The sequence below is a fragment of the Musca vetustissima genome, unplaced genomic scaffold (assembly GCF_032173495.1).
Source record: "Musca vetustissima isolate MV318-11 ecotype Yass unplaced genomic scaffold, APGP_CSIRO_Mvet_v1 utg44252, whole genome shotgun sequence".
NCBI lineage: Eukaryota > Metazoa > Arthropoda > Insecta > Diptera > Muscidae > Musca > Musca vetustissima.
Window position 1 is genome coordinate 1 of NW_026888622.1, and position 72,089 is coordinate 72,089.

Below are 72,089 nucleotides of genomic sequence, written 5' to 3' on the forward strand. Positions count from 1 at the left end.
TTTACTGTCTATAGTAAATTTCGTCGAAATTTACTGTCTATCGGAAATTTCGTCGAAATTTACTGTCTATCGGAAATTTCGTCGAAATTTACTGTCTATCGGAAATTTCGTCGAAATTTACTGTCTATCGGAAATTTCGTCGAAATTTACTGTCTATCGGAAATTTCGTCGAAATTTACTGTCTATCGGAAATTTCGTCGAAATTTACTGTCTATCGGAAATTTCGTCGAAATTTACTGTCTATCGGAAATTTCGTCAAAATTTACTGTCTATCGGAAATATCGTCGAAATTTACTGTCTGTCGGAAATATCGTCAAAATTTACTGTCTATCGGAAATTTCGTCGAAATTTACTGTCTATCGGAAATTTCGTCGAAATTTACTGTCTATCGGAAATTTCGTCGAAATTTACTATCTATAGTAAATTTCGTCGAAATTTACAGTCTATCGGAAATTTCGTCGAAATTTACTGTCTATCGGAAATTTCGTCAAAATTTACTGTCTATCGGAAATTTCGTCGAAATTTACTGCCTACAGTAAATTTCGTGAAATTTACTGTCTATCGGAAATTTCGTCAAAATTTACTGTCTATAGGAAATTTCGTCGAAATTTATTTATTTTTTTGTATGAAACCACTGTGCCCCGATGTGGGTCAATATTCAAATGATCTTCTTCGTCACCCATTAACATCAGTATTCCAACAACTAGTTCAGCTATTTTGTAGACCACCTTCAGTGCCACTTCTGCCCTGGTTATTTTTAGAATCGCCCCATTCAAAAAATTTTGTTTTCGAAAACATCTCTTTTTTCACTGCCAGCCAGCCCAGCTGGCATGCAGTAAATACGATAGTTGTTGTTGTTATAAACAAAAGTGATCTATCGACTAAGCCAAAAACAACAACAACAAAACATAAAGGTAAGACATTTTCAATTTCATTGCCTCCACTGGCTACCTACCAACAAAGACCATAGCGAGCGCACACACACACACAACCATCCCTACATGACTGTTACGATTCGACCTGGGTTGTGTGTTCCGCAGAGACAAAACGTATGTTTGGCAGACCAACGCTAACTGGTTCTATGGTGTAATGGTTAGCACTCTGGACTTTGAATCCAGCGATCCGAGTTCAAATCTCGGTAGAACCTTGGAACTGCGAAAAACAGTTTCAAATTAATAACTTTTTTAGAATTTTTTTTATTAAAAAAAATAAATAAATAAAAATATTAAGAAATGTATGAGATGACATAGGTCTCTGCATTTCTTCATCAAGCTTATTTGTTTTTATTTTCCATCTAACCACTTTCACTTCGGCTGAGTCATCCAAAACCCCCTCTGCTTATCATTGCTTGTGTGTGTATATTTATAGCCAACCCTCCCCACTTAACTTCATACAGCGAACGAACCTCTCAACCAAATACTTATGTTAGTTATTTTGTACCACAAACCTCGACTGGAAGGTTGGCATCTTCTGTAATCGCGCTTCTGCGAAGTCCGATTGTGGAACAATTTGAGGCTGGGGGTTCTGTGCGACGGATTGCCTAACGTTGACGGAACGTCCGCACTAAGCTTGCCGTCAATATGGGTGCCATGGAGGAGTCTGTGGCATTCAGGTTGGCTAAGGAGGGGTGTACCGGGCCAGGGGTGAAAACCAGCAGCCAAGAGTCCCCGCGGTAAGCAGTAGTGGGATAGCGTACCGGAGTTATGGTGCCATCGTCAGCCCAGCCAATAGAATGGGACGACAATCTTTTGGAGAAATTTTATTTATTTTTTCTTTTTGAATATTTCGACGAAATTTTCTGACCTGTCGATGGTTTTAAAAAATAATTTTTAAAAAATCCACGCCTACTGATGGTTTCCAAAAAATAATTTTTAAAAAATCCACGCCTATTGATGGTTTCCAAAAAATAATTTTTAAAAAATCCACGCCTATTGATGGTTTCCAAAAAATAATTTTTAAAAAATCCACGCCTATTGATGGTTTCCAAAAAATAATTTTTAAAAAATCCACGCCTATTGATGGTTTCCATAAAATAATTTTTAAAAAATCCAAGCCTATTGATGGTTTCCAAAAAATAATTTTTAAAAAATCTGCGCCTATTGATGGTTTCCAAAAAATAATTTTTAAAAAATCCACGCCTATTGATGGTTTCCAAAAAATAATTTTTAAAAAATCCACGCCTATTGATGGTTTCCAAAAAATAATTTTTAAAAAATCCACGCCTATTGATGGTTTCCAAAAAATAATTTTTAAAAAATCCACGCCTATTGATGGTTTCCAAAAAATAATTTTTAAAAAATCCACGCCTATTGATGGTTTCCAAAAAATAATTTTTAAAAAATCCACGCCTATTGATGGTTTCCAAAAAATAATTTTTAAAAAAAAAATCCATAAAATAATTTTTAAAAAAAATGGTTTCCAAAAAATAATTTTTAAAAAATCCACGCCTATGGATGGTTTCCAAAAAAATTATTTTTAAAAAATCCACGCCTATTGATGGTTTCCAAAAAAATTATTTTTAAAAAATCCACGCCTATTGATGGTTTCCAAAAAATAATTCTTAAAAAATCCACGCCTACTGATGGTTTCCAAAAAATAATTTTTAAAAAATCCACGCCTACTGATGGTTTCCAAAAAATAATTTTTAAAAAATCCACGCCTACTGATGGTTTCCAAAAAATAATTTTTAAAAAATCCACGCCTACTGATGGTTTCCAAAAAATAATTTTTAAAAAATCCACGCCTACTGATGGTTTCCAAAAAATAATTTTTAAAAAATCCACGCCTATTGATGGTTTCCAAAAAAAATTATTTTTAAAAAATCCACGCCTATTGATGGTTTCCAAAAAAAATTATTTTTAAAAAATCCACGCCTATTGATGGTTTCCAAAAAAAATTATTTTTAAAAAATCCACGCCTATTGATGGTTTCCAAAAAATAATTTTTAAAAAATCCACGCCTATTGATGGTTTCCAAAAAAAAAAAATGGTTTCCAAAAAATAATTTTTAAAAAATCCACGCCTATTGATGGTTTCCAAAAAATAATTTTTAAAAAATCCAAATGGTTTCCAAAAAATAATTTTTAAAAAATCCACGCCTATTGATGGTTTCCAAAAAATAATTTTTAAAAAATCCACGCCTATTGATGGTTTCCAAAAAATTAGTTTTAAAAAATCCACGCCTATTGATGGTTTCCAAAAAATAATTTTTAAAAAATCCACGCCTATTGATGGTTTCCAAAAAATAATTTTAAAAAAATCCACGCCTATTGATGGTTTCCAAAAAATAATTTTTAAAAAATCCACGTCTATTGATGGTTTCCAAAAAATTATTTTTAAAAAATCCACGCCTATTGATGGTTTCCAAAAAAAAATAATTTTTAAAAAATCCACGACTATTGATGGTTTCCAAAAAAAATTATTTTTAAAAAATCCACGCCTATTGATGGTTTCCAAAAAATAATTTTTAAAAAATCCACGCCTATTGATGGTTTCCAAAAAAATAATTTTTAAAAAATCCACGCCTATTGATGGTTTCCAAAAAATAATTTTTAAAAAATCCACGCCTATTGATGGTTTCCAAAAAATAATTTTTAAAAAATCCACGCCTATTGATGGCTTCCAAAAAATAATTTTAAAAAAATCCACGCCTATTGATGGTTTCCAAAAAATAATTTTTAAAAAATCCACGCCTATTGATGGTTTCCAAAAAATAATTTTTAAAAAATCCACGCCTATTGATGGTTTCCAAAAAAAAATAATTTTTAAAAAATCCACGACTATTGATGGTTTCCAAAAAATAATTTTTAAAAAATCCACGCCTATTGATAGTTTCCAAAAAATAATTTTTAAAAAATCCACGCCTATTGATGGTTTCCAAAAAATAATTTTTAAAAAATCCACGTCTATTGATGGTTTCCAAAAAATAATTTTTAAAAAATCCACGCCTATTGATGGTTTCCAAAAAAAATAATTTTTAAAAAATCCACGCCTATTGATGGTTTCCAAAAAATAATTTTTAAAAAATCCACGCCTATTGGTGGTTTCCAAAAAATAATTTTTAAAAAATCCACGCCTATTGATGGTTTCCAAAAAAAAATTAAAAATATATTTTTAAAAATTCGCCTTGGCCCCTTAAAAATATTTTGTTGAATATTAAATTTCGATGTTTTTTTATTTCCCCCTCAAAAAACATAAATCATATAAGGTTCATCAAGCTGAAAAATATTCAGCTGACATTTAGCAGTAAAGCGTAAATTTTTATTTGATTTTTATGTGAATATTTTATTTGATGGATTCTGACGTGCAGGATGCAATTTAATTTAGGCGGTCAACAGAGGAAATCCAGAAAATGGGGATGAGATTGCTTTATGTGTCAGGAATTAAGGCTGGTTTGCCAGTGCCGTAAATTAACAAAAGGTCCGCATTATGTGCCCTAGCCACCACACTCACCCCACAGCCAACAGGTCAGCCACGCCATTGGTGGAAATAAATCTCCTTTTGACATAAAAAAAACTGGGGATAGACAAAAATCCTTCTAATCTGTTGGTGTTAGTAATGAAACCTAATAGTGTCCCATAAAATTGTTGACAAAGGTTATGGATGTGGAAGGTCACTCTTTATTGGGGGGGAAATAGTGGATTTAAGGATGTGGTAGAACTTATTCAACTTCAATAGGCGTGCATTTTTTATTATCGTTTTTAAAGGGACCATCAATAGGCGCAATTTTTTAAAAATTATTTTTTTAAACAAATTTTAAAAAAGATTGTCGTCCCATTCTATTGGCTGGGCTGACGATGGCACCATAACTCCGGTACGCTATCCCACTACTGCTTACCGCGGGGACTCTTGGCTGCTGGTTTTCACCCCTGGCCCGGTACACCCTTCCTTAGCCAACCTGAATGCCACGGACTCCTCCATGGCACCCATATTGACGGCAAGCTTAGTGCGGACGTTCCGTCAACGTTAGGCAATCCGTCGCACAGAACCCCCAGCCTCAAATTGTTCCACAATCGGACTTCGCAGAGGCGCGATTACAGAAGATGCCAACCTTCCAGTCGAGGTTTGTAGTAAAAACTAACTAACATAAGTTGGTGGATGGTAGATTCGTTCGTTGTATGAAGTTAAGGGGTGAGCGAAGCTATAAATAGACACGCACAAGCCATGATAAGCCGTGAGCTGAAGTGGCACTGCTGAAGTGAAAGTGGCTAAGCGAAAAACAATAAAATGAAGTTAATGAATACGTTTAATATCGACGACATTTCCAATAGAAATTTAATTTTAGACGAAATTTACTATGGACAGAAAATTTCGACGAAATTTACTATAGACAGAAAATTTCGACAAAATTTACTATAGACAGAAAATTTCGACAAAATTTACTATAGACAGAAAATTTCGACGAAATTTACTATAGACAGAAAATTTCGACGAAATTTACTATAGACAGAAAATTTCGACGAAATTTACTATAGACAGAAAATTTCGACGAAATTTACTATAGACAGAAAATTTCGACGAAATTTCCGATAGACAGTAAATGTCGACGAAAACCTTTTTTCAGTACTTTTTCCAATAATTTTTTTATTTTCCAAAAATTACTGGTCAGCATCCGGTTCTATGGTGTAATGGTTAGCACTCTGGACTTTGAATCCAGCGATCCGAGTTCAAATCTCGGTAGAACCTTTATTTTTTCCAAAGTTTGAATATTATTCAAATAAATAGAAAGTTGGATCAATATTCGTTCACTTACTAGGGTGCCCGGTATATTATTGTAGCTCTCGAATCTTTAGATTGAAGAGTAGGACAAATATTTCTACCAAAGGAATACCGATCAATCGTTGAGCGTATCCACCTGTGGAGATATCGTGTTTTTTCACTGCTCATTCAATTCTAAATTTATTATAAAATATTTTCCCTAAGTACTATTTAAACTAATCGAACTTAGCCTTATATAAGGCACACAATAGCTATCAATTCTTCACAGTTCATACACACATAGATCTTGAGACTACATCAGCCACTTATCGAAAAAATAACAAAATGTGTCTACATACCTCCATACAAAGGTAACGCTTCATTTTCCGAATGTTCATGGTCCAAGCCAAATTTTCCCAACCTAAAGTGGTCAGTAGTTTTTGGTATTTCGCTTTCTCCTGGCAGCAAATTTACCATGGCATAGCACATATCATACATAAAAACGATATTTTCCGGAACCAGACATTTACTTGGAAACATCCGTTCCAAGGTTCTACCGAGATTTGAACTCGGATCGCTGGATTCAAAGTCCAGAGTGCTAACCATTACACCATAGAACCGTTGGACACGTTGGGTCCTCATAGTACTACTTATATTCAACTGAAGGCACAACATTTTGACATTGTCGTTCCATTTGTAACTCCTTGAGATCTTTCAATTCTTCTTTGGGTTTAATGATCTCCTAAAAGTTCTCGATTGGGTTACGATCAAGGGGATTGGAAAGGCCTTTTAAATTTTCTCACTTTTGACTTTTATTTACATCTTCTCGTCTTTTTCTAAGTTAAAATCTCGGGGTAACTTTTAGTATAGAACTACTAGAGTTTCAAGGATATGCACCTCTAATATGAGGTTTCTTTAAATCTTCTTTTTTCGAAGTTCAAATCACGGTGTAACTTTTCGTATAGAATTACTAGAGTGTCTAGGATATCCATTTTTAATTTGAGGTTCCATCTCATATTTCGTATAGAATTACTAGAGTTTCAGGAAATTTATTTTTAACTTGAGTTTTTTAACTTCTCTTCTTTAACGATGTTAAAATAACGGTATAAGATTTCGTATAGTCTCAGGAAAAAATTATTTTAAAAATCTACGCCTTGTTTGGTCTCAGGAAAAAATTATTTTAAAAATCTACGCCTTGTATGGTCTCAGGAAAAAATTATTTTAAAAATCTACGCCTTGTATGGTCTCAGGAAAAAATTATTTTAAAAATCTACGCTTTGTATGGTCTCGGGAAAAAAATTATTTTAAAAATGTACGCCTGGTATGGTCTCAGGAAAAAATTATTTTAAAAATCTACGCCTTGTATGGTCTCAGGAAAAAATTATTTTAAAAATCTAGCCTTGTATGGTCTCAGGAAAAAATTATTTTAAAAATCTACGCCTTGTATGGTCTCAGGAAAAAATTATTTTAAAAATCTACGCCTTGTATGGTCTCAGGAAAAAATAATTTTAAAAATCTACGCCTTGTATGGTCTCAGGAAAAAATAATTTTAAAAATCTACGCCTTGTATGGTCTCAGGAAAAAATAATTTTAAAAATCTACGCCTTGTATGGTCTCAGGAAAAAATTTTTTTAAAAATCTACGCCTTGTATGGTCTCAGGAAAAAATTATTTTAAAAATCTACGCCTTGTATGGTCTCAGGAAAAAATTATTTTAAAAATCTACGCCTTGTATGGTCTCAGGAAAAAATTGTTTTAAAAATCTACGCCTTGTATGGTCTCAGGAAAAAATTATTTTAAAAATCTACGCCTTGTATGGTCTCAGGAAAAAATTATTTTAAAAATCTACGCCTTGTATGGTCTCAGGAAAAAATTATTTTAAAAATGGTCTCAGGAAAAAATTATTTTAAAAATCTACGCCTTGTATGGTCCCAGGAAAGAATTATTTTAAAAATATATGCCTTGTATGGTCTCAGGAAAAAAATTATTTTAAAAATCTTCGCCTTGTATGGGGTCAGGAAAAAATTATTTTAAAAATCTACGCCTTGTATGGTCTCAGGAAAAAATTATTTTAAAAATCTACGCCATGTATGGTCTCAGGAAAAAATTATTTTAAAAATCTACGCCTTGTATGGTCTCAGGAAAAAAATTATTTTAAAAATCTACGCCTTGTATGGTCTCAGGAAAAAAATTATTTTAAAAAGCTACGCCTTGTATGGTCTCAGGAAAAAATTATTTTAAAAATCTACGCTTTGTATGGTCTCAGGAAAAAATTATTTTAAAAATCTACGCCTTGTAAGATTTCAGAGAAAAAGTAGTAGTAGTAAAAATGTATTCCAATGTTAGAAATTAAAATATCGGGGTAATATTTCGTATAGAATTACTGGAGTGTATCTAAGACGTTCATGTTTTTAGTAAGTTGCAGTAGTCAGGTCCTTTTATATGCTTTGCTCCCTTTATATTTAATCGTTCCAATAAATTTCTCACACAAATATTTCATTGTTCCACCCACACACAGCTTATATATTAGCGGTTTCCTAGAAGAGGTCAGAAAATTTTCATTGCGTGTTGAAATTATTATTTCAATATACATACCTACAAAGTAGACCTCCAAATCCATCCTCCTCTAAATCGATTTGTTAATGTCAAAGACTATATGACGTCATCGCTGTTGATTTACTGTAATGTCATAATTGCGTCAGAAGAATGGGAATTGAGCTCATTATCCTCGTCTATTTCGTCCTTCACACAGGAGGAATCAAATTTTTATAGGCACGCATTTGAATAATCAATATTTAAAGACGTGACCGATTATTTCGTTGGTAATGCCTTGGGGGGGACAAACTTCAAGTGAATTTCTGTGTTTACCGAAGACGTGTCCTGCCGCACCAGGAAGCATTCATTAATGAATTAAGGATATGAAGGAAAAATAGACGAAAAGTAGAATACATGTTTTGAGGGGGTGTGATATATCACCGCAGAAGATATATTCTCCTCTCTGGGGTATATTTTTGTGGAAGTGGGGACTGTAATCGAAATAATTGCCTGTGAAATGTGACAGAAATAAATAAATACAAGGACATATATAAATGTCCTTGGGTATGAATGGAAGGAAGGACTGAACTAAAGCTTTCCTACAAGGACCTCAAAAGAGAAAATAATTGCTAAGGTAACATGAAAGACTTTCTTAGCAAACAGTTTTGTTCAGATTTCATATAAAATCTGAAAAATTCACCTGGGGTGATCAGGAATTCGAACCTGCATCGCCATAACACCAATCAACTACATTTTGAAAAATGTATATGAGAATTCTCTACACTGTATCTGTGTGATTTTAGAGAATTTCATACCATAACACGGTTCTATGGTGTAATGGTTAGCACTCTGGACTTTGATTCCAGCGATCCGAGTTCAAATCTCGGTAGAACCTTGAAACAGGAATACAGTTAATGGTTTTTTTGAAACAGAAACACAGTTAATAATTTTTATAGTTTTTTAACTCCGTGACGATCCTAAAAAATTATTTAAAAAATCTACGCCTTTAAGAGTCTCCGGGAAAATATTATTTTAAAAATTTAGGCCTTTAAAAATTCCAAATAGTTTTTTTAATCGAGGGATTTTTTTGATATCGACGGTTCTATGGTGTAATGGTTAGCACTCTGGACTTTGAATCCAGCGATCCGAGTTCAAATCTCGGTAGAACCTTGAATCAATACGGATTCCAAATCCATATTACTATTTGGTTTGATTATTTTTAACAGGTATTTCCAATTCAGCTTCAATCTTCCAGCCCATATAAAAAATAAATCAATTTACAGGTTCTACCGAGATTTGAACTCGGATCGCTGGATTCAAAGTCCAGAGTGCTAACCATTACACCATAGAACCGGTTGCGATTTCGAATTTCAAATCAATAACGGTTATTTTTTATAAGATGTTTATTTTTTATAAACGATATTTAAAAAATTAATTTGGGATTTATAACCGATCTCATCGAAACCCAACTTCCCAACTTTAAAAAGGTGCGTTCCGAACAACTTAGTGTTTTTATTAGCTTAATAACGTTCTATAATCAGAATTTGTATCAGCAAATTGTGCAGATTTTGGGAATTGAAAAATAACTTTTGGAACAGGTGTCTAAGAATTTCTTATAGAATTCCTGAAGCTTCTAGAATTGAACTAGCGCACACATTTATTTAATCATTCCCCTTCGTTTTGGATGTGTATAGACTTGAAATCCAACGATGTGAATTTCATAGCTGTGAAACAATTTCGTATAGAATTACTAGAGTTTCTAGAAAGTTTCCTTTCAGGGAGATTCGATAACTTAAGGAAGGAACATCAGCAATATATCCCATTTTAATCGGAAAATAGCATATTTAATGGAAATTCTATTAAAATAGCAAATACAATTTTGTTTATAGGTTCTACCGAGATTTGAACTCGGATCGCTGGATTCAAAGTCCAGAGTGCTAACCATTACACCATAGAACCGGTTAAATGAAAAAAATCACCCATGATTTTTTAATCCTCAGCTCTAAAAAAATGTTTTCCTATGACCTTACAAGACGCAGATTGTAAAAAATATTCTTTCCAAATACTTCACAAGGCGTAGATTTCTAAAATAATTTTTTCCTGAGACCTTACAAGGCGTAGATTTCTAAAATAATTTTTTTCCGGAGACCTTACAAGGCGAAGATTTCTAAAATATATTTTTCCTGAGACCTTACAAGGCGTAGATTTCTAAAATAATTTTTTCCTGAGACCTTACAAGGCGTAGATTTCTAAAATAATTTTTTCCTGAGGCGTAGATTCCTAAAATAATTCTTTCCTGAGACCTTACAAGGCGTAGATTTCTAAAACATTTTTTTTCCTAAGACCTTACAAGGCGTAGATTTCTAAAATAATTTTTTCCTGAGACCTTACAAGGCGTAGATTTCTAAAATAATTTTTTCATGAGACCTTACAAGGCGTAGATTTCTAAAATAATTTTTTCATGAGACCTTACAAGGCGTAGATTTCTAAAATAATTTTTTCATGAGACCTTACAAGGCGTAGATTTCTAAAATAATTTTTTCATGAGACCTTACAAGGCGTAGATTTCTAAAATAATTTTTTCATGAGACCTTACAAGGCGTAGATTTCTAAAATAATTTTTTCATGAACCTTACAAGGCGTAGATTTCTAAAATAATTTTTTCATGAGACCTTACAAGGCGTAGATTTCTAAAATAATTTTTTCATGAGACCTTACAAGGCGTAGATTTCTAAAATAATTTTTTCATGAGACCTTACAAGGCGTAGATTTCTAAAATAATTTTTTCATGAGACCTTACAAGGCGTAGATTTCTAAAATAATTTTTTCATGAGACCTTACAAGGCGTAGATTTCTAAAATAATTTTTTCCTGAGACCTTACAAGGCGTAGATTTCTAAAATAATTTTTTCCTGAGACCTTACCAGGCGTAGATTTCTAAAATAATTTTTTCCTGTAACCTTACCAGGCGTAGATTTCTAAAATAATTTTTTCCGAATACCTCGATTTCTAAAATAATTTTTTCCGAATACCTCGATTTCTAAAATAATTTTTTTCGAATACCTCGATTTCTAAAATAATTTTTTTCCTGACACCGTTCAAGATCAAGATCCTTTATAACGACGTTATCTTAAAGTTCCTCCTTTGTTTGATAATTCTTATGTGACAAAATTTCCGGTCCCTTGACAGTCTTTATAAGATATTTGGACTATATACAAAGTCTTCAACTCCGATTCCAGAGGTTTAAAGGGTCAAATATATGTTCTCGAATTATTTGACGGGAGCCGTTATCTGGTTCTATGGTGTAATGGTTAGCACTCTGGACTTTGAATCCAGCGATCCGAGTTCAAATCTCGGTAGAACCTATATATACAATATTTTTCTTAATTCGGACTTAGAAAACCAATTGAAGGCAGGTTCCTAACAAATAGTAATTAAATATTTACTACCGGAAACTATTAAAATATTAATGACCAAAAACTATTGAATTCGCAAAAAATAGAAATTTATTTTTAGATTTTCGTATTGAAGGTCTTTGATCCGCACACTTTTGTTAACTATTATTTCGCAACGAAATCAACCGGTTCTATGGTGTAATGGTTAGCACTCTGGACTCTGAATCCAGCGATCCGAGTTCAAATCTCGGTAGAACCTGTAACGATTTCTTTTTTCAATAACTAGTGATACCAAAAAGCCGCTGGAAATGTGGAAATGTTGAGGACCCCATTCAATTTATTATCTACTCAGCCCGTTTTAATTTTTGTTGTTGTATCTACCATCCACGGTGTGTGTTTGTATCTACCTACCACCTTTGAAGTTAGTCGACAACTAACTCACCCTCTTAACAACATTTACCTACCTGGTAGGTAGATAGGTATGACCTAAAAACCAACGCACACACAAAAACCAGGTTCAAACGACTTTTTGTTGGTGTTGCATTGCTTACATGACTTAAACACGTTAGGAACACAGTTAACGGCCGCAGCATCAACACAAGGTCACTAACTGGTTCCATGGTGTAATGGTTAGCACTCTGGACTCTGAATCCAGCGATCCGAGTTCAAATCTCGGTGGAACCTTTCGTATAGAATTACTAGAGTTATCTAGGACGTCCAACTTTTTGTTGTAGTTTATATGATTTGGTTTCATTTGAATTTTGAACTTAGAATACAGTATCGAAGTTTAAATTTCATTGACAAATTTCGTATGGAATTACTAAAATTTCTAGAATGTAATTAGGGCATCGGCATTTGGAAATTCAGCTCAATTTTTGACTTTAAATCAATCGATCCGATTTTAATATCGTTGGAACTATTCGTATAGAATTTAGTTTCTAGAATTATTTTTTTGGAAAATTGGTTAATTTACAATAGATAATTTTCTATTTGTCTTGGTGGAACATATCGTATAGAATTACTAGAGTTATCTCGGACATCCATATATCTCGGACATCTTTTAATCTTCCCTTCTATGTCGAAAGTAAATTTAATTTTAAAAATTAACGTTTTGTAAAGTGCCAGGATAATATATTTTAAAAGTCTACCCCTTATAAGGTCTCAGTAAAAAAATATTTTAGAAATCTACGCCTTGTAAGGTCTCGGGATAAAATTATTTTCAAAATCTAGCCGTTTAAGGCCTCGTGAAACAATATTTTAGAAATCTACGCCTTGTAAGGTCTCGGGAAAATAGTATTTTAGAAATCTACGCCTTGTAAGGTCTCGGGAAAATAGTATTTTAGAAATCTATGCCTTTTAAGGTCTCGGGAAAAAATATTTTAGAAATCTACGACTTGTAAGGTCTCGGAAAATAGTATTTTAGAAATCTACGACTTGTAAGGTCTCGGTAAAAAATTATTTTAAAAATGTACGCCTTGTAAGGTCTCAGGAAAACATTATTTTAATAATATACGCTTCGGAAGGTCTCAGGAAAAAATATTTTAAAACCGAATCTTCTGTTTCGTTTTGAATTTATTTGAAGTTGAGAATAAAATAATTATTAACTGAAATTTCCTGTTTCAAGGTTCTACCGAGATTTGAACTCGGATCGCTGGATTCAGAGTCCAGAGTGCTAACCATTACACCATAGAACCTTTATGAAATACGCTATGGGGTCTCTGATGCGTAGACAGAGGAGGCTTCATACAAGGATTTGTCAAAGGACACATGTTTAAGGGAATTTTTATAATTAGTTGGGTTCAGACTTCTTATCGGGATAGAATTATAAAATACAGTGAAAGTTACGAATTTTTTTATATGAGGTAGGTGATTGTGATTTTAGTTGGTCGCCGTTTTTGTCAAGCACATATAAATCAGACAAAAAATGCTGGTTTCTGGGGTCAGGGTATTTGGTGGGAGATCAATATATAGTACAGAGATATTTCGAAAAAATAGAGCGTATTTTCAACAAAGTTCGGAAATTTATATTGGCGTAGATTGACGAGACTAGCAAAACGCGGTGGATTCTAAAAATGGAAAAATTGAGATTTCGGAGGTCAGGGTATTTGGTGGGTGATATGATAAAGAGGTATTCCGAAAAAATAGAGCAATTGGTATTTTTATCAGTTTGGAATTTTATATTGACGAAAATTGAGGAGAGTAGCAAAATGCGATGAATTTTTTAGTTACATTATTGATAGATGGAAAAAGTTAAAGAATATAGTTTTGTAGGCAAAATCCAGTTCATTTTTTCCGGGAGTAGGTATTAGGAAATATTTCCAGGGAACCCACTAACTTTTAGTTGAGATCTCACGTCAGTTATGGAAACATGTTGTAAATGGGAAGGGAGCTGAAGAAATTGTAAGGAAATCAGACTTCGTTTGAGGATTTCTCTGAGGACATATTGGGCTAAGACTTCTTATCTGGGTAGATCCATAAAATACAGTGAAAGTTACGAATTTTTAATATAAGATAGGTAATGTGATAGAAGGAAGATACATATTTAAGATGTCAGGTTATTTGGTTGGATGTCATTCTACGTATAAGAGTCATTTCGAAAGAACGTTTTCCGTGGTCATGTATTAAATGAAATACTTTCAGTGGGGTAAGACATTCTAAACAAAGGATGGAGGCCATGAGCTTCTATTAGGTCATTTTGTAGTGTAATGGGTAGATTGGAAATTCCCAAGTATCATGGGTTTACAAAGAAGCTTCATCGAAGTTCTATGTCCTTAAGGACAGTTTCAATGCCTTCATCAGTCTCATTTTGAATCGATGATGCCGTCAATATGTAAACCATATCAAACTGTCACTCATTTTGAGTAAATCGATCGAAAGAAGGGGAAATGTACGTCATCTCGGAAGCAGATTCTCTTCGGAAATGGATCATCAAATGTTGTAGTTTCTAGTCAGAACTATGGCCGAGGGCAACTCTTAAACATAGTTTACTCAAATTTATCCACAAAAATTCTGAAAGGGCGCACATTTGGACGGTTCAACTGATCGAGAAATATTATAATGTGCACACAACTACCTGCCTTGACACTGAGTTCCTTAAGTACACCAATTAATCTCTCCACGTATGTAGCTAGGTCGTGTTAAATATTGTCCTCGCCCACGACATTTGGGCGCCACAAGTTCACACATTTAATTACCCTCATCTTGCGCTCGCATATTTCACACATATTTTTTCAAATGCTGTGAAATACCGAAACCTAAAAATAGTTCTCCACCAGAAAACTATATAAAATACACATTTGTATTGAAATTTTGAAAGATGTGAACAGCTGCAATCACCATATAATTGCTAGTCGTCTTTGGGTGGGGAAGCTAATTTTATAAATACATATTTCAACACTTCCAACATAAACATTAGCTGCTGAATATCTCTTTTTCCGAGCACGATACTTTGTTGCAATGTGTAAATATGAATTTTAATAATAATGAGGTGGTATGTAGGATTTGGATTTTCGAAAAAATTTAGTTTAAAAATAACCGGTTCTATGGTGTAATGGTTAGCACTCTGGACTTTGAATCCAGCGATCCGAGTTCAAATCTCGGTAGAACCTTAAAATACAGTGAAAGTTGCGAACTTTTTTAGGTGGGGAGGGTGGAAGTGCATGGAGGTGATGGTATCCTCCGGAGTTTGGTAGATAAAAATCGAATGGACATAAGATATTTCTGGAGTCAGGCGATTTGATGGACCATTCTTTCTCTAGGTATTGTGAAGAGTTGGAAGGATTTCTATGGAAACTACATTTTAAATTAAATAGGGAATTTTGCCCCATTAGGTCCTGAACGTCGTATATTTGCCCTTACAGTTTGCAAAATTTTAAAATACGATGAAAGTTGCGAACTATTGGTCTCGCGTAGGAGAAATGTTAATTGAAAACATTATATTTTAAGGTATTCAGAGGATTAAATTTAATCAAAAAAATCGATAGATCGGATTTTTTAAAATAAAATATGAAGTACTATCAAAGAAGAGATCTTCTAGAAATTCACGAAGTAAGAACTCAAATAGCTGGATGCATATTTTAAGTTAAATTAAAAAAAAAACTAAAATTCAGAGGGACCTCTTCGATCCTACTTATACTGAAGTTATGAAGGTACCTAAAAGTTTCATATACCCACAAAATTCCAGAAGCGGGATTTAAAAAAAAAAAAAAAATATAAGCTAATGTTCATTAAGAGCCATCCTCGAAAATCTAGTAATTCTATACGAAAGGTTACACCAAGATATTAACTTCGAAAAATATAAATTTGAAAGGTGTGCTATTTAAAAGAAATGGAATCGTTGAATTTCAAGTCCAAAAAGCTATACATATCCAAAGCCCTACATATATTCTGATAAACGAAAGGAGCGAATATCGATTCGGACCATTACCTTGTGGCAGGCAAGGTTCGCAATGTAGCAGCAAAGGTGCGATTTAATGTACCACGGAAACTCGACATCGAAAAGCTTCAAACGCAACAGATAGCCGAAGCCTACTTCGCTCGACTTACCCACTTGCTTGACGAAAGCACTTCTTGTCCCGATAATAGTATAGAAGCACAAGCAACACTTGGGTACCAAAAAATGTTAAAGAACGCAGCGTATAGGGCAATCATGCAGACAGTAGCAATACGTAATACGATGGCGAATTATCGGAGAAAAGAAGAGAAACGTCTTTTCAGAAAAAAGAACAGGAAAAACATGGGCGTGAACAAATCGAGATGTTAATGAGTTGGAATGAAGTCCGGAAATTTTACAAACGAGTAAAACACCAAGTCCGGAAATATTATCAACGAGTAAAAAACCAAACCGAAGGTTTTGGTGCAGGCACACCTTCCTGTAGATATAAAGAAGGAATCCTGGTGACAGATACAGACAGCGTGTTAAGCATCTGGAACCAAGCATGCAGAACCAATAAGAGATGGCGGTATAGAGTGTATACCACCTAGCCAAAATGAGGTCAGAATAGCAATCAATCGGATGAAGAATAATAAAGTAGGAGGTGCCGATGGGTTATCAGCCGAACTATTCAAGACTGGTAAGGAGCATGCACCAGCTGAGTAGTGCAATTTGGCTAGAGGAATGCATGCCCAATGATTGGAGGAATTAGTCTCCTTCCCATCGCATGCTATCCAGCGTGCTGTTTGAACGACTGAAGCCAATGGTCAATGACATTATTGAACATTACCAATGCGGCTTCAGGCCTGGCAAATCCACCTTTGACCAGATTTTCTCTCTGCGCCAGATACTAGAAAAGACCCACGAAAAAAACACAAAAACATATTCCCCTATTCTTCGACTATATAGCCGCATTCGATAGCCCTATCCGCTCAGAGGTGTTTAAGACCATGCCTGCGTTTGGCATTCTTGCAATTTTAATACGACTATTCAGGATAACATAAAGTTAAAGACAATTTGTCATCCTGCTGGAAAAGGTCATACGAGATGCAAATGTGAACTGGAATGGCACTCTGTGCACCAAACAATACATGTTCCACGCCTACGCCGACGACACCGATATGATAGGTCGAACATTGCGAGCGGTAACAGACACCTTTAACGAATTGAGAAGAAGTCCTCCAAAGTTGGACTGCCAGTAAATAACGAAAAGACCCGGTTGATGGTATCAACGCACAAGACGTCATTATACTCGGACTAACTGTGAAACTTGAAAACTACAGCTTCGAGGTAGTTAACGATTTTATATACCTCGGTACCGTCATAAACAAAACTAATAACATCAGCTTTGAAATCCGGAGGAGGCTTTGAAATCCGGAGGAGGCTTTGAAATCCAGAGGAATTGGCCAAAGATGCTACTATAGGCTGAGTAAGCAACTTAAAAGCAACCTCTCGCCAGACCATACTCGCACTCATCAAGACGCTTCTATTAGCCGTACTGTTGTATGGATCGGAAGAATGGGTGCTTGCACAAGCAGATGAGGCAGCTTTTGGAGTGTTTGAGAGAAAAATTCTCCGGAAGATCTATGGACCGATCAGTCGACGGAGAATACCGCCATCGAATGAACCATGAGCTTTACCATCTATTCTCGGACATCGACATAGCCAGACGTAGCGAGCTTCAGCGACTACATTGACTAGGATGAGAATGGATGAAGATGCCCCAGCTCAAAAAGCACATAAAAGCGAGCTAAGTGATGGTTCACGCAGAAGAGTACGGCCATGCATGAATCCGATCGAAAGATCAAGTAGACGACAATATCTCGAAAAATTGTCTTTCAAATCTTTTTGAAGCTTATGAAACAACCTTCTGCCATAAGTCAGCTAAGTATCCAAAGCCTTATTACATTCTACATTTCAGTAATTCTATACGAAATTGTTCATCCAAAATTTGAACTTCGATACTGGAGTTAAAAATTCAAGGAATACTAATCATATAAAATTATCTATTTATTTAACTTAATCATAAAAATGGACGTCCTAGATAACTCTAGTCGTACGAAAATACGACCATGAATTTAAATTCCAAAAGAATTTTGAATTTTAAAAATGTTTAATAAGTGTCTAATTTTATTCAAGAAACTTTAGTAATTCTATACGAAATTTAAACTTCGATGCTGTATTCAAAGTTCCGACTCCAAAGCCAAGCATATAAAATACTCCAGTTATTCCACATGCCCAAAAAGTTGGAGGTCCTAAATAATTCTGGTAATTCTATACGAAATGTTCCATCGAATTTTAAACTTTGATTGGTGGATTTAGAATTGAAAGTTCTAAGTTTACAAACAAGACGAGATAATTTTGAGTAATTTCATCAATATTTACCACTTTCAGAAACTAATCGACCCAAGTATAATTAAATTGCTGACAATAGAGACATAGTTGAAGATCTAATAATTCTATACTAAATGTTCTATCTAGTTTTGAACTCGAATTGTTGGATTTAGATTCCAGAGTGTAATCTAATTTTTAGCTGAAGCCTACAACTTGCTAAGCAGGGACATCTCAGATAACACTAGTAATTCTATACGAAATATTCCATCAATATTGATTGGAGATTTGAACTCGAAATGTTGGATTTACATTCCAGAGTGTAAACTAATTTTTAGAAGAAGCTGTAATTTGATCTTTCACATGAAGCTAACCTGCAACTTGCTAAGCAGATACATCTCAGAAACTCTAGTAATTCTATACGAAATATTCCATCGATATTAAAACTTTGATCGCAGATTTCCCAGAAACGACAAATTTGGAGAATTCCGCAACAATTTTCCAAAAGGAAGGTTTCTTTTGACCACTTTCTAAAACTAATGGTTACAAGTGCATTTATATACCTTTCATACTATGGAGGGTATAAAACAAAATTGAAAGTGGGTTTTGCAGAGGCTCTGGATGTTATTCTGAACTGTCCTCAATCATAACTGTATTCGAAAATCATATTTGTGATATTGTTATCTCACTTGAAATTGGCTACAAAACTCACCCCCTCAACGTACGGTTCTATGGTGTAATGGTTAGCACTCTGGACTTTGAATCCAGCGATCCGAGTTCAAATCTCGGTAGAACCTGAAAATAAAATTTTTGGTAATCATTTTTTTTTTGATTAATCTATAGATTTAGTTTGGCATTAATTAAATTGCCTTTTACAAAAAAAAAAGAAAAAATATATATATATCATTTACAGTGGCTTAATAAAGTACTCGGACAAACATTTAAGTAATATTGAATTCAATATTTTGCACATAGAAATAACTGAAAAGATAAAAAAAGTTGTTTCTATTTAAACTAATTTTACCGCTTATTAAAAGAACAAATTCAACAAAAAAATATTTTGTTTTTGTTGTTCTAATTTTATTAAAGTGATTTTAGTACTAAATGAAGCCTCAAAAAAGCAGTCGGACAGTTGGCAAGACTTGTGTTTATTTTAAAACAAATTGGGGGAATTCCCATTTTTGGTAGTAGTGTGCATTTGCAAAGATCATTCAAATGTGTATACTCCATAAAAACTAAAAAAAAATGTTTTTTTGCATTTTTTAATTAAAATTTGCCAAAATGTCAAAACCGAAGTCATACACATCTGAGGAAATAAGAAAAATCATTGTGAACAAATTTGAAGAAGGAAAAACGATGCGAGAGATTGCAGATTTAGTTGGAAGACCAAAATCCACAGTCCATTATGTGATTAAGAGGTATAAACAATCAAAATTTGTTGAAAATAAGCCTAAATCTGGAAGACCAAAATTATTCACCTGCTCGGACGAACGATGGATTGTCCAACAAGTAAAAAAATCCAAAAGTCAGTGCTCCAAACTAGCTAATGATATTTCTCAACGCATAAATAAAGACTGTAGTCAGAGACAGTCTGATTGGTACTGCGTAACAATGGCTTAATGGTAGAGTCGCTCGTAAAAAACCATATATTAATAGTGTCAATAAAAATAAACGCATAAATTTTGCCAAAAAATACAAATCCACGGATATTTCGTTCTGGAACAATGTCTTATTTACGGACGAAAGTAAATTTAATCTATTCAGATCTGATGGACAGTCCTATGTATGAAGAAAACCTAATGAAGAACTTTAAGAAAAAAAAACCTGAAAGCCACTGTTAAGCATGGAGGCGGTTCAATGCTAGTTTGGGGTTGCATGTCAGCGTCTGAAGTTGGAGAACTATGCATAATAGATGGCATTATGGATCAACTGAAATATTTATCCATTTTGAAACAAAATTTGCGTTCGAGTGTTGAAAAATTAGGTATAGACACATTTCAGTTCTACCAGGATAACGACCCGAAACACAAGGCTCATACTGTGCGCATGTGCTTGAACGCCACCACAGTCCTCGGATCTTAACGTTATAGAGCATTTATGGGCACATTTAGAAAATCAGCTGAAAAAATATACGATTTCCAATAAAAAAGACCTCGAAAAGACCATAAAGGACGAATGGGAGAAAATTGATCCTTCTGTTTGCAGAAACCTGGTAGAATCCATGCCAAGAAGATTGGAGCCAGTTATCAAAGGAAAATGACTTCCTACTAAGTATTAAATGCTATTATAATTAGTTTAAGATAAATGTATTTAAAGTGTCCGACTACTTTTTTAGTGCTCATTTTTATAATATAAATGAATTTTATTGTTTTTTTGTTTATAAATGAATTCTAAATAAATTTTGTTTTGCTTTTTAATTTTTAATATTTTTCAAAAAATTTTTAACACTCAAAACATTAAAGTCGAAATATATTTAATGTTTGTCCGACTACTTTATTGAGCCACTGTAAATACTGCGTTTTCTTTAAAACCTCTTTAACCGTATGCCTATTCACAGGTATTCGTCTAATTCATTGTTAACCCATTCAGGTAGTATGGAAATACATATTACACAATGAATGTATTCAAAAGTGATGCAGCAAGGGGCTTTTATGGTATTATCTTAATTCGAATATATTATAATAAAATTTTCAAATAAAACAGATGATTTCGAAATTCAATATTTTTTACATTGAATTATAAAAGAACTCATATTGGATTGAAATCGATCAACCCCTTCGAATATACGGTTCTATGGTGTAATGGTTAGCACTCTGGACTTTGAATCCAGCGATCCGAGTTCAAATCTCGGTAGAACCTGTCGCAAACAAAAATTTTGTTAACCGATGTGGTCGCGTGTGATTACAAAATAAAACTATATTTGTAACCGACCATAAAAAAGTCGAAGAAATATGAATATGTGAATAAATTATAATATGAATGTGTTTATGTTAATTGATTAACATATGAATTAATTAAGTGTGTTAATGGTGCAAAGAAGTGGTTTTGCAGATTTAAATTAATTTATTAATTTTTGCATAATTTTTGAGCCATTTTTTTAAATTGAATAAAATGTATTTTTCCGTAACGGTTATGAGGTTCTATGGTGTAATGGTTAGCACTCTGGACTTTGAATCCAGCGATCCGAGTTCAAATCTCGGTAGAACCTGTGTAAAATCTATGTTTTTAAAATCGAATTGGAAATTTCATAAATAAGATGATGAAAAATAATATTATTCTGAAAGAAAAAAGTTTCTAGAAAGTATTAAAAAGTTGTGGTAAATAATATCAGTTCTTGTAGAAATTTCATGTTGCGATCGATCTTTCGACAGAATGTGGATCTAAATTATGACGAGGGTTGTGGTTGTGGAGAGGAAATGTCTGTGTGTGTGTCTTTTTTTGGGTACAATAGGTTTTGTCGGTGTGTGTGTTTTTGCGATTTTCAAATATGCTTTAATTTAATATACCCTGCTGTTACGAAATTTTGCATTTAGGTTCGTTTCGGCCAAAAATTACAAATATAGCCTTTGTTAATGATCGGTTAATATTTGGGGAATGGAGCACATATATATTTTCGTCCGGTTTTATTGAAATGTTGCACAAAATTCTCAATATTTGTCCGATTGCTACAAAATGTTGCCAAGCGTTCTGAATTATGGCCAGACTATAATATGCAAAGTTTTGTTAAAATCAATTCAGAATTATATATATCCCCCATATATAGTCTCGTCCGATTTTATGTAAATGGTGCACCGAACTCCCAAGATTTTTCCGATTGGGACACAATTTTGCACAGCGTACTGAATTAGATCCATATTGATGTCTGCGATGTTTTGTTAAAATCGGTTAAAATTCAGATATAGCTCCCATATATAGTTTCGTCTGATTTTATATAAATGGTGCACCTAACTTTGATGGTCGTAGAAAATCCCCTGGGCTAATCGGATATTTTCTTATTTGTTGTGAATTTTGTGGAATGCGGATTAGTGGACAATGTCCATATTTTGGAGAAATGTTCTGATGTTTTTACACACAACCACAGATTGGGAAAGAAACAGGTTTTCCCTAGATAAAATAAATAAAATGAATTTAAATTTAATATTTTTATATATTAATTTTGTTTTTTTTTTTGCTTGTAACTCATCGAAATAATCATTTCCGACCCTATAAAATATATATATTTTTGATCAGCGATCTAAGCATGTCCTTTTTTCCGCCTGTTGTAATCACTCTAGCGTCGAAACGAATTAAGATAGATCAGTAAAATTTTAATTTTTGTCTGCAGGCAGATCATGTTCAAAGATGGGCTATATCGTTTCAGGTTTTGGCGTAGCTCCCATATAAGGGTACCCCTCAATTTTCGTTATTTTGGGGTACTTGAGCGCGTTTTACAACCGAACGCGCTGAAATTTGTTGCATTGGGTTCTTATTGGATACCAAATTTCTCCACTAAAAATTATAAATATAGGTCCACTTTTTCTGGTAGCCCCCATATAACGGTACCCCCGGTATTGTGAGGTTCTTGAGAGTTCATAGAAAATCTCTCCATTAAAATTATTAATATTGGCCCACATTTTCTGGTAGACCCCATATAACGGTACCCGCAAATTTTCAGTATTTTGGAGTTTTTAGCGCGCTTTTCAACCGAATTCGCTAAAATTTTGTACACTGGATTCTTATTGGGTATCAAATCTCTCCATTAAAAATAATAAATATAGATTCACTTTTTATGATAGCTCCATATAACGGCACCCCCAATTTTCAGTTGTTTTTTTTGGGGTTTTGTCCGAATTTTTTCACCGAATTGGCTGTAATTTAGTACTTTGAGTTGTTATACGGTAGCAAATCTCTTCACAAAAAATTATAAATATAGGTAAATTTTTTCGGGTAGCCCCAATATAAGGGTACCACCATTTTTGGTTTTTTGGTGTTCTTGAGCGCCTTTTTCAACCGAATTCTCTTAAATTTTTGTAGTCGTAACAAATATCCCCACCCAAAATTATTAATATTCAACCCCTATTAGGTATAGTCCCCATATAAGTCCCGTTTTATATTAAAATAGTTATGTGATTTGTTCGGTGGGTTGGGGTTGTCCCCCCATTCTATTCTGCCATATTATGGGGGGTAGTCGTTACTGTGAATAGTCCGTTTTTACCCTACATAGACGATTTAGCCAATTGTTGTAATCATTCAGCCTTCTAAAGATATCATGATAAAAAACTCAACCCTGACAATAATGAAATATTTCGGCAGGCATTTAAGCATCTCCTCCATATAATAATAGAGTAACTTCGGGTAATGTGGACCATGCGTCAAATGTGGACCACCCCCCATATCTAAGAAAATGCTTGAAATAGTCAATGCCGCCTTGACATATATGTTTTCCTTATTAGTAAAAACAAACATCAAAATTTGGTTTTAATAAATAATTGCAATGTTGAAAATGTAGTAGTAGAAAATGTAGCTCTGACTGTAAAAATGTGATTTTAAATTTTTTTACCACAATAGCCGAACGTTTTTGCAAAATAGTCGAATACTTTGTTTTTCTCGAATATTAAGAAGTTATGTGTTTTTTCTTGTTTTCTTTAACAAAAATATACGTTTAGCTGTAATTATAATCGGCGATTTTAAAGTTTTATTAATTTTTGAAACCGATAATTATTTCTAAATAAAAATATTCAATGTCGGGTAATGTGGACCACTATAAAAAAGTGGGACCTTTTCATGAGGACGAGTTAGAAACGTGGGTGCATTTAATATGCGATGAGGCATTCTATCCTCTGAAAACTTGATATGCGAAATTATAGGTGCTTCGGTTGGATAATGAAGCAAGGACCTTCAAAATACCGCAAATGGGGTGGTACCCTTAAATGGGGGCTATTCCAAAACATATTCATTGTTACCCAAGAGTGTAATAAATTGAAATTTATCACAACCAAATCACAACCTACCTTTAACTTACTGATACTCATTACCCACACATACTGGTCCACAATACACGCCAAGTTATTTTTATTTCCAGCTTAGAGTTTTTTGAAATATAATGCTATAACATTTTTATAGACACATATATATAATTTTTGACCTGGAATATATTTAGCCAACAAATCTACTGTGTTGTGAAAACAATTTGTTTTCAGTTTTTACCGTTGCTACGCCCACAATATCAAAAAAGAAAATGGTGGTCCACATTACCCGAAGTTACACTACCTCCTTAAAGAAAGAATTAAGATTGACATATACCGGTCATTAATTAGGCATAGCCCTCGTATTATGACAATCCCAAATATTCGCTACTGTAATCAATATTGGTCCCCCTTTAGGCATAGCCTCATATTACAAAGTTTGTAATCTACTTTACAGTATTTTGAGGATTTTATACTCTACCATGCGTTATTAGTATTAGTCCATGTTTTGCTGCTTTCAGATTTTAGGAAAAATCTCCATAAAAAATTGCTGAAATTTGAATTTGGTGTACATAATGGTTTACATAAATCCGTTTGTAGAATTATCGGTATAGGTTTACATTTTGGTATTTTCCCTATATTTTCCTTTCAATTATCTGTCAGTATACCTTTGGTGGAGGATATCCAAAGTTCTGTTATCTGACGCTGTAGTAATCATTCTACCGGCGGAGGATATAGAATGAATTACAAGAGCCCGATTTTCGGTATTTTTAATATTTAGCGTAAAGGAAGTTATTGTGAAATGTTAGATTTGAAATTGAAATATGGCAGTCCTCAATTAGGCATATCAGCTCATATAATGATAACTACAAATGTTCGGTAATTCCTACACGATGTAATCAATATTGCTTCCGCTTTAGGTATAGCCCTCAGAGACGTGCCCATACAAATTTTTTCTGCAATGACAATTTCCACCCAACCCCCCGAAATAAAACCACGGTACGTTGGCTGATGGCCTCATATAACTCTGCCCCCTAAATTGCATTATTTTGGGGATGTTCCACCTTTGGTGATTTTAGGAAAAATCTCCATTAAAAATTGCTGAAATTTGTATTTTAATTTCAAGTACCTGTCAGTATACCTATGGTATGTATATATATATACATTTCTATTTCAAAGTATTTTGGTATAGAAATGTATATGTCATGGAAAAGGCTGCGTCCGAAATTTCAGATAATGTGTACTTGGTGGTAACTTTAGGAAACTAGTCTAATGATCAATGTAGGCCTCGATGATATATTTCAAAAGTTTAGCTTCAACCGTCTCAATGACAGCAATTTTATATCCAATGAGCAATTATTTACACATTAATATCGACCGATAATCATTATGATTCCGTCCTCAGAAAAAATTTCCTATGTACAATTCTGTGATATTTGAAAAGCCATGTCTTTTAATGTCCTAACTAATAAAAATAGCCATTAATATTCTACCGATGCCTGTTAAATAAATAATAATATTTCTTCTTAGCTGTACCACTACTTTGAACTTCCTTAGGGCCCTCTCAAGTCCATTTGTATTTGCCAATATATCTTTATAAAGTTTCGAGCTGAATTATAATACATATTAATGATATAATTAATTTTTTAACAAATGTTTTGTACGCATGTTGCTTTTTAAGCAGCTTAAATATATTATTGCGCCTGAAAGTATGCAATGAATTTGTATATGTATAGGCAAGAAACGAATACACAGTATAACAGTTTAATTTGTCAATTGATTGATGAAAAGCACACGGTTTGCAGATTTGTATCTATTTATTATTATTTTTTTGAATACGATAATAGACTTTTATGAAAATATATGTAAATATAATACATCGTTTGGATATATTGAATACTTAAATGTATTTAAAAGTTCTTAAGGCTGCCACAACATTTTGCTATATGTCTGTCTACCATTGTGCTATTCTCGAAACTTTTTGCTGATATTCCGAAAATATAATAATGCCTAACATTTTGTTTAAATTAAATATTTGCAACAGGTATTGAATTCCATTCCATTGTGCTGTCAGTTTTGTTTTCATAGAAATAAACTTTATATTTTATTTCCATGTTGCAATAATTAATTATTTATGAGCACAGTGGTTATAGGTCATAAAAATAAAACATTAAAAAAAATATTGTTTAAAAAATCCACGCATTCTATAGACCCTTGACAAAATATTGTCTAAAAAATCCACGCCTTACATAGACCCTTGACAAAATATTGTTTAAAAAATCCACCCCTTTTATAGACCCTTGACAAAATATTGTTTAAAAAATCCACCCCTTTTATAGACCTTTAAACAAATATTGTCTAAAAAAACCTCGCCTTCTATAGACCCTTGACAAAATATTGTCTAAAAAATCCACGCATTCTATAAACCCTTGACAAAATATTGTCTAAAAAATCCACGCCTTATATAGACCCTTGACAAAATATTGTTTAAAAACTCCACGCCTTACATAGACCCTTGACAAAATATTGTTTAAAAAATCCACCCCTTTTATAGAACCTTGACAAAATATTGTTTAAAAAATCCACCCCTTTTATAGACCTTTAAACAAATATTGTCTAAAAAATCCACCCCTTTTATAGAACCTTGACAAAATATTGTTTAAAAAATCCACCCCTTTTATAGACCTTTAAACAAATATTGTCTAAAAAAACCTCGCCTTCTATAGACCCTTGATAAAATATTGTTTTAAAAATACAGGCCTTCTATAGACCCTTGACAAAATAATGTTTGAAAAATCCAGGCCTTCTATAGACCCTTGACAAAATATTGTTTTAAAAATACAGGCCTTCTATAGACCCTTGATAAAATATTGTTTTAAAAATACAGGCCTTCTATAGACCCTTGACAAAATATTGTTTGAAAAATGCACGCCTTCTATAGACCCTTAAAAATCCACGCCTTTGATAGGCCTTGAAAAATTATTCTTTAATAAATCCACGCCTTTGATAGGCCTTGAAAAATTATTCTTTAATAAATCCACGCCTTTGATAGGCCTTGAAAAAAATATTCTTTAATAAATCCACGCCTTGGATAGGCCTTGAAAAAATATTCTTTAAAAAATCCACGCCTTGTATACACCCTCGAAAAAAGTATTCTTTAATAAATCCACGCCTGGAATAGGCCTTGAAAAAAATATTCTTTAATAAATCCACGCCTGGAATAGGCCTTGAAAAAAATATTCTTTAATAAATCCACGCCTTGGATAGGCCTTGAAAAAATACTCTTTAAAAAATCCACGCCTTCTATAGACCCTTGAAAAAATATTCTTTAAAAAATCCACGCCTTCTATAGACCCTTGAAAAAATATTCTTTAAAAAATCCACGCCTTGTATATACCCTTGAAAAAAGTATTCTTTAATAAATAAATCTAGGCCTTGAAAAAATATTCTTTAAAAAATCCACGCCTTGGATAGGCCTTGAAAAAATATTCTTTAAAAAATCCACGCCTGGAATAGGCCTTGAAAAAAATATTCTTTAATAAATCCACGCCTTGGATAGGCCTTGAAAAAATACTCTTTAAAAAATCCACGCCTTCTATAGACCCTTGAAAAAATATTCTTTAAAAAATCCACGCCTTCTATAGACCCTTGAAAAAATATTCTTTAAAAAATCCACGCCTTGTATAGACCCTTGAAAAAATATTCTTTAAAAAATCCGCGCCTTACATAGACCCTTGACAAAATATTGTTTAAAAAATCCACCTCTTTTATAGACCCTTAAAATATTGTTTAAAAAATCCATCCCTTTTATAGACCTTTAAACAACTATTGTCTAAAAAAACCTCGCCTTCTATAGACCCTTGATAAAATATTGTTTTAAAAATACAGGCCTTCTATAGACCCTTGACAAAATATTGTTTGAAAAATGCACACCTTCTATAGACCCTTAAAAATCCACGCCTTTGATAGGCCTTGAAAAATTATTCTTTAATAAATCCACGCCTTTGATAGGCCTTGAAAAATTATTCTTTAATAAATCCACGCCTTTGATAGGCCTTGAAAAATTATTCTTTAATAAATCCACGCCTTTGATAGGCCTTGAAAAAAATATTCTTTAATAAATCCACGCCTTGGATAGGCCTTGAAAAAATATTCTTTAAAAAATCCACGCCTTGTATACACCCTTGAAAAAAGTATTCTTTAATAAATCCACGCCTGGAATAGGCCTTGAAAAAAATATTCTTTAATAAATCCACGCCTTGGATAGGCCTTGAAAAAATACTCTTTAAAAAATCCACGCCTTCTATAGACCCTTGAAAAAATATTCTTTAAAAAATCCACGCCTTGTGATGGCCCTTGAAAAAATACTCTTTAAAAAATCCACGCCTTCTATAGACCCTTGAAAAAATATTCTTTAAAAAATCCACGCCTTCTATAGACCCTTGAAAAAATATTCTTTAAAAAATCCACGCCTTGTATAGACCCTTGAAAAAATATTCTTTAAAAAATCCACGCCTTGGAGAGGCCTTGAAAAAATTTTCTTTAATAAATCCACGCCTTGGATAGACCCTTGAAAAAAATAATCTTTAAAAAGTCCATCCATGGTAGTCCCTGAAAAAAATTATTTAAAAAATCGACGCCTTGGATAGGCATTGAAAAAATATTCCTTTATAAATATACGCCTGGAATCCACTGTGCATCGATTTTATAGTAAATATATATTTTTAACATACTTCCAGCTGCATAGTTTCGAATAATAAACTCCTTACATTATTTTCATTCATTAATTAGCTTCCTATTGCCATCAAATGAATTTTAAAGTGTTTTAGATTACCCAACCATAGTAGAGAGTGGCAGAGGCTATAGCCTCGAACTATGATGGTCATAAACTGCACGTAATTTGCAACATGTTGCATAGTCATCTAAGTGGAATATAAACACACACACAATATTAAAAACTGGACAAATAGACAGATGGACCTCGATATCGAGGTCCAGGGCTTCTTAAGGATAAATATCATGGAGGATGGGTGGGGGTAATTTATCCAATTTTTGGAAATATGTTCTTTTTTTAAGTTGAGTTCCTCTATGCATAGGTTCCACTGTATACCTATGTATACATCTAGTAGGACAATACATAAATATTGTATTCACTATCTCACTATGTAAATTTTAAACAATGGCTTGCTAATTTATCACGTTCCAACATAATAATTATAATGAATAGGAAGAGGAGCATGATGTATGAGGAGGACATGGGAAAGTAAACTAATTCGATATTAACACTAGAACGCCGAAGGCAGTCATTTTGACCGCTTTCCAATTTCAAATAAAAAAGCAACTGTGCACTTAATGACACTTTTTTTAAAATATGGTGACTTTTTGTATCTCATACAATTACGTTTATTATAAAAAAATCACCAAATTTAAAATAAAAGTGTCATTAAATACACAGTTGCTTTTGTACTTGAAATTGGAAAGCGGTCAAAATGACCGCCTTCGGCGTTCTAGTGTTAAATAGAAGACAACTTAAAATATTGAAAAGATATTCTTTAATAAATCCAAGCCTCAGTTGGCCCTTGAAAAATATTCTTTAATAAATCCAAGCCTCAGTTGGCCCTTGAAAAATATTCTTTAATAAATCCAAGCCTCAGTTGGCCCTTGAAAAAATATTCTTTAATAAATCCAAGCCTCAGTTGGCCCTTGAAAAATATTCTTTAATAAATCCAAGCCTCAGTTGGCCCTTGAAAAATATTCTTTAATAAATCCAAGCCTCAGTTGGCCCTTGAAAAATATTCTTTAATAAATCCAAGCCTCAGTTGGCCCTTGAAAAATATTCTTTAATAAATCCAAGCCTCAGTTGGCCCTTGAAAAATATTCTTTAATAAATCCAAGCCTCAGTTGGCCCTTGAAAAATATTCTTTAATAAATCCAAGCCTCCTACAGACCCTTGAAAAAATATTCTTTAATAAATCCAAGCCTCCTATAGACCCTTGAAAAAATATTCTTTAATAAATCCACGCCTCCTATAGACCCTTGAAAAAATATTCTTAAATAAATCCTCTGAAAAAATGATTTAAAAAATCCACGCCTCTTGTAGACCTCTGAAAAATTATTTAAAAAATCCACGCCTCTTGTAGACCTCTGAAAAAATGATTTAAAAAATCCACGCCTCTTGTAGACCTCTGAAAAAATGATTTAAAAAATCCACGCCTCTTGTAGACCTCTGAAAAAATGATTTAAAAATTCCACGCCTCTTGTAGACCTCTGAAAAAATGATTTAAAAAATCCACGCCTCTTGTAGACCTCTGAAAAAATGATTTAAAAAATCCACGCCTCTTGTAGACCTCTGAAAAAATGATTTAAAAAATCCACGCCTCTTGTAGACCTCTGAAAAAATGATTTAAAAAATCCACTCCTCTTGTAGACCTCTGAAAAAATGATTTAAAAAAACCACGCCTCTTGTAGGCATCTGAAAAAATGATTTAAAAAAACCACGCCTCTTGTAGACCTCTGAAAAAATGATTTAAAAAATCCACGCCTCTTGTAGACCTCTGAAAAAATGATTTAAAAAATCCACGCCTCTTGTAGACCTCTGAAAAAATGATTCAAAAAATCCACGCCTCTTGTAGACCTCTGAAAAAATGATTTAAAAACTCCACGCCTCTTGTAGACCCCTGAAAAAATGATTTAAAAAATCCACGCCTCTTGTAGACCTCTGAAAAAATGATTTAAAAAATCCACGCCTCTTGTAGACCTCTAAAAAATGATTTAAAAAATCCACGCCTCTTGTAGACCTCTGAAAAATGATTTAAAAAATTCACGCCTCTTGTAGACCCCTAAAAAATTCTTTAAAAAGTCCAGGCCTCTTGTAAACCCATGAAAAAAATTATTTAAAAAATCCACGCCTCTTGTAGACACCTGAAAAAAATATTTAAAAAAAATCCATCAAAACAAAATATGTTTTTTACCGTACAGGATTTAGTGGTAGAAAGGTTCTACCGAGATTTGAACTCGGATCGCTGGATTCAAAGTCCAGAGTGCTAACCATTACACCATAGAACCGTGGCAATATTTTGAAAATGTTCGGTGCTGCACATTTTGCTGTATTTCGAAATAGATAAGAAAAAAATGTATAGATATAGTGATCGGTGATTAGTGTAGTGTGTGTGTGGGTTACCATAGGTGTGCCACTATAAAAATGGGGGATTGGTATACATTTTCAAATAATCTGAAAATAGATTTTGTTGTACAATATAGCACCTAGTTAGATCGCCGGTGGCAACGAAGTGTGGAGATACACAAATGTTTTATTAAAAATCATAAAGGCCTATACGAGGCGTGGATTTATTAAAGAATATTTTTTCAAGGGTCTATACAAGGCGTGGATTTATTAAAGAATATTTTTTCAAGGGTCTATACAAGGCGTGGATTTATTAAAGAGTAATATCAGCTGAACAAATAGCCTTTAACCTCCGTAGAACTAATAAACCCCGACCATTTGTAGTAATATTTAGGTGTATGTACATTGGAGGTATATTGAACCATTGTGTGGCCATATGTTATGACTAGCCATAGTAACCAGCAGCAGCAGTTCCAACCAAATAGACAGCATCAAACCATTTGGTTGAATGCCAAACCTTTATTTTTTAAAACTGCAGGCAGTCAAACAGTTTTCGACTGCAAACAATTACAAATGTAAACGAAAATGAAAACTTTTATTAAAATGCATACTAACATACACATAGACATATGTACTTACATACACATATGGAGATGTTGCAAATATCCCAGTGATAGTCCATTAAAGACTTCACTCTCGATGAAAACTAAAAACAAATATGGAAAAGTGGGTGGTCCAGCCCTCCGAAAAACTAGTCTTCATGGAAGAGGAAGTGCATTAAAAAAACCAAGTCCGGGAAAAATCAATTAAAAACAATTGCTGCAATACGATTTGAAAATCTAGATAAACAGAATACAATTTAGTTTTTTTTTTTAATTAAACAATTTTTTTGGAATATCTCCTTTGTAGCCATGGAAAAAATTATTTAAAAAATCCACGCCTTATGGGTGGCTTCGGTGGCGTAGGGGATGGTAGATACAAAGCAACGGCTCTGATTGGCTTTAACATGGCGAAGTCCAGGTTTATCTTGGTCCCTCTTTCATCTCAATTGTGGACTCTGACCTCCCCGTGGTGCCACCTGGGGTAGCTATTTTCATCATCCGATGAAATAGTGAGCTAATATGTGCCGCGAGTTTACCCATAAGAACTATAAAAAATGGGTTGAGGCGTCGGGTTAGTTGGCCACACTAGGAAATCCCCTCCTACTATGCAATGTTAGCGACCCCCGCAAACGTGTAAAAGACCACGATCTGCGAATCTGCGCTTGGAATGTGAGCGCGTTGTACAGAATAGGCGCAGTTCTCGCTTTGGCGGATGTTCTAAAGAAGTACAAAGCCGATATTATTGCCTTACAGGAAATGCGATGGAAAGGGACAGGCGTAAGTAAATCAGACGATTACGCACTGTATTACAGCTGCCATGAAACTAGACATGAATTTGTCTGCGGATTTATGGGTAATAGGAGAATAAAAGACCTCGTCTCCAGATTCTCTCCAGTAGATGAGTGAATTGCTATAATCCGTATAAAAGCGATGTTCTTCTAAATCAGTCTTATTTGCGCCCATTCTCCGACCGAAGATAAAGATGAACAGACCAAAGACATATTTTACATATTTATTTAATGCGAAAATCGGAAGGGAAAATATCTTTGGTCCCACCGTTGGAAAATTCAGCTTTCATGAAGAAACATCCGACTACGGCATAAGGTTGATTGACTTCGCGGCGGCAAAAACATGGTAATTAGCAGCACCAGATTCAAGCATCCCGATATACACAAGGTCACTTGGATTTTTCCTGATCGAACAACGAGAAATGAAATCTATCATGCTGTGATAGACAGAAGGCATTCATCCAGTGTTTTAGACGTCCGATCGATCCGAGGAGCGAATATCGATACGGACCATTACCCTGTGGCAGCCAAGGTACGCACCCGTCTTAATGTAGCAGCAAAGGTGCGATCTAACACAACACGGAAACTCGAGGTGGAAAAGCTGTAAACACAACAGGTAGCCGAGGTCTACTCCGCTCAACTTACCAACTTTCTAGAAGAAAGCACTTCTTGTCCCGATAACAGTATAGAAGTACAATGGCATATAATTGCCCACTCCCTACAAACTGCAGCAAAGGCAACACTTGGGTACAAAAGACCACCATCAAGAAATCCGTGGTACGATCAGGGGTGTCGTAATGCTAATGATATGAAAAACGCAGCGTATAGGGCAACCCTGGGGACAGTAGCAACACGTAATTCGATGGAGAATTATCGGGAGAAAAGGAGAGAGGAGAAACGTATTTTAAGAAAAAAGAAGAAAGAACGTGAGCGTGAGCAAATCGATCGAGATGTACAGGAGTCAGAATGAAGTCCGAAAATTCTACCAACGGGTAAAACACCAAATCGAAGGCTTTGGTGCAGGCGCATCCTCCTGCAGAGATGAAGAAGGAAACCTGGCGACAGATACATACAGCGTGTTGAGGATCTGGAGGGAGCATATTGAAAAACTCCTGGTATACCCCAGAACCAATAATAGATGAGGGTATAGAGTGTATACCACCTAGCCAAGATGAAGTCAGAATAGCAATCAATAGGCTGAAGAATAACAAAGTAGCAGGTGCCGATGGGTTACAAGCCGAACTTTTCAACACTGGTGATCAGATGCTGGTAAGGAGCATGCATCAGCTGATTATTACAATTTGGCTAGAGGAATGCATGCCAAAGATTGGAACCTCAGCATCCTCTGTCCCATGCAGACAAAAAGGAGACAAGACGATATGTGCCAACTATAGAGGAATATGTCTCCTTCCCATCTCATATATAGAGCTATCCAGCGAGCTATGTGAACGACTGAAGCCAATGGTCAATGACATTATTGGACCATACCAATGCGGCTTCAGACCTGGCAAATCCACCATTGACCAGATTTTCACTCTGCGCCAGTTCATGGAAAAAACCCACGAAAAACACATTCCACCTTTTCGTCGACTATAAAGCCGCATTCGACAGCCCTATCCGTTCAGAGGTATATAAAGCCATGTCTGCGTTTGGCATTCCTGCAAAATTAATAACTTTAAGTGGCACAAGGTCAGCAGTTAAAGTCGAAAAGGACCTCTCGGAGCCCTTTAATACCGAACGAGGATTCAGACAAATTGACAGTTTATCATGTGACCTTTTTAACATCTTGCTGGAAAAGGTCATACGAGAGGCAAAAGTGAACAGAAATGACACTCTGTACACCAAACAACACATGTTACTCGCCTACGACGATGACATCGACATAATGGGTCGAACATTGAGAGCGGTAACAGCCACTTTTGAAAAAATTGAGAAGAAGTTTCCCAAAGTGGGTCTGGCAGTAAACGGCGAGAAGACCAAACTGATGGTATCCATGCGCAAGACGTCCAGTAGACTCGGACCAACTGTGGAACTACAGAAGAACTACAGCATCGAGGTAGTCAAAGATTTTATATACCTAGGTACCGCCATAAACAAAACGAATGGCATCAGTTTTGAAATTCGAAAAATGATATTGTTGGCCAACAGATGCTACTATGGTCTGAGAAAGCAACTCAAAAGCAAGGCCACCTCCCGCCAGACCAATCTCACACTCTACATGACGATGATAGTAACCGTGCTGCTATATGGATCTGAAGCATGGGGACTTGCGCAAGCAGATGAGACAGCTCTTGCGGTGTTTGAGAGAAAAATTATCCGAAAGATCTATGGGCCGATCTGCGTTGACGGTGAATATCGCCGTCGAATGAACCATGAGTTGTACCAGCTATTCTCGGACATCGACATTGTTAGACATTGTTAGATTATGATGGCTAGGTCATGTTGTGAGAATGGATGATGATGCCCCAGCCCAGAAGGCATATAAAAGCGAACCAGCTGATGGTTCACGCAGAAGGGGAAGGCCACGAATAATATGGAAAGACCAAGTGGAAGACAACATTGCCGAATATGGTCTTTCAAATTGGAAAAAAATGCGCAAAAGACCGACGCGCCTGGAAATCTTTTTTAAACTCGGCTTATGGAACGAAATTTCTGTCACAAGCCACCTAAGGAGGAATGGGTGGCTTGAATAAAATATTTATAAAATCCACGCCTTATGGGTGGCTTGGAAAAAATTATTTAAGAAATCCACGCCTTATGGGTGGCTTGGAAAAGATTATTTAAGAAATCCACGCCTTATGGGTGGCTTGGAAAAAAATCATTTAAAAAATCCACGCCTTATGGGTGGCTTGGAAAAAAAATCAATTAAAAAAATCCAAGCATTATGGGTGGCTTGGAAAAAATTAATTTAAAAATCCATGCCTTATGGTTAGGCTAGGAAAAAAAGTAATTTAAAAAATTCCCGCTTTTTTAAGTTTAAATCTTTAAATCCTTTTTAAAGGACACATCGCATTCTGTGTGATATAAATTCAGTTAGCTAACATATCAGGCAATCTCTATGCCACCCTGGAGTTCACTAAACTTTAATTAAAACGAGTGTCACAATGCCACTAAAATAGTACACAACCAAAAACCATTCATGTAGACAGGACAACAAAAACAACAGCAGCAACAACAACAACAAATGGCATACAAAAACAAAGACCACAAAAATATTCGACTCCTCTTTTGTTTTTGTTCGTATTTTTGGAGGATAATAATTCGATGGTCATAAAATTCTGGGTGGTTTAACAGCCACAAATTAAAAGTACAAAAACCCCTCTCCCGCACAGCGGAGGAGGGGGTGGTGTTGTCCTCAAAGATTGGATGCTCCGAAGAAGAAACAAAACCAAAAATTGGTTGTAATTTAGAGGCACCAACCACAACAAAAACAACACCATTGACAACAGCAACAGCTCATCAAATAACAGGGAATAATAGGACGTGGTTAAGTGGCTTTGAATTGCATTTGTAATGCAAGACCAAGGAGACACAACCAACCAAAACACAAAAAAAGGAGAACAATTTCAGTTTATAGCCAAGAGACAAACAAAAAAAGGGATGTGCAAGGATGATGTGATCAAAAATTAATTACAATGGAATTTTCAGTGGATGTAGACAATAATGAGAATATCAAGTGGACTAATTTTAAGGACTCTTCGAAGAGTGGATTTTTTAAATCCTTTTTGCAAGGATTTTTTAAATAATTTTTTTTTCACGTGACTACCACAAGCTGAGGTCGATGTCCTAACAAGGCGTGGATTTTTAAATAACTTCTTCAGGGACTACCACAAGCCGCGGTCGAGGTCCCAACAAGGCGTGGATTTTTTTAAATAATTTTTTCAGGGACTACCACAAGCCGAGGTCGAGGTCCTAACAAGGCGTGGATTTTTTTAAATAATTTTTCAGGGAGAGAGACACTGCCACTTAAATATCCAATTATTTAGTCACTTACTTAAAAGAAACAAACAACAGCAACAACAACAACAACCCACTAACAAATGTCGGTATCTTTAAATGAAAATTATGTTCAATGGTCTTTACATTTTATAGCGACAATTTATTTGTTGGTGTAACTTTTCGAGACAACAGACACAAAAGGTGTCTGCCTTAGTTGTTGTCTCACGAAGTATGCCACCCATTAAAGTTGGTGATTTGGAACCATTATCTAGTCAACTATGCAAGGTGGGGAAGGGAACTATAGAATAAATAGAAACTCATTGAAGTGGAGCGACACTTGTTTTTTTTTTTTTTTTGGGGTATTTAGTAGTTGCCATGTAAACGAAAGTGAAAGTATTCCAACTGTAGGTAAGTGTGTCCTGCTGGGTGGTTGGAGAGATAGAAGTAGAAGAGTGAACGATTTGGCAAGTATTTCATTTAAACTAAATTATTATGAAGGTAGTTGTAAAAATAAATTGTGGTCATATTTTTATTAAGGCAATATTTTTTAGTTGGCAAAAGACAGTGTGTGCCCTGAAAAAAATTATTTAAAAAATCCACGCCTTGTGGCAGTCAGCTGAAAAAAATTATTTAAAAAATCCACGCCTTGTGGCAGTCAGCTGAAAAAAATTATTTAAAAAATCCACGCCTTGTGGTAGTCAGCTGAAAAAAATTATTTAAAAAATCCACGCCTCGGGGTAGTCACCTGAAAAAAATTATTTTAAAAATCCACGCCTCGGGGTAGTCACATGAAAAAAATTATTTAAAAAATCCACGCCTTGTGGTAGGCACCTGAAAAAAATTAAAAAAAAAAAATCACGCCTTGTGGTAGTCACCTGAAAAAAATTAAAAAAAAAATCACGCCTTGTGGTAGTCAGCTGAAAAAAAATTATTTAAAAAATCCACGACTTGTGGTAGTCAGCTGAAAAAAATTATTTAAAAAATCCACGCCTTGTGGTAGTCAGCTGAAAAAAATTATTTAAAAAATCCACGCCTTGTGGTAGTCAGCTGAAAAAAATTATTTAAAAAATCCACGCCTTGTGGTAGTCAGCTGAAAAAAATTATTTAAAAAATCCACGCCTTGTGGTAGTCAGCTGAAAAAAATTATTTAAAAAATCCACGCTTTGTGGTAGTCACCTGAAAAAAATTATTTAAAAAATCCACGCCTTGTGGTAGTCACCTGGAAAAAATTATTTAAAAAATCCACGCCTTGTGGTAGTCACCTGGAAAAAATTATTTAAAAAATCCACGCCTTGTGGTAGTCACCTGAAAAAAATTATTTTAAAATCCACGCCTTGTGGTAGTCAGCTGAAAAAAATTATTTAAAAAATCCACGCCTCGGGGTAGTCACCTGGAAAAAATTATTTAAAAAATCCACGCCTTGTGGTAGTCACCTGAAAAAAATTATTTAAAAAATCCATAATTTTCAAAACTTTGTTAAGACCATTTTCACCCAGCCAATCCTTGCCAATTTCTTTGCATTTCAAATTCATGGTGAACATTGTCCTCGAAGACACATTTGTTGTATCTATAATTTTGTTCTTGTTGTTGCTATTTGTCCGTGTAAAACGTGACAAATTTTTGTCGTATCCTTTCGATTTGCATATGTTTAACATATAAATATGTGTGTGTCTGTGTTGTGTTTGTCAGGAATTCGACAAAGAACGATTTGTTAGAAAAAAAAACGAAATGAAATGGAACCTAATTCAATTTGCATAAAGACTGCTTATATTTACTTCTTACAGATATGAGCACAAATATATTCATATATATTTATGATTATTTTTTTAAAAAAGGAATGAATGTTATATCTGATATATAAACACACAAGGATCTGTGTTGTCTTTGTCTGCTAGTCTGGAAAAAATGGTCATCAATTATTTTCTAGCTTATCTTCAATTTTATATTCCCAGTTTTTTTATTATCCTTTCATGTGAAGGTAGAAAAGTCGTAGCAATGATTTATGGCCATTTCTTTGTGTGGATTTGTTAAGATTATAGTTTTTTGATAACCACAAATATGAATTTTATAAATGCAGATTAGGATATTAATAATAATGAAATATAGCAAATGATAATATAGAAAAATATTTTTAAAAATCCACGCCTCTAATACACCATGAAAAATATTTTTTAAAATATCCGCGCATATGTAAGGACGATGAAAACATATTTAAAAAAATCCAAGCGTTTATAAGGACGATGAAAAAATATTTAAAAAATCCAAGCCTCTATAAGAACGATGAAAAAATATATATAGTTGTTATTTCTTTGTCGGCACCTTGTAATGATCGACTATATGATACCCGACTATATGATACCCTTCACCATTTTGGGTATATTCATGAGATGAAACCTAACAGACGTCACATTTTTGAAGTACCAGTAAAATGAAATTGGATCCATAAACATGTCATTCTGCAACCTATACTAAATTTTTCATTTGGTCAGATAAAGAGTTGCTCCTTACAAAGGCACAAAATTATATAATTTCAATTTAAAACAAATACCATTTACATAAAATCGGAAGCGAATATATATATGAAAGCTATATCGAAATGTAAATCGATTTCATCAAAACTTGTCACAGGTTAGGTTTTACTAATTTCAATATGTTTTGTGCATATCGGTCACATATTTAGTTCTTGGTGGATCATTTACTTAAAATCGGGAGAAAATATATATGGTAGCTCTATACAAATTTTAACCGATTTCAACAAAACTTTCCACATGCTAGGTTATTTTAATATCAGCACGTTGTGCAAAATTTTATGTCAATCGGCCTAACGTTGGGTCTTTGGTGTATCATTTACATAAAATCGGACGAAACTACATGTGGGAGCTATATCTAAATCGGAATCGATTCATGCAAAACTTGGCAAACGTTAGGCAATACTAATTTCAGTGCGTTGTACAAAATTTTGTGTCACTATTGTGTAAAATCGGACGTCAATATATATGTAGAAGCTATATCTAAATCTGAACCGATTTCAACGAGACTTGCTAGAGATTATTTTATTTTCACTACAGTTCATTGTACAAAATTGTGCGTCAATCGGACAAACTTTGGGTCTTTAGTGCACAAATTATATACAATCCGAAGAAAATATTTATAGGATATATGTCTAAATCTGAACCGAAACTTAGCACACATCATTCTAGACTTAATTCAGAACGCAATGCCAAATTTCGTGCAAATCGAAGGATATATAGAGACTTTGGTGCACCATTTACATAAAATCGGACGAAAATATATATGGAAACTATATCTAAATCTGAACCGATTTTCAGGAAACTTGACATACATCATTCTAGACCTATTTCATTACGCTATGCCAAATTTCGTTCAAATCAAAAGATTTCCAGGGATTTTAGTGGACTATTTACCTAAAATCGGGCGAAATTATCTATGGGAGCTATATCTAAATCTGAACCGATTTTCACGAAATTTAACATACATCATTCTAAGCTAAATTTAGTACGCTGTGCCAAATTTCGTGGAAACCGAAACATATATCATGACTATGCTACACCGTTTACCTTAAATCGGACGAAAATATATATGGGAGCTATATCGAAATCTGAACCGATTTTCAGGAAATTTGATACACATCATTCTAGACCTATTTCATTACGCTATGCCAATTTCCTTCAAATCAAAAGATTTCCAGGGACTTTAGTGGACTATTTACCTAAAATCGGGCGAAACTATCTATGGGAGCTATATCTAAATCTGAACCGATTTTCACGAAATTTAACACACATATTCCTAGACGTAATCCAGTACGCTGTGCAAAATTTCGTGCAAATCGAAACATATATAGGGACTTTGGTGTACCATTTACATAAAATCGGACGAAAATATATATGGGAGCTATATCTAAATCTGAACCGATTTTCCCGAAACTCACAACGCATCATTCTAGACCTAATTCATTACGCTGCGCCAAATTTGGTGCAAATCGAAAGATATATGTGGACCTTGTTGCACCATTTACAATAAATCGGACGAAAAAAATTTATGGGAGCTATATCTTAATATGAACCGATTTTCACGAAACTTTGCACACATCATTCTAGGCCTAATTTATTACGCTGTGCCAAATTTCGTGCAAATCAAAGAATATATATAGGGACTTTGGTACACTATTTACCTTTAATCGGACGAAAATATGTATGGGAGCTTTATCTAAATCTGAACCGATTTTCACGAAACTTAGCACACATCATTCCTATTTCCTTATGCTATGCCATATTTCGTGTGAATCGAAAGATATGTAGGGGCTGTGGTACACCATTTACCCTTACCATTTACCAAAATCTGAACCGATTTTCACGAAACTTAACACACATCGTTCTATACTTCATTCAGTACGCTGTACCAAATTTCGTGCAAATCAAAGAATATATATAGGGACTATGGTACACCATCTACCTTAAATCGGACGAAAATATATATTAGAGCTATACCTAAATCTGAACCGATTTTCAGGAAACTTAGCACGCAGCATTCTGGAGTTAATCCATTACGCTGAACCAAATTTCGTGAAGGGTATAAACATGTGTAGAAACAGGTTGAGGCGAACCAGTTTTTTTTATGTTCTCTATCGATTTGTGATTAAGCCACTCATTTCACGGCCTTCGTGTCAAAGTAAAACTAGAAGCCAACAAAATGTGGACTACACCCCTTATGTATAATTTTTAAAAATTTGGACTGCATCCACCTCTAGCCATTGATGCTTACATTTTGAAGCTCCATTTTGAGTTTTTTTTTTAATTTTAATTCATGTGTCAATGCGCAATCACGAATTATATAGTATGTACAGCTTCAGAGTAATACCCATCCAAAGGTGAACTTTTTGTGCGATCAAATTTCTAAAAAACCTATTTTTCGGGCCAAATTTTTAGATCTATCAATATCTATCTATGGGTACCCTCGATTAGTAAGGTTTTTTACATTTCGGACGAAATAAAATCATTGTTTTTGATGAAGATTTGCATGGATCAACATGGAACGTGCCATCTCCACAATAGTACGATTAGCTCTTTCTGCTACTTCATTTTGTTGTGGGGTCTAGGTCACCGTGAGTTGCCGTACTATTCCCTGATCTTGTAGATATGCATCAAACTGATAGTTTATATAACCACGTTTGTCGTTCGATTTGTTGCTTAAATACCTTGAACTTTTCAAAAACTTCACTCTTAGCTTTTATAAAAAAACACGACGGGACTTGTCATCAATAAAAGTGACGAAATATCTGGATCGTCCGGCAGAATTTACATTTATCGGACCGCACACATCAGAATGAATCAGAGTTCCAATGCACTTCATATCTTTAAATTGCTTTGACAATTTCCTTTTACCAGAAATTTCCTGCTCATCACATAAAGATCATTGAAGTTCAGATGTCCATATCTGTAGTGCCATAACATATCTATGTAACTTGCTGCATTCAAACGATCATCACGTTTTTCGTTTACCACAAACAGACTATCATTTTTTTTGCTTTTAAGGTGACAAAACCATCAGTGTCCTTCATTTGTATGCCATGGAAGTGAAAATTACTGTATATAACAAGTTTGTAATGCCGCGAAATATTGGTCCTAGACCCACCTTTAAGTATACCGATCATCATATCTCGACTAGCTGAGTCGATCTAGACATGTGTGTCCGTCCGTCCGTCCGTCCGTCTGACCATAATAATTTGTAAACACGATACAGGCCACAGTTATGGACCAATCTTCACGAAATTTTGTATGTAGGATGGGTTCTGGCTAATGAAGACCTCTATTGCTTTTGGAAAAGCTCGGTTAATATTTAGGGGATGAAATTGACCAAATACTTAATTTTTTCCCGTTTTTCTGGTCGCTCCAGAGGCCGCAATTATGGCCCGAACATTTTTACATGGAAAGGGGATTGGGCCAAGGAATAATCATGCCTGTTTTGATGAGGATTGGTCAATATTTAGCGGGTCAAATGGACCCTGACTTTTGTGTGATAAATTACAAAATTTGTATTCTATGGCGTATATATTTACCCCTGAGGGACCTAGACACGAGAAATTGATAGTATGTTCAAGAGGAGTGGTTGACCTTTAAATTGATACCAATTTATGGACGATATGATTTAGTAACCCATTATCATATTAGAGGCGGAAATATAGCGCTGATCGCTTTGAAATTTTCCATGGTATTGCAGTTGTGGTCAAGGACAACGCCTATAATTTTCGGTGATGATTGGGATGAAGTCGACCGAAAACTAAATTTTTTGTGTTTTTTTTTCGAGTCGATCTATAGGCCACAATTGAAAGCCCAACATCACAACATAACCCACGGCAAAGAGAATCTGGACAATTACAGCCCTCGACTACTGAATATTAGAAATATTTGTTGACATCTAGTCGGTCAAGAGGGTGCAAATATCGCGAAATATTGCCCAAGCTCAGAATATACAACCACAGAAAGTTTAATTTTCCCGGAAGTTGTGTAGGGTATCATATGGTCGGCCCCCTCCGACTATACTGCTCCGCTCACTGGCTTAAAATTAAAGAGGGTGCAAATATCGCGAAATATTGCCCAAGCTCAGAATATACAACCACAGAAAGTTTAATTACCCCGGAAGTTGTGTAGGATATAATATGGTCAGCCCCGTCCGACTATACTGCTCCGCTCACTGGCTTAAAATTAATTTGGGTAGACCCATGGTTCTTTTTGTGAATATGCATAGATTCACATTCTGGGTCGATTTATGCATGTCCGTCTGTCCATGTATTTTTGTGAGCAAAGTACAGGTCGCATTTATGAACCAAATTGGATGAAATTTGCCACAGTCCATTGGTTTGGCCCAAAGACGAACCCTATTGAAATTGGAGAAAATGGGTTCAAATTTAGTTATTGCTCCCATATATATTTTCGCCCTATTTTCGGGAAATTGGTCACCAAAGTCCCTGAAAATCATTAGATTTGCAAGAATTTTGGCATAGCGTACTGAATTAAGTCGACAATGATGTGTGCTAAATTTCGGGAAAATTGGTTAAGATTTAGATATAGCTTCCATATATATATTTTCGTCCGATTTGATGTAAATGGTCCACCAAAGTCCCTATATATCTTTAGATTTTCACGAAATTTGGCACAGCGTAATGAATTCGGTATAAAATGATGTGTGTTAAGTTTCCTGAAAATCGGCTCAGATTTAGATATAGCTCCCATATATATCATCGTCCGATTTAAGGTAATTGGTACACCAAAGTCCCTATATATCTTTCGATTTGCACGAATTTTTGATGTTGCTAAGCTTCGTGAAAAAATCCATAGCTAGGCCGATTGACCCAAAACCAATGTTTGAAATAAATGCAGCCGACACGTATGTTGTGTTCAGTTCAAACGTATATTACAAAAGGTACAGCAAATAATATGATACAAACTTTTGTGTTTGTATCATATTATTTGCTGTACCTTTTGTAATATTTTAATATTTATGTCAAAGCCTACTATGTGTAAATATTTGGTTTGGCTACAAAGTATATTCTCTGCAGGTATAAAAAATACATGTATTTTTTTGACCCTTGAATATATATTTTTAAAAAATCCACGCCTATATAAGAATCATGAAAATATGGTTTCATACACAAAGCCCGTATCAATTGCTAATTGCTCTGAAATCTATCCAAAAATTTAAGCTGCAATGAAAAAAGTCACCAAATCAAATCTGCAATTTAACTCCAAAGAATGCCAAGTCATGTGCCACGATATCAACAAATATGAGCCAGCAGAAAAATATGACAATACTCATGCAACATTGTTTGTTGATATTTAAAGAATGGCAGTCTTTTTTTCTTTTCGTACAAGGATATATCGAATTAGACATTATTTCCTTATCACGAACAAGAAAACTGAATAACGAAAACTTACAAAATATGATAAAACGGAAGATGACAAACAATTCTTGTCATCCTCTAAAAAAAAATAAAGACATTTGGCTCTTATCATATATTAGGTTTGTATTTTGATTTCAACTGTTATTTGGAGAAAAAAAGTTTTTTTTTCCGAGAGCTACCCTAAATAATAGGAGATATACTAAGTAAGAGATTCAGTTTGTAAATAATAGATGGTCGTTTGAAAACATATTTTAAAAAAATTCAAACCTTGTATAGACCATTGAAAAAATATTAAAAAATATCCACGCCTTTTATACTTACTTAGCTGGCCTGTGGCAGAAGTTTCGTTCCATAAGCCGAGCTTAAAAAAGATTTCCAGGCGCGTCGGTCTTTTGGGCAGTTTTTCCAATTTGAAAGACCATTTTCGGCAATGTTATCTTCCACTTGATCATTCCATCTTATTTGTGGCCTTTCCCTTCTGCGTGAACCATTAGCTGGTTCGCTCTTATATGCCTTTTGGGCTGGGGCATCTTCATCCATTCTCACAACATGACCTAGCCAATGTAGTCGTTGCAGCTTAATACGTCTAACAATGTCGATGTCCGAGAATAGCTGGTACAGCTCATGGTTCATTCGACGGCGATATTCACCATCAAAGCAGATCGGCCCATATATCTTTCTGAGAATTTTTCTCTCAAACACTCTAAGAGCTGCCTCATTTGCGTGCGTAAGTACCCATGCTTCAGATCCACATACTAGCACGGGTAGTATTAGCGTCTTGTAAAGTGTGAGTTTAATCTGGCGGGTGGTGGGCTTTTTTCTGAATTGCTTACTTAGACCATAGTAGCATCTGTTGGCCAACACTATCCTTCTCCGAATTTCAAAACTGATGTCATTCGTTTTATTATTTTTATTATGGCGGTACCAAGGCATATTAAATCTTTGACTACCTTGAAGCTGTAGTCCTACTGTAGTTCCACAGTTGGTCCGAGTCTACTGGACGTCTTGCGCGTTGATACCATCAGCTTGGTCTTCTCGCCGTTTACTACCAGACCCACTTTGGCAGACTCCTTCTCAATTTGTTCAAAGGTGGGTTTACCGCTCTCAATGTTCGACCCATTAGTCGATGTCATCTGCGTAAGTGAGTAACATATGCTGTTCGGTGTACAGAGTGTTATTTCTATTCACCTTTGCCTCTCGTATGACCTTTTCCAGCAGGATGTTAAAAAGACCACACGACAACTGTCACCTTGTCTGAATTCTCGTTCGGTATTGAAGGGCTCCGATAAGTCCTTTTTAACTTTAATTGCTGACCTTGTGACATTTAAAGTTATCCTGCATAGCCGTATTACTGCAAAATTAATACGGCTATGCAGGATAATGCCGAACGTAGACATGGCTTTAAACTCCCCTGAACGGACAGGGCTGTCAAATGCAACTTTATAGTCGACGAATAGGTGGTATGTGTCGATGTGCTTTTCGTGGGTCTTTTCCAGGATTTTGCGTAGAGTGAAAATCTGGTCAATGGTGGATTTGCCAAGTCTGAAGCCGCATTGGTATGGTCCAATACTGGCATTAACCATTGGCTTCAATCGTTCATACAGCACACTGGATAGCACTTTATATGCGATGGGAAGGAGACTTATTCCTATATAGTTGGCACATATCGTCTTGTCTCCTTTTTTGTGCACGGGACACAGGATGCTGAGGTTCCAATCATTGGGCATGCACTCCTCTAGCCAAATTGTACAAATCAGCTGGTACATGCTCCTTACCAACATCTGACCATCAGTCTTGAATAGTCCGGCTTGTAACCCATCAGCACCTACTGCTTTATTATTCTTCAGCCGATTGATTGCTATTCTGACCTCATCTTGGCTAGGTGGCATACACTCTATATCGTCATCTATTATTGGTTCTGGGGTATCTTCTTCACCGCCACTATTTGATAACACAAGTTTTTCAAAATGCTCCTTCCAGATCCTCAACACGCTGTCTGTATCTGTCACGAGGGTTCCCTCTTCATCTCCACAGGAGGATGTGACTGCAACAAAACCTTCGGTTTACTGTTTTACCCGTTGGTAGAATTTCCGGACTTCTTTCTGAATCCTCTACATCTCGATTTGCTCACGTTTACGTTTTTCTTGTTCTTTCTTCTTTTTTCTGAAAACCTCTCTCCTTTTCTCGCGATAATTCTCCATCACATTACGTGTTGCTACTCTCTGCAGGGTTGTCCTATATGCTGCGCTTTTCTCATCAGTCGCATTACGACACTCCTGATCGTACCATGGGTTTCTTGGTGGTGGTTTTGGGTACCCAAGTGTTCCTTTTGCTGCAGTTTCTAGGGACTGGGCAATTCTTTGCCATTGTGCTTCTATACTATTATCGGGACCAGAAGTGCTTTCGTCAAGCAAGTGGGTAAGTTGAGCGGAGTAGACCTCTGTTACCGGTTGTGTTTGCAGCTTTTTGACTTCGAGTTTTCGTGTTGTTTTAGATCGCATCTTTGGTGCAACATTAAGACGAGGGCGAACCTTGGCTGCCACAAGGTAATGGTCCAAATCGATATACGCTCCTCGTATCGATCGAACGTCTAATACACTTTATGAATGCCTTCCGTCTATCACAACATGCTCAATTTGATTTCTCGTTGCTTGATCAGGAGAAGTCCAGGCGGCCTTGTGCATATCGAGATGCTTGAATCTGGTGCTGCTAACTAACATGTTTTTTGCTGCTGCGAAGTCAATCAACCTAATGCCGTTGTCTGATGTTTCTCCATGGAGGTTGAATTTTCCGACGGTGAGGCCAAACATATTTTAACTTCCGATTTTTGTATTAAAATCTCCTAGCTGGATTTTAAATGTCATTGTCAGGGCAGATATCATATGCTGTGTCTAGACGCTCATAAAATATGTCTTTGGTCTGTTCATCATTGTCTTCAGTCGGAGCATGGGCGCAAATAAGACTGATGTAGAAGAATTTTGCTTTTATGCGGATTATAGCAATTCGCTCATCTACTGGAGTGAATCTGGAGACGAGGTATTTTATTCTCCTATTAACCATAAATCCACAGCCACATTCATGTCTTGTTTCATGGCAGCTATAATACAGGGCGTAATCTTCTGATTTACTTACGCCAGTCCCTTTCCATCGCATTTCCTCTAAGGCAGTAATATCGGTTTTGTACTTCTTGAGTACATCCGCCAAGGCGAAAACTGCGCCTGTTCTATACAACGAGCGCACATTCCAAGTGCAGATTCGCAGATCGTAGTCCTTTATACGTTTGTGGGGGTCATCAACATTGGTGGGTTTGGTTTTCTTTTTCTTTGCGTTTTCATAGTAGGAGGGGTATTCCGAGTGTGGGCAACTAACCCGACGGCTCAACCCATTTTTTTATAGTTTTTATAGGTGAACTCGCGGCACATATTGGCTTACTATTTCCATTTTCAGTGTCCACAATTGAGATGAAAGAGGGACCAAGATATGCTTGGTCTTCGCCATGTTATAGCCAATCAGAACCGTTGCTTGGTATCTATCATCCCCTACGCCACCTCCACGCCTTGTATAGACCCATGAAAAAATGTTTTAAAAAAATCCACGACTTGTTTAGACCCCTGAAAAAATTTTTTCAAAAATCCGCTAATGTCTCCCCATCACCATACCCTTTCTTGGCATGGGATTTTCTGACCAGTTTTTCCTTTTGACCATTTTATTCAAAATATTTTGAATTCATTTTAAATAAATTATAAGCAAGATAAAACAAAAACATTCTTTCTACAAAAAATTTGCGCTGTCATAAACTACAACTTTGTTGAGTTGCAAGTTAGTTCGATTTTTTTTGCCATTGTCCGTTGTTCAACATCGTCGAATTTATTGGCAATTGTGGTGACAAAAAAAATCGAAGAAGAACACTTAAAAGAAATCAATGAAAATGTAGAATGCAGTAAAATAGCAAATAAGTGAATAAATCCTCAAATGGTTTTTTTTGTTTGGGAAAAAATTATTTAGTTTCAAAATAAAGTTCATATATAAAGAGGCACAGTGGGGGCAGGGAAGGAATGAACTATTCCCATATTTGTTTTGAATTTTAAAAGGGGGAGAATGGGTCCTCCAAATCAGAACAGAAAATATTAAGACACAATATTTGAATAAATAATCTCAAAAAGTAAAAATGCTAAAGCCCTCGTTCATTCAATCCCGTCTCTACTGTACCCTGCACGCTTTATGGGTCTGTTGAAAAATATTAGTTTCATATTTTCTTTGAACTTTTTTTATAACCTTTAGCTTACATATATCAATAGCATTCATACATTATTGTTCTTCTGAAACTATGCGGATTTTTGTTGTTGTTATTTCCACAAACCAAAATACGTTCTTTGTGGAAACACTTCTTGCGGACATAAAAAGTAAATTTCAGGGAAATTGCAAGTCAACAGAGTTCAGAATATTAAAAAAATAGTTTTTAAAGTCCACAAGGAGGTGCAGATTTTTTTAGAGCCGTGGATTCTTTTAATATTTTTTTTTTCATATGACTACCACACGGCGTGGATTTTTTAAATAATTTTTTTCAGGTGACTACCACTAGGCGTGGATTTTTTAAATAATTTTTTTCAGGGTCCTCGATTTCCTAATAATTATTTTCAGGGTCCTCGATTTCCTAATAATTATTTTCAGGGTCCTCGATTTCCTAATAATTATTTTCAGGGGCGTCGATTTTCTAATAATAATTTTCAGGGGCCTCGATTTCCTAATAATTATTTTCAGGGGCGTCGATTTTTTAAATAATTTTTTTCAGGGTCTACCAGAGGAGTGTATTTATACCCTTCACCACACTGGTACAGGGTATTATGTCTTTGTGCATATGTTTGTAACAGGCAAAAGGAAACCAGATAGACACATGGTTCCTTTTGAGAATATGCATAGAATCACCTTATGAGTCGATTTATGCATGTCCGTCCCTCTGTCCATGTTAAATTGTAAACAAAGTACAGGTCGCATTGATGATCCGAATTGGATGAAATTTGGCATAGGTCACTTATATCCTAAGAACGAACCCTATTGAAATTGGGAAAAATCGGTTCAGATTTAGATATAGCTCCCATATATATTTTCGTCCGATTTACGGTAAATGGTGCATCAAAGTCCCTATATATCTTTCGATTTGCACGAAATTTTGTACGGCATAATGATTTAGGACTAGAATGATGTGTGCTAAGTTTCATGAACATCGGTTCAGATTTAGATATAGCTCCCATTTATATTTTCGTCCGATTTAAGGTAAAAGGTGTACCAAAGTCCCTATATATGCTTCGATTTGCACGAAATTTGACATAGCGTAATGAAATAGGTCTAGAATGCGTAATGAAATAGGTCTAGAATGATGTGTGCTAAGTTTCGTGAAAATCGGTCCAGATTTAGATATAGCTCCTATATATATTTTCGCCCGATTCAAGACAAATGGTGCACCAAAGTCCCTATTTAGATATAGCTCCCATATATATATACGTCCGATTTAATGTAAATGGTGCACCAAAGTCTCTATATATCCTTCGATTTGCACGAAATTTGGCTCAGCGTAATTAATTAGAACGATGTGTGTTAAATTTCGTGAAAATCGGTTCAGATTTAGATTTAGCTTCCATATATATTTTCTTCCGATTTAAGGTAAAATGTGTACCAAAGTCCCTATATATCTTTCGATTTGCACGAAATTTGGCACAGCTTAATGAATTAGGTCTAGAATGATGTGTGCTAAGTTTCATGAACATCGGTTCAGATTTCGATATAGCTCTTGTATATAATTTTGTCCGATTTTATGTAAATTGTGCACCAAAGTCCCTATATATCATTCGATTTGCACGAAATTTGGCACGGAGTAATGAATTAGGTCAAGAATGATGTCTGCCAAGTTTCGTAAAAATCGGTCCAGATTTAGATATAGCTCCCATATATATTTTCGTCCGATTTAAGGTAAAATGTGTACCAAAGTCCCTATATATCTTTAGATTAGCACGAAATTTGCACAGCGTAATGAATTAGGTCTAAAATGATGTGTGTTAAGTTTCCTGAAAATCGGTTCAGATTTAGATATAGCATCTATAACTGACCAATTGATCAATTTAATATCGGTTGCAGAATGACATGTTTACGGTCCTTTAAAAGTACGACGTCTGTTAAGATTCATCTGTTGAATATACCCAATGTGGTGAAGGGTGTAATATAGTCGGCCCCGTCCGAATTTACTACTTTCCTTACTGGTTTAAAAATATTTTTTCAGGTGACTACCACAAGGCGTAGTTTTTTTTAAATATTTTTTCCGAGACTATAACTAATTAGTATGTAATTATTTGATTGCAACAAACAAAATCTTCCTTTAATGTCATAGGAAAAATTACAAAATCCAACATCAAACATGAAAATTCAACCTCATTATATGATTAATCAAAACCAAGTCAGAAACTATGGCAACAGATTTCGAGAAAAGATTAATCGAAATACCACAAGCAACCACAGAAATTACACCATAAATCATTGCCGACTCAGATATAAATCAAATTCTACACAGAAAAGCAATTAAATTAATGCTTTCGAATATTTTTTGGGGTTAGTTGGTTGTATCATCGTCATCATCAGCACCAGGATTATCATGGAAACTATTTGGAGCGATACACTCACACTCACAAAAAGAAATTAGAGAAGTGGCATATTAATCGCAGCCACTAAGTCAAACATAAACACCAACAGACACATACACGTGGCCATGTGACTAATATCCTTTAGCACGAAAAAGGAAAGCACAAAGGAAGTAAAAGGAAGGTTGTAGAGGTCCATTGTTGAAATTTCACACATTTTTGGAGGGCAGGAGCCTTGGAAATATTATTTAAAAATTGAACGCCTTATATAGTCTTGGAAAAAAAAAAATTTTTAAAAATTCAGGCCTTGTGTGGGTCCTTGAAAAAAATTATTTAAACCAATAAGGAAACTAGTAAAGTCGGACGGGTTCTACTATATGATACCCTTCCCCACTATGGGTATATTACACCGAGGCATACCAAAAGACATGGCATTTTTGAAGGACCCTTAACATGAAATTAGATGAATTTTGCACGCTGTGCAAAATTTTATGTTAACCTGACAAATATGAGGAGTTTTATAGCACCATTTACTTCAAATTGGACGAAAATATATATGGAAGCTGTTTACAAATTGACCAGATTTCAACGAAACTTGTCACAGGTTAGGCTATACTAATTTCAGTTCGTTTTGTTCCTACCAGCCATAAATTGGCTCTTTGTGCACCATTTACATTAAATCGGACGAAAATATATATGGGAGCTATATCTAAATCTGAACCGATTTTCACGAAACTTGGCACACATCACTATAGGCTTAATTCAGTACGATATGCCAAATTTCGAGCAAATCAAATGATATATAGGAACTTTGGTGCGCCATTTACATTAAATCGGACGTAAATATATATGGGAGCTATATCTAAATCTAAACCGATTTTCACAAAACTTAAAACACATCATTCTATACTTAATTCTGTACGCTGTGGCAAATTTCGGGCAAATCGAAATATATTTAGGGACTTTGGTGCACTATTTACATTAAATCGGACGAAACTATATATGGGAGCTATATAAAAATCTGAACCGATTTTCAGGAAACTTGGCACACATTACTATAGGATCATTTCTGTACTCTACGCCAAATTTTGTGGAAATTGAAGGATATATAGGGACTTTTGTGAACAATTTACATTAAATCGGTTGAAAATATATATGGACGCTATATCCAAAGTTGAACCGATTTTCAAGAAATTTTATACACATTATTCCAGACTCAATTCCGTACGCTGTGCCAAATTTCGAGCAAATCGAAAGATATACAGGCCCACGGTATAGACCCACGCCTTGTATAGACCCTTGAAAAAATATTCTTTAAAAAATCCACGCCTTGTATAGACCCTTGAAAAAATATTCTTTAAAAAATCCACGCCTTGTATAGACCCTTGAAAAAATATTCTTTAAAAAATCCACGCCTTGTATAGACCCTTGAAAAAATATTCTTTAAAAAATCCACGCCTTGTATAGACCCTTGAAAAAATATTCTTTAAAAAATCCACGCCTTGTATAGACCCTTGAAAAAATATTCTTTAAAAAATCCACGCCTTGTATAGACCCTTGAAAAAATATTCTTTAAAAAATCCACGCCTTGTATAGACCCTTGAAAAAATATTCTTTAAAATAATCATTGAAAAAAATAGTTAAAAAATCCACGCCTTGTATAGTTTTGGAAAAAAAATATTTAAAAAATCCACGATTAGTATAGCCCTCGAAGAAATATTTTAAAAAAAAAATCTTTCAATGGTAATTCATCCCTTTTCTAAAATTTTATTTACCTCCTCCTGTTATATGGCATGTCACAGCCATGTCGAGATTATGGATTTTGCATAAATTTGTGTGTTGAAAAAACAATTCGAATCCTTTTAGCCATGTTCATGTTTAAGCTGTAGCTATGAATGAATATTTGTTATTATCCTTATACACGATATATTTAAATCAACTCCTCCGGTATGCAGCTGAAAAAAAACGAACGAGACAGAAATAAAAAAAAAACATCAAAACAACCCTTTAACCCTTCAATTTGAGTTAGAAAGGATTAATGGAATGGAATTGTGGGATGTGTAATACTAAATCGAAAAATCGACGTTCAGAGATCTCCTAACAACAATTTTTGATGATGTGGATTTTTATTTTGAAACTTAAGTGCAGGCCCTCAGTGGGTTAATCTTTACATTTCACCGCAATCACTACCTGTTTGAACTTTCAGGTTCATTTGATGTATAGCAAACCAATGCACACACACACACACTTATAATATATATATATGTGTGAGTGAGTGCCATCCTCTCCATGTGCTCGGAGTGTGTAGTCTCTCTGGCCATATTCCACTTTGTTGAATATTTGTGTCAATGATTTTGTAATGGAACTTTTGTTTAATTCTATTAAATAAATTTGTTTAACTTGGGGGACTGGTAGGAGGACTGTTCGGAGGACTGGTCGGAGGATATCATAGGGAAGTGACTAAATTAATTTAATTGAATTAAATAGTTATAGAGAGCAGGGTAAGTTAGCAAATAGTTTTACATGAAATGGAACCCTTTTGTGTCTGTCCTTCAATTAGATTGACAAACAAAACACACACACACATATTGACACCAATGGCTATGCAAATTTGACGACAATGAAATGCATGGAGTTCGATTATGGGATGCAACAAAAGGATAATTGGGAATTAGAGTCAGGAAAATTTATTCAAAAGATTTAACATTTTAAATAAAAAATAAATATTTTTTCAAGGGTCTCTATACAAGTCGTGGATTTTTTAAAGAATATTTTTTCAAAGGGTCTATACAAGGCATGGATTTTTTAAAGAGCATTTTTTCAAGGTTCTATACAAGGGATGGATTTTTTAAAGAATATTTTTTCAATGGGTCTATACAAGGTGTGGATTTTTTAAAGAATATTTTCTAAGGGTCTCTATACAAGGCGTGAATTTTTTAAAGAATATTTTTGCAAAGGGTCTATACAATGCGTGGATTTTTTAAAGAATATTTTTTCAAGGGTCTCTATACAAGGCGTGGAGTTTTTTGAAGAATATTTTTTCAAGGGTCTCTATACACGGCGTGGATTTTTTAAAAATATTTTTTAACGGTCTACCACAAGGCGTGGATTTTTTAAAAATATTTTTTAACGGTCTACCACAAGGCGTGGATTTTTTAAAAATATTTTTTAACGGTCTACCACAAGGCGTGGATTTTTTAAAAATATTTTTTAACGGTCTACCACAAGGCGTGGATTTTTTAAAAATATTTTTTAACGGTCTACCACAAGGCGTGGATTTTTTAAAAATATTTTTTAACGGTCTACCACAAGGCGTGGATTTTTTAAAAATATTTTTTAACGGTCTACCACAAGGCGTGGATTTTTTAAAAATATTTTTTAACGGTCTACCACAAATTTTTTAAAAATATTTTTTAACGGTCTACCACAAGGCGTGGATTTTTTAAAAATATTTTTTAACGGTACCACAAGGCGTGGATTTTTTAAAAATATTTTTTACCACCTAAAATAAGCGTGGATTTTTTTAAAAATATTTTTTAACGGTCTACCACAAGGCGTGGATTTTTTAAAAATATTTTTTAACGGTCTACCACAAGGCGTGGATTTTTTTTGGAAAAACACTTTGTTTGAAAATACTTTGTTTTAATTTATTTCAACAAACATATTCTTCTTTGAAAAGCTTTGTGATTTTCTAGTTTGAAAATATCAAACAATTTAATTGTATAAATTGTCTTGTTCTGAATTTCAATTTGTTAACAACAATTTGTTTCTTAATAAATATTCTATAAAATTGAATATCGTTGTGCGTTCCGCTTAAAAGGCAGATATATACGGGGAAATCTTTCCGATAATAAGAAGAGGAAAAACTATATATTTCCCAATAGGTTATGGGCCCAGGGCGTTGTGGTCTATTTTAAGCGGAATTGGATTTTGTGGTTAACGCAAGAACATAGAAAAGAATTGTCATGGCGACGTCTCCAATGTTCCAGATTGAGAAGCTAGATGAACATAACTATGAGACATGGTCGGTGCAAATGCGCAGTGTGCTAATTCACACAGGATGCTGGAAACATGTAAATGGTGATGCGAAGAAAATCCCGAATTTGACTGCAGAACAACAACAAGCATGGGATGATGTTGATGAAAAGGCTCTTGCTTCTTTGACTCTTTGTGTGAAGCCTTCGCAGCTGAACTATATCAAGAATTGCAGTACGTCAAATGATGCCTGGGAAAAGCTAAAGGATGTGTATAAACCTAGTGGTCCTATGCAAAAAGTGTCATTGTATAAGAAGCTATTAAATCTCAGCATGAAGGACAGCTCAAATATGTCTGAATATTTGAACAAATTCTCTAGTATTTCAGATCAATTGGCAGAAGCTGGTATACAAATCCAGGAGGAACTTTTGGTAATAATCCTATTGTCGAGTTTGGAAAAGGATTTTGACAATTTTGTAATTGCCATGGAAACAAGGGACAGTCTTCCTACGCTTATGGTTCTAAAACAGAAATTGCTGGAAGAATGGGATCGGCGAGAACAAAGTACAAATGGAAGCGTATCTACAAATCAGCAAGCATTCGGAGCTGTTGGTGTCAAAGCAAAAAGAAATGGCGGTAAGAAAGGTGATCGAAGAAATGAAAAGGGTGCATGTTTTGTTTGTGGTAAAAAAGGTCACTACGCTAACAAATGCAAGTTCAAAGATGGTGAACATAAATCATTCACAGTAATTGCTGTTGCAGCCGGAACGCAAACAGAGAATGATTTAATGCAATGGTGTGTCGACAGTGGAGCGACAAGCCATATGTGCTCCATGAAAAATTATTTTACAAGTCTTGAAGATTCAGAAGAGACCATTATGTTAGCAGACAAGAAAGTCATCCAAGCCAAAGGAAAAGGATTCGTCGAATTGCGAGTAAACGGATGCAAGATTAAACTGAAGAATGTAATCTATTGTCCTGAATTGAATGGAAACTTTATTTCCGTAAACAAGATGGTTGAAAATGGATGTTCGGTGAATTTTTTCAAAAATGGTGCTGTGATTACGGATGAAGGCCGTACACTTTTTAGAGCTGCCAGGAAAAATGATTTGTTCGTCTTCGATGCTCAACCTGTAAGTAACCAAATTTTTTCTATTAATACTTCCGATAGTCTATGGCATAGAAGATTTGGCCACCTAAATTATCAAAGCCTGAAAGAGTTATCTTCTAAGAATTTGGTCAATGGCATGACATTCAATTCACACAGTGGCGAGAAATGTGATGTGTGCATGATTGGGAAAATCCACGCTGCATCTTTTCCCAAACAATCGGAGAGAAAATCAAAGGAACTGCTTGAAGTAATTCATTCCGACGTATGTGGTCCAATGAAAGTTGATTCTGTAGGTGGATCAAAGTACTTCGTGACATTTATTGATGATAAATCCCGCAGAATATTCACATATTTTATGAAGAAAAAGTCAGAAGTTTTCGAAAAGTTTAAGACATTCAAAACCATGGTGGAGTTGCAAACTGGTTGCAAAATTAAAGCATTAAGAAGCGATAATGGTGGAGAATATCTTTCCAACGAATTTAACAAGTACCTTGAAACTAATGGAATTAAACGACAATTAACTGTTCCCTACACCCCACAACAAAATGGTGTAGCAGAGAGAGCAAATCGTACATTAGTTGAAATGGGACGTTGTCTTCTTATTGAATCAGGGCTTGATCAAAGATTGTGGGCCGAAGCGGTTGCTACTGCAACATATCTAAGAAATAGAAGTCCGTCAAAAAGTTTGGAAAATACTACTCCAATGGAGGTATGGTCTGGGCGGAAACCAAGTGTTAATCATTTGAGAGTTTTTGGTTCTAAAGCTGTTGCGCTGAACAAAAACGCAAGAGGAAAATTTCAAGAAAAAGGCGAGAAAATGGTCATGGTTGGATACTCATTAGTGTCTAAAGCCTATAGGCTCTACGATCCTAAATCTGAAAAAGTTATGGAAAGACGGGACGTCATTTTTGATGAAGATAAGGCATTAGAAAAATCACAAGAGCAAACACCAGAATTGTATTTTTATGTGCCACCTGAAAATTTTGAATCTCTGGAATCTACCGAAGTGGAAGAAACACAGGAAATGAATATAGAACTCAATGATGAACATTCAAGTTCGGATGACAATTTTCAAGATACAGAAGATTTTTTCGGATTTACTTCTTCAGATGAGCAAGAAAATCCTGAACCTGCAACTGTTCAAAGAGGAAGAGGTAGACCAAAGATTATTAGAACTGGTAAACCTGGTCGACCCCGAAAAGAACATAACTTACTGAATAATGTGGTGGAGGATGGTATTCCTAAAACGTATAAAGAAGCAATATCCAGTAAATTATCTGCTAAATGGAAACAAGCCATGGAAAATGAAATGTTATCACACCATCAAAATAATACGTGGACAATGCAAGATCTTCCGCATGGATGTAAGGCAATCAATTGCAAATGGGTTTTTGCAATCAAGAAAAATAGTAAAGGACAGGTGGAGCGACATAAGGCACGGCTAGTCGCTAAAGGTTGTAGTCAGAAATTCGGCATAGACTACAATGAAACATTTTCGCCAGTGGTAAGATATTCCACTATTCGAATGTTACTTGCATTAGCGGTAGAACACAAAATGCATTTACATCAACTAGATGTAGTCACGGCGTATTTAAACGGAGAATTGCACGAAGAAATCTATATGCGTCAGCCAGAAGGATTTATCGATGAAAAAAACAAAAATAAAGTTCTGCGCTTAAACAAATCCCTTTATGGCCTTAAACAAGCGGGTCGGGAATGGAACTTAACGCTAAATAACTTTCTGTGCAAGATAGGATTTCTCAGATGTGACAACGAACCTTGTATGTATAAATCAAATCGAAACGGTCATTTGATGTTAATAGCTGTCTATGTGGATGATTTGATAGTTGGATGTGAAAATGAAAACGAAATTTTGAAACTTAAGGAAGAAATTGCAACCAATTTCGAAGTGACTGATAAAGGACTGTTAGAGCACTTCCTGGGAATGGAGTTTCATCGAGATGGAAAAACCGGTGAAATTAAAATATCTCAAACTAATTTCATAAACGAAATGTTAAAGGAGTACGGTATGGAGAATTGTAGACCAGTTTCAGTGCCACTGACTCCTGGTTTTCAGAGTAATTGTGAAGGTGAATGCAGGAAAATAGATCCCACCGAATACCAATCTTTGATCGGTTCCCTGCTTTACTTGGCTCTGACAACTCGCCCTGATATACTCCATTCAGTTACCAAGCTTTCGCAAAGAAATGCGGATCCACACTTAGAACATTGGACAGCAGCAAAACACATTCTAAGATATTTAAAAGGTACTAAAGATATGAAACTTCACTTTAGTTGTGGAAATGGCAAACTCATTGGTTACGCAGATGCTGATTGGGGAGGATGTACTACAGATAGAAAGTCATATTCTGGATCAGTATTTTTTATTGGAAATTGTGTGATTTCTTGGGAATCCAAGAAACAAGATACTGTCGCTTTGAGCAGTACCGAAGCAGAGTATGTGTCAACTTCTAACGCATCGAAGGAAGCTGTATATTTAGGTCGATTACTTCACGAACTGGGATTTCTGCAAGAAAACTGCGTTCCTATCAATGTCGACAATCAAGGTGCTTTGCAATTGGCATATAACCCGGTTCATCATAAACGGACAAAACATGTGGACATCAAATACCATCACATAAGAGATTTAATAAAATCAAATACAATAAAATTGGTTTATTGTCCAACGAATGATATGGTTGCCGACATATTTACAAAAAACCTAGCAAAGTCGAAACATCAAAAATTTGTCAGTCTAATCAATTTGAAGTAAATCAAAACGTGAAGAATATGCATGTTGTGGTGGAGTGTTGGAAAAACACTTTGTTTGAAAATACTTTGTTTTAATTTATTTCAACAAACATATTCTTCTTTGAAAAGCTTTGTGATTTTCTAGTTTGAAAATATCAAACAATTTAATTGTATAAATTGTCTTGTTCTGAATTTCAATTTGTTAACAACAATTTGTTTCTTAATAAATATTCTATAAAATTGAATATCGTTGTGCGTTCCGCTTAAAAGGCAGATATATACGGGGAAATCTTTCCGATAATAAGAAGAGGAAAAACTATATATTTCCCAATAACCACAAGGCGTGGATTTTTTAAAAATATTTTTTAACGGTCTACCACAAGGCGTGGATTTTTTAAAAATATTTTTTAACGGTCTACCACAAGGCGTGGATTTTTTAAAAATATTTTTTAACGGTCTACCACAAGGCGTGGATTTTTTAAAAATATTTTTTAACGGTCTACCACAAGGCGTGGATTTTTTAAAAATATTTTTTAACGGTCTACCACAAGGCGTGGATTTTTTAAAAATATTTTTTAACGGTCTACCACAAGGCGTGGATTTTTTAAAAATTTTTTTTGAGGGTTTACCACAAGGCGTGGATTTTTTAAAAATATTTTTTGAGGGTTTACCACAAGGCGTGGATTTTTTAAAAATATTTTTTGAGGGTTTACCACAAGGCGTGGATTTTTTAAAAATATTTTTTGAGGGTTTACCACAAGGCGTGGATTTTTTAAAAATATTTTTTGAGGGTTTACCACAAGGCGTGGATTTTTTAAAAATATTTTTTGAGGGTTTACCACAAGGCGTGGATTTTTTAAAAATATTTTTTGAGGGTTTACCACAAGGCGTGGATTATTTAAAGAAAATTTTTTTCAAGGGTCTACCACAAGGCGTGGATTATTTAAAGAAAATTTTTTTTCAAGGGTCTACCACAAGGCGTGGATTATTTAAAGAAATTTTTTTTTCAAGGGTCTACCACGAGGCGTGGATTATTTAAAGAAATTTTTTTTTTCAAGGGTCTACCACGAGGCGTGGATTATTTAAAAAAAAAAATTTCAAGGGTCTACCACGAGGCGTGGATTATTTAAAAAAAAAAATTTCAAGGGTCTACCACGAGGCGTGGATTATTTAAAAAAAATTTCAAGGGTCTACCACGAGGCGTGGATTATTTAAAAAAAATTTTCAAGGGTCTACCACAAGGCGTGGATTAATAATAATCAAGAACTCTAATATAAATAACTTCTTCACTGATTGGTTTCTGTTAGATTTCTCGATGTGACAGCTACTGGTTTAAATAACAGCAGAAAACACACACACACAAACTTCGTTCGTATCTACACACTGTCATTGCGTGACCACAGACACGTCCACCTTTTCTCTCATTCCCTTTGGAGAATACCAAAGGAAATCTAGGATCAAATGGAAGTTTGTGATATGAGAAAACATTATTGTCATACTAGTAGTAAGCGTGTAAAATGCTAAAAAAGCAACGAAGAACCGGCAAAGTGAATGCGGGAAAATTGGAGCAAATGCTCCAATTCCATAAATGCAAAACATGCCAGAGCATCAGCAACGGGGATCATCATCAGCATCTACATGACATGAACAAACAAGGGTGATTTTTATTACAACAATGGAAATAAAGTAGAAAGTAAAAAGGCCCCTGGGGCCTTGAAATCGTAAAAACATGCATGACCTTGTATATACCCCTGACAAAATATTTTTAATAGAACCACACCTTGTATAGACCCTTGAAAAAATATTTTTAAAAAATCCGCGACTTATATAGACCCTTGAAAAAATATTCTTTAAAAATCGACGTCTTGTATAGACCCTTGACACCGATTGTTGACTCCTGAAAAATAATTTTTAAAAATCCACGCCTATTGATACTTTATTCCTTATTAGCTGGCTTGTTACAGAACTTTCGTTCCATAAGCCGAACTTAAAAAATATTTCCAAGCGCGTCGGTCTTTTACAGAACTTTCGTTCCATAAGCCGAACTTAAAAAATATTTCCAAGCGCGTCGGTCTTTTACGCATTTTTTCCAATTTTAAAGATCATATTCGGCAATGTTGTCTTCAACATGATCTTTCCATTTAATTCGTGGCCTTCCCTTTCTGCGTGAACCATCAGCTGGTTCGCTTTTATATGCGTTTTGGGCTGGGGCATTTTCATCCATTCTCACAACATGACCTAGCCAACGTATTCGCTGCAGCTCAATACGTCTAACAATGGTGATGTCCGAGAATAGCTGGTACAGCTTATGATTCATTCAACAGCGATATTCACCGTCAACGCAGATCGGCCCATAGATCTTTCGGAGATTTTTTTCTCTCAAAAACTCCAAGAGCTGCCTCATCTGCTTGCGTAAGTACCCATGCTTCAGATCTATATAATAGCACTGGTAGTATCAGCGTCTTGTAGAGTGTGAGTTTGATCTGGCGGGAGGTGGCCTTGCTTTTGAGTTGCTCCGACCATAGTAGCATCTGTTAGCCAATACTATCCATCTACGAATTAAAAAAAAACTGATGCCATTCGTTTTATTTATGGCGGTACTATGGTATATAAAATCTTTGACTACCTCGATGCTGTAGTTCTCAAATTCCACAGTTGGTCCGAGTCTACTGGACGTCTTGCGTGTTCATACCATCAGCTTGGCATTCTCGCCGTTTCCTACCAGACCCACTTTGGCAGACTCCTTTTCAATTTGTTCAAAGGTGGCTGTTATCGCTCGCAATGTTCGACCCATTATGTCGATGTCATCGGCGTAGGCAAGTAACTGGTGTTGTTTGGTGTACAGAGTGCCATTTCTGTTCACTTTTTCCTCTCGTATGACCTTTTCCAGCAGGATGTTAAAAAGGTCACACAACAAACTGTCACCTTGTCTGAATCCTCGTTCGATATTAAAGGGCTCTGAGAGGTCCTTTCCGACTTTAACTGCTGATCTGTGCCAGTTAAAGTTTTCCAGCATGGCCGTATTAATTTTGCAGAAATGCCAAATGCAGACATGGCTTTAAACACCTCTGAACGGATAGGGCTGTCGAATGCGGCTTTATAGTCGACAAATAGGTGGTATGTGTCGATGTGTTTTTCGTGCGTCTTTTCCAGGATTTGGGGCACATTGAAAATCTGGTCAATGGTGGACTTGGTCTGAAGCCGCATTGGTATGGGCCAATAATGTCTTTGACCATTGGTTTCAGTCGTTCACACAGCTCGATAGATAACACTTTATTTGCGTTGGGAAGGAGACTTATTGCTATATAGTTGGCACATATCGTCTTGTCTCCGTTTTTTTGCACGGGAAACAGGATGCTGAAGTTCCAATCATTGGGCATGCATTTCTCTAGCCAAATTGTACTAATCAGCTGTTGCATGCTCCTTACCAACATCTGACCACCAGTCTTAAATAGTTCGACTTGTAACCCATCGGCATCTACTGCTTTATTATTCTTCAGCCGATTGATTGCTATTCTGACCTCATCTTAGCTAGGTGGTATACCCTCCACACCGTCATCTATTATTGGTTCTGGAGTATCCTCTTCACCGCTACTATTTGATACCAGAAGTATTTCAAAATGCTCCTTCCAGATCCTCAACACGCTGTCTGTATCTGTCACCAGGTTCCCTTCTTCATGTCTACAGGAGGTTGTGCCTGCACCAAAACCTTCGGTTTGGTGTTTTACTGGTTGGTAAAATTTCCGCACTTCATTTTGACTCCTGTACATCTCGATTTGCTCACGCTCACGTTTTTCTTGTTGTTTCTTCTTTTTTCTGAAAATACGTTTTTCCTCTCTCCTTTTCTCCCGATAATTATCCATCAGTGTCTGGCCTCGTATACCTATTGTGTTTGCAGCTTTACGACGTCGAGTTTCCGTTTTGTTGAGGGCGAACCTTGGCTGCAACATTACGAAGAACCGTGGCTGCTACAAGGTAGTGGTCCGAATCGATATTCGCTCCTCGGATCGATCGAACGTCTAATACACTGGATGAATGGTTTCTGTCTATCACAACATGATCGATTTGATTTTTCGTTGCTTGATCAGGAGAAATCCAATTGGCCTTGTGTAAATCGAGATGCTTGAATTTGGTGCTGCTAACTACCATGTTTTTTGTTGCCGCGAAGTCAGTCAACCTCATGCCGTTGTCTGATGTTTCTTCATGGAGGCTGAATTTTCCGAAGGTGAGGCCAAGATATTTTCCCTTCCGATTTTTGCATTAAAACCCCCTAGCAAAATTTTAATTTCCAGGGCAGTGATCATATGCTGTTTCTAGGCGCTCATAAAATATGTCTTTGGTCTGCTCATCTTTATCTTCGGTCGGAGCATGGCCGCAAGTGAGACTGATTAAGAAGAACTTCTCATTTCTAAGGATTATAGCAATTCGCTCATCTACTGGAGTGAATCTGGAGACGAGGTCTTTTATTATCCTACTAACCATAAATCCGCAGCCAAAATCATGTCTCGTTTCATGGCAGCTATAATAGAGGGCGTAATCATTTGATTTACTTACGCCAATCCCTTTCCATCGCATTTCCTGTAAGGCAATAATATCGGCTTTGTACTTCCTGAGTACATCCGCCAAAGCGAACACTGCGCCTGTTCTGCACAACTTGCGCACATTCCAAGTGCAGATTCACAGATCGTGGTCCTTTATACGTTTGCGGGGGTCGTCAACATTAGGGGGGTTTGTTTTTCATTTTCTTTGCTTTTTCATAGTAGGAGGGGTTTTCCGAGTGTGGGCAACTAACCCGACGCCTCAACCCGTTTTTTTAAAGTTCTTAAGGGTGAACTCGCGGCACATAATAGCTCACTACTTCATCGGGTTATGAAAATAGCTCCCCAGGTGGCACCGCTTGGAGGTCAGTGTCCACAATTGAGATGAAAGAGGGACCAATTAAATCCACGCCTTGAAAAAATATTTTTAAGAAATCCACGCCTTGAAAAAATATTTTTAAGAAATCCACGCCTTGAAAAAATATTTTTAAGAAATCCACGCCTTGAAAAAATATTTTTTTAAGAAATCCAGGCCTTGAAAAAATATTTTTAAGAAATCCACGCCTTGAAAAAATATTTTTAAGAAATCCACGCCTTGAAAAAATATTTTTAAGAAATCCACGCCTTGAAAAAATATTTTTAAGAAATCCACGCCTTGAAAAAATATTTTTAAGAAATCCACGCCTTGAAAAAATATTTTTAAGAAATCCACGCCTTGAAAAAATATTTTTAAGAAATCCACGCCTTGAAAAAATATTTTTAAGAAATCCACGCCTTGAAAAAATATTTTTAAGAAATCCACGCCTTGAAAAAATATTTTTAAGAAATCCACGCCTTGAAAAAATATTTTTAAGAAATCCACGCCTTGAAAAAATATTTTTAAGAAATCCACGCCTTGAAAAAATATTTTTAAGAAATCCACGCCTTGAAAAAATATTTTTAAGAAATCCACGCCTTGAAAAAATATTTTTAAGAAATCCACGCCTTGAAAAAATATTTTTAAGAAATCCACGCCTTGAAAAAATATTTTTAAGAAATCCACGCCTTGAAAAAATATTTTTAAGAAATCCACGCCTTGAAAAAATATTTTTAAGAAATCCACGCCTTGAAAAAATATTTTTAAGAAATCCACGCCTTGAAAAAATATTTTTAAGAAATCCACGCCTTGAAAAAATATTTTTAAGAAATCCACGCCTTGAAAAAATATTTTTAAGAAATCCACGCCTTGAAAAAATATTTTTAAGAAATCCACGCCTTGAAAAAATATTTTTAAGAAATCCACGCCTTGAAAAAATATTTTTAAGAAATCCACGCCTTGAAAAAATATTTTTAAGAAATCCACGCCTTGAAAAAATATTTTTAAGAAATCCACGCCTTGAAAAAATATTTTTAAGAAATCCACGCCTTGAAAAAATATTTTTAAGAAATCCACGCCTTGAAAAAATATTTTTAAGAAATCCACGCCTTGAAAAAATATTTTTAAGAAATCCACGCCTTGAAAAAATATTTTTAAGAAATCCACGCCTTGAAAAAATATTTTTAAGAAATCCACGCCTTGAAAAAATATTTTTAAGAAATCCACGCCTTGAAAAAATATTTTTAAGAAATCCACGCCTTGAAAAAATATTTTTAAGAAATCCACGCCTTGAAAAAATATTTTTAAGAAATCCACGCCTTGAAAAAATATTTTTAAGAAATCCACGCCTTGAAAAAATATTTTTAAGAAATCCACGCCTTGAAAAAATATTTTTAAGAAATCCACGCCTTGAAAAAATATTTTTAAGAAATCCACGCCTTGAAAAAATATTTTTAAGAAATCCACGCCTTGAAAAAATATTTTTAAGAAATCCACGCCTTGAAAAAATATTTTTAAGAAATCCACGCCTTGAAAAAATATTTTTAAGAAATCCACGCCTTGAAAAAATATTTTTAAGAAATCCACGCCTTGAAAAAATATTTTTAAGAAATCCACGCCTTGAAAAAATATTTTTAAGAAATCCACGCCTTGAAAAAATATTTTTAAGAAATCCACGCCTTGAAAAAATATTTTTAAGAAATCCACGCCTTGAAAAAATATTTTTAAGAAATCCACGCCTTGAAAAAATATTTTTAAGAAATCCACGCCTTGAAAAAATATTTTTAAGAAATCCACGCCTTGAAAAAATATTTTTAAGAAATCCACGCCTTGAAAAAATATTTTTAAGAAATCCACGCCTTGAAAAAATATTTTTAAGAAATCCACGCCTTGAAAAAATATTTTTAAGAAATCCACGCCTTGAAAAAATATTTTTAAGAAATCCACGCCTTGAAAAAATATTTTTAAGAAATCCACGCCTTGAAAAAATATTTTTAAGAAATCCACGCCTTGAAAAAATATTTTTAAGAAATCCACGCCTTGAAAAAATATTTTTAAGAAATCCACGCCTTGAAAAAATATTTTTAAGAAATCCACGCCTTGAAAAAATATTTTTAAGAAATCCACGCCTTGAAAAAATATTTTTAAGAAATCCACGCCTTGAAAAAATATTTTTAAGAAATCCACGCCTTGAAAAAATATTTTTAAGAAATCCACGCCTTGAAAAAATATTTTTTTAGAAATCCACGCCTTGAAAAAATATTTTTAAAAAATCCACGCCTTGAAAAAATATTTTTAAGAAATCCACGCCTTGAAAAAATATTTTTAAGAAATCCACGCCTTGAAAAAATATTTTTAAGAAATCCACGCCTTGAAAAAATATTTTTAAGAAATCCACGCCTTGAAAAAATATTTTTAAGAAATCCACGCCTTGAAAAAATATTTTTAAGAAATCCACGCCTTGAAAAAATATTTTTAAGAAATCCACGCCTTGAAAAAATATTTTTAAGAAATCCACGCCTTGAAAAAATATTTTTAAGAAATCCACGCCTTGAAAAAATATTTTTAAGAAATCCACGCCTTGAAAAAATATTTTTAAGAAATCCACGCCTTGAAAAAATATTTTTAAGAAATCCACGCCTTGAAAAAATATTTTTAAGAAATCCACGCCTTGAAAAAATATTTTTAAGAAATCCACGCCTTGAAAAAATATTTTTAAGAAATCCACGCCTTGAAAAAATATTTTTAAGAAATCCACGCCTTGAAAAAATATTTTTAAGAAATATAAAATATTTTTAATAAAATATTTTTAAGAAATCCACGCCTTGAAAAAATATTTTTAAGAAATATAAAATATTTTTAATAAAATATTTTTAAGAAATCCACGCCTTGAAAAAATATTTTTAAGAAATCCACACCTTGAAAAAATATTTTTAAGAAATATAAAATATTTTTAATAAAATATTTTTAAGAAATCCACACCTTGAAAAAATATTTTTAAGAAATCCACACCTTGAAAAAAAAAATCCACGCCTTGAAAAAATTTTTTTAAAAAAATCCACGCCTTGAAAAATTTTTTTTAAAAAAATCCACGCCTTGAAAAAAGCGCAGACACAATCATGAACACAACAATCTATTGGAATTTGCATAACAGCGTGTAAAATGTATAAACTACTGCTTAGACACCCCCTTTCTTCCACCCCCTCTGCTTGGGACTTCAAATATTAATACGATAAGGGAGATCACATCCACACTTCGAGTAAAGGGAAACCAATACCAGTGATTGTTTCAGACAAACTATGCATGCAGTTGGGTCTCCCTCCCAACTCCAATACCGAACTGCAGTTCTATGCTTTCCGAACCAACCGAGGGCGAATTGCTGCAAAATAAAGTGTTTAAAACGTTTCAAATCCATAGAGTTTAGATAAAATGTGTGAATAGATTTTGTTTTTGCTGTTGTTTATGAATGGGGATTGGTTTCGATACGTTCGATTAGACTATGTCGTCGTATGCAGCAGCAACATTATGCAGTTCAATTCAATGGAACAAAGGGGACAAAACACCAAAAATCGAACGAAATAATCTTTCAGCTTAATTTTGTTTTGCAGAAAATGCACCTCGGATGCCACTGAGGTGGGGGAGAAAACCAAGCTGCAGCAGTGATTTTGGAAATAAGAGAGAAGAAAAATAAAAATTGATAAAAAATCAAAAAAAAAAAAAAAAACAAAATAAAAAAAAAAGAAAATCCAACAAATTTTTTCAAATCAATTTCCTCCTTTACATCCTTAACCATGATTTTAAAATCTCTCTCCCCAATGCGGATTTGTTGTTTAGTTACAGCTATGGTGATTATAAAATACCCATCATCATGGCTTGGCTCATTGGAGGTCGTCGTCGTCCTGACTTTAAGTAATGAAGTGATTTTGATGTTCTATTTTATTTGCTCCGGCACACACACACACATCCTCTCCCTAGTCAGTAGGGTATACTTTCACTTCACTTAACATATTGATAGAGGGGGAGCATTGCTGAATCTGAAGCTACTGGTCAGATGCGGATAATATTTATCTGCTGATATTTATTATGGTGTATTTTAAAATAATGAAGGGAAATTTGTTTTTGGTGGCTTTATCATTTGTTAAGCGTTTATTTTTTATTTTTCACATAAGAAGAGGGAGAAAATATAAACGAGGGTAATTGTTTCGTGGTTAGGGGCCATTTTTTTCAACACATGCCATTGGGACTCTTAAAAATATTTTTTAAAAAATCCACGCCTGGTTGATGACCCTTATTTTTTTTAAATCCACTCCTGGTTGATGTCCCTTATTTTTTATTTTTTAAATCCACGCCTGGTTGATAACCCTTAAACATTTTTTTTTTTAAATCCACGACTTGTTGACGACGGTTAAAAATATTTAAAAAAACCAGTAAGGAAAGTAGAAAAGTAGGACGGAACCCTTCACCACTTTGGGTATATTCAACAGATGAATCCTAACAGACGTCACATTTTTAAAGGACCTGTAAAATGAAATTGGATCCATAAACATGTCGTTCTACAACCGATACTAAATTTTTCATTTGGTCAGATATAGAAGCTATATATAACTCTGAACCGGAAACTTAACACACAACATTCTAGACCTAATTCACTATGCTGTGCCAAATTTCGTGCAAATCGAAAGATATATAGGGACTTTGGTGCGCTATTTACCTAAAATCGGACGAAAATATATATGGGAGCTGTATCCAAATCTGAATCGATTTTCACGAAACTTGGCGGACATCATTCTAGACTTCATTTAGTACGCTGTGCCAAATTTCGTGCAAATTGAAAGATATATAGGGTCTTTGGTACACAATTTACCTTAAATCGGACGAAGATATATATGGGAGCTATATCTAAATCTGGACCGATTTTCACGAAACTTGGCAAACATGATTCTAGACTTAATTTAGTACGCTGTGCCAAATTTCGTGCAAATCGAAAGATATATAGGGTCTTTGGTACACAATTTACCTTAAATCGGACGAAGATATATATGGGAGCTATATCTAAATCTGGACCGATTTTCGCGAAACTTGGCAAACATCATTCTAGGCTCAATTCAGTGCGTTATGCCAAATTTCGTGCAAATTGGAAGATATGTAAGGACTTTGGTGTACCATTTAGATGAAATCGGGCGAAACTATATATGGGAGCTATATCTAAATCTGAACCGATTTTCACGAAACTTGGCAGATATTATTCTAGGCTCAATTCAGTACGTTATACCATATTTCGTGCAAATTGAAAGATATGTAAGGACTTTTGTGCACCATTTAAATGAAATCGGGCGAAACTATATATGGGAGCTATATCTAAATCTGAACCGATTTTTCCCAATTTCAATAGGGTTCGTCCTTGGGCCAAACAAATGAGCTGTGCCAAATTTCATCCAATTCGGATCATAAATGCGACCTGTACATTGTTTACAATTTAACATGGGCAGACGGACAGACAGACGGACGGACGGGCGGACGGACATGCATAAATCGACTTAAAAAGTGATTCTATGCATATTCTCAAAAGGAACCATGTGTCTATCTCGTTTCCTTTTTCCTGTTACAAACATATGCACAAAAACATAATACCCTGTACCACAGTGTGGTGAAGGGTATAAATATACATGAAAACCAGTGAGCGGAGCAGTATAGTCGGACGGGGCCGACCATATGATACCCTACACAACTTTCACGAAAATCTAACTTATTGGGGTTCTATATTCTGATCTTGGGCAATATTTGCACTCTCTTGACCCCCAACGTGGGTTGTGTTGTTATGTTCGGATTTTAATTGTGGCCTATAGATGGCTCGAAAAAACCCAAATATATTATGTTTTCGGTCCACTTAATCCCAATATTATTATCAGATAATCACCGAAAATTACAGGCGTTGTCCTTGACCATACCTGGATCTTCATGGAAATTTTCAAAGCGATCAGCGCTATATTTTCGCCTTCTAGGGTGGTAATGGGTTACTAAATAATATATGAATACGTAAGCACCTGTAAATATTTTCGTGTAACTCCCACATCCGAGTACATACAACAATGTAATTCGTATCAATTTGAAGGCCAACCACTCCTTTTGGATATATTTTCAACTTCTTCGGTCTATGTCATTCAGAGGTAAATATATATACGTTATAGAGTACAAATTTTGTAATTTTTCACACAAAAGTCAGGGTCCATTTGACCCGCTAAATATGACCGATCTTTATCAAATGAGGCATGCTTATTCTTTGGCCCGATTCCCATCTCCATGTAAAAATTCACGGTGTTTGGGCCATAATTGTGGCCTCTGGAGCGACCACAAAATCAGACAAAAATAAAGTTTTTGGTCCATTTCATCCCCTAAATATTAACCGAAGTTGTAGTCAACGACGACTTCGCTTACCCTGTCGCCCAAGTTGTCGTGCATAAATACTGCGACACTTGTCGCTCAGTCCGTTCTCACAAACCAAAATGTACCATATTTAGTACCATCTAGTGTTTTAGTATCTTTAAGTACGAAATTCCTTAATCCATACCTTAATCCTGTAATTTTGATTCCAAATTTAGGTTTTCCATGTCTATCCTTTCACTCAAATCGAAACCATTTTTAGTTCTGTTCGTTCTTAACTACCTCAATCATGTTCTCTAAGAGTAAACATAATTGAAATTTCAGTTTTCCATTTCTATTAAATCGAAATTGTACCAAGTTTAGTACCTTTTGGTACACATATATAGTATTTGTAAACCGAAATTGCAGAATTCCAGCCCCATCTGTTCACACAAAAACGAATGATAATATATTTAGTACCATTTAGTACGTTTTGTTCCCATAAGTACGAATTTCCTAAACCAAATCAATCCTACACTCCAACAGTAATTTTAATTCCAAAATTCAATCCTACAATCCAACTTTCATTTTAATTCCCAATTTCAAGACTCTCCCCTCAATGACCCTTAATCCGGGGTCAACGACCTTTAATCCGGATTGAGCCTTAATCCCCTTAGTAACCCTTAATCCGGGGTCAATGACCCTTAATCCCCTTAGTGACCCTTAATCCGGATTAAGGCTTAATCCCCTCAATGACCTTAATCCGGGGTCAATGATCTTTAATCCGGGATCAATGACCCTTAATCCGGGGTCAATGACCTTTAATCCGGGGTCAATGACCCTTAATCCCCTTAGTGACCCTTAATCCGGATTAAGGCTTAATCCCCTCAATGACCTTAATCCGGGGACAATGACCTTTAATCCGGGGTCAATGACCCTTAATCCCCTTAGTGACCCTTAATCCGGATTAAGGCTTAATCCCCTCAATGACCTTAATCCGGGGTCAATGACCTTTAATCCGGGGTCAATGACCCTTAATCCCCTTAGTGACCCTTAATCCGGATTAAGGCTTAATCCCCTCAATGCCCTTAATCCGGGGTCAATGACCTTTAATCCGGGGTCAATGACCCTTAATCCCCTTAGTGACCCTTAATCCGGATTAAGGCTTAATCCCCTCAATGACTTTAATCCGGGGTCAATGACCTTTAATCCGGGGTCAATGACCCTTAATCCCCTAGTGACCCTTAATCCGGATTACGGCTTAATCCCCTCAATGACCTTAATCCGGGATCAATTACCTTTAATCCGGGGTCAATGACACTTAATCCCCTTAGTGACCCTTAATCCGGATTAAGGCTTAATCCCCTCAAAGACCTTAATCCGTGGTCAATCACCCTTAATCCGGATTAAGCCTTAATCCCCTCAGTGACCCGGGGTCAATGAACTTTAATCCAGGGTCAATGACCTTTAATCCGGGGTCAATGACCCTTAATCCGGATTAAGGGTTACTAAGGGGATTAAGGGTCATTGACCCCGGATTAAAGGTCATTGACCCCGGATTAAGGTCATTGAGGGGATTAAGCCTTAATCCGGATAAGGGTCACTAATGGGATTAAGGGTCATTAACCCCGGATTAAAGGTCATTGACCCCGGATTAAGGGTCACTAA

The 72,089-nt window shown here is 35.0% G+C and overlaps 16 non-coding genes across 16 annotated transcripts; 11 read left to right on the forward strand and 5 right to left on the reverse strand.

The window, feature by feature from the left end:
* The first annotated feature begins 1,075 nt into the window (after positions 1-1,075).
* Trnaq-uug (transfer RNA glutamine (anticodon UUG)) lies at positions 1,076-1,147 on the forward strand. The gene has a single exon. It is a non-coding gene; the product is annotated as a tRNA-Gln (tRNA).
* A 4,465-nt stretch (positions 1,148-5,612) lies between these two features.
* Trnaq-uug (transfer RNA glutamine (anticodon UUG)) lies at positions 5,613-5,684 on the forward strand. Its single transcript has one exon. It is a non-coding gene; the product is annotated as a tRNA-Gln (tRNA).
* A 560-nt stretch (positions 5,685-6,244) lies between these two features.
* Trnaq-uug (transfer RNA glutamine (anticodon UUG)) lies at positions 6,245-6,316 on the reverse strand. Its single transcript has one exon. It is a non-coding gene; the product is annotated as a tRNA-Gln (tRNA).
* A 2,737-nt stretch (positions 6,317-9,053) lies between these two features.
* Positions 9,054-9,125, forward strand: Trnaq-uug (transfer RNA glutamine (anticodon UUG)). Its single transcript has one exon. It is a non-coding gene; the product is annotated as a tRNA-Gln (tRNA).
* Positions 9,126-9,328: 203 nt separating this feature from the next.
* Positions 9,329-9,400, forward strand: Trnaq-uug (transfer RNA glutamine (anticodon UUG)). Its single transcript has one exon. It is a non-coding gene; the product is annotated as a tRNA-Gln (tRNA).
* A 111-nt stretch (positions 9,401-9,511) lies between these two features.
* Trnaq-uug (transfer RNA glutamine (anticodon UUG)) lies at positions 9,512-9,583 on the reverse strand. The gene has a single exon. It is a non-coding gene; the product is annotated as a tRNA-Gln (tRNA).
* A 534-nt stretch (positions 9,584-10,117) lies between these two features.
* Positions 10,118-10,189, reverse strand: Trnaq-uug (transfer RNA glutamine (anticodon UUG)). Its single transcript has one exon. It is a non-coding gene; the product is annotated as a tRNA-Gln (tRNA).
* A 1,333-nt stretch (positions 10,190-11,522) lies between these two features.
* On the forward strand, positions 11,523-11,594 carry Trnaq-uug (transfer RNA glutamine (anticodon UUG)). The gene has a single exon. It is a non-coding gene; the product is annotated as a tRNA-Gln (tRNA).
* Positions 11,595-11,811: 217 nt separating this feature from the next.
* Trnaq-cug (transfer RNA glutamine (anticodon CUG)) lies at positions 11,812-11,883 on the forward strand. The gene has a single exon. It is a non-coding gene; the product is annotated as a tRNA-Gln (tRNA).
* Positions 11,884-12,236: 353 nt separating this feature from the next.
* Positions 12,237-12,308, forward strand: Trnaq-cug (transfer RNA glutamine (anticodon CUG)). The gene has a single exon. It is a non-coding gene; the product is annotated as a tRNA-Gln (tRNA).
* A 938-nt stretch (positions 12,309-13,246) lies between these two features.
* Trnaq-cug (transfer RNA glutamine (anticodon CUG)) lies at positions 13,247-13,318 on the reverse strand. Its single transcript has one exon. It is a non-coding gene; the product is annotated as a tRNA-Gln (tRNA).
* Positions 13,319-15,160: 1,842 nt separating this feature from the next.
* On the forward strand, positions 15,161-15,232 carry Trnaq-uug (transfer RNA glutamine (anticodon UUG)). The gene has a single exon. It is a non-coding gene; the product is annotated as a tRNA-Gln (tRNA).
* A 3,880-nt stretch (positions 15,233-19,112) lies between these two features.
* Positions 19,113-19,184, forward strand: Trnaq-uug (transfer RNA glutamine (anticodon UUG)). Its single transcript has one exon. It is a non-coding gene; the product is annotated as a tRNA-Gln (tRNA).
* Positions 19,185-21,174: 1,990 nt separating this feature from the next.
* Positions 21,175-21,246, forward strand: Trnaq-uug (transfer RNA glutamine (anticodon UUG)). The gene has a single exon. It is a non-coding gene; the product is annotated as a tRNA-Gln (tRNA).
* Positions 21,247-21,523: 277 nt separating this feature from the next.
* Positions 21,524-21,595, forward strand: Trnaq-uug (transfer RNA glutamine (anticodon UUG)). Its single transcript has one exon. It is a non-coding gene; the product is annotated as a tRNA-Gln (tRNA).
* A 9,730-nt stretch (positions 21,596-31,325) lies between these two features.
* Positions 31,326-31,397, reverse strand: Trnaq-uug (transfer RNA glutamine (anticodon UUG)). The gene has a single exon. It is a non-coding gene; the product is annotated as a tRNA-Gln (tRNA).
* Between the last annotated feature and the right edge of the window lie 40,692 nt (positions 31,398-72,089).